At 41.2% G+C, this 58,382-nt stretch overlaps 2 protein-coding genes across 2 annotated transcripts; both read left to right on the top strand.

Annotated features, from left to right (window-relative positions):
• Nucleotides 1-35,781: 35,781 nt before the first annotated feature.
• Nucleotides 35,782-35,996, top strand: LOC120363261 (large ribosomal subunit protein eL39-like). Its single transcript, XM_039467834.2, has one exon. The coding sequence runs from the start codon at nucleotides 35,806-35,808 to the stop codon at nucleotides 35,959-35,961; it is 156 nt and encodes a 51-aa protein (XP_039323768.1). The 5' UTR covers nucleotides 35,782-35,805; the 3' UTR covers nucleotides 35,962-35,996.
• Nucleotides 35,997-39,782: 3,786 nt separating this feature from the next.
• On the top strand, nucleotides 39,783-45,526 carry LOC101039757 (HLA class II histocompatibility antigen, DO alpha chain). Its single transcript, XM_003923125.4, has 5 exons — nucleotides 39,783-39,920; nucleotides 41,105-41,353; nucleotides 41,777-42,058; nucleotides 42,148-42,283; nucleotides 42,522-45,526. Exons 1-5 carry the CDS (start codon nucleotides 39,839-39,841, stop codon nucleotides 42,523-42,525), a joined length of 753 nt encoding a protein of 250 aa, XP_003923174.1. The 5' UTR covers nucleotides 39,783-39,838; the 3' UTR covers nucleotides 42,526-45,526.
• The last annotated feature ends 12,856 nt before the right edge of the window (nucleotides 45,527-58,382 follow it).

The raw sequence follows: 58,382 nt of genomic DNA, 5'->3' as shown, positions 1-58,382 counted from the left end.
GAAAATGACTATACTGCCAAAAGCAATCTACAAATTCAATGTAATTCTCATCAAAATACCACCATCATTCTTCACAGAACTAGAAAAAACAATTCTAAAATCCCTCATATGGAACCAAGAAAGAGCACACATAGCCAAAGCAAGACTAACCAAAAACAAACAGAAAAAACACAAACAAATCTGGAGGCATCACATTACCTGATTTCAAAATATATTATAAGGCCATAGTCACCAAAACAGCATAGTACTTGTATAAAAATAGGCACATAAACCAATGGAACAGAATAAAGAACCCAGAAATAAACCCAAATACAGCCAACTGATCTTTGACAAAGCAAAGAGAAACATAAAGTGGGGAAAAGACACCCTATTCAACAAATGGTGCTGAGACAATTGGCAAACCACATGTAGGAGAATAAAACTGGATCCTCATCTCTCACTCTACAAAAATCAAGTCAAGATAGATCAAGGATGTAAATCTAAGACCTGAAACTATAAAAATTCTAGAAGATAACATCGTAAAAACTCTTCTAGGCAAGGGTTTTATGATCAAGAACTCAGAAGCCAACACAATAAAAACAAAGATAAATAGCTGGGACTTAATTAAACTGAAGAGCTTTTGCACAACAAAAGGAACAGTCAGCAGAATAAACAGACAACCCACAGAGTGGGAGAAAATCTTCACAATCTGTACATATGACAAAGGACTAATATCCAGAATCTACAACAAACTCAAATTAGCAAGTTAAAAAACAAAATGGGTTAAGGGCATGAATAGACAATTCTCAAAAGAAGACATACAAATGGCCAACAAACATATGAAAAATTGCTCAGCATCACTAATAATCAGGAAAATGCAAATCAAAACCACAATGTAATACCACCTCACTCATGTAAGAATGGCCGTAAGAAAAAAATCAAGAAATAGAGAGAGATCCAAGATGGCTGATTACTAGTCGACGTTTGGAGCTCTGGGAAGACAGAGTCACCTATTCAGCTGATTGAAAAAGGGACTCAAGAAGGAAGCCAGACTGGAGATTCCCAGGCAGAAAAGCACCACAAATCTTAATGCCGCTGTTTTGGCCAGCACAGTGGGTTGCTCAGATTCCGGCACTGGGAATCAACAAGTTGGACGTCCACTCAGGGACCTAATTTGAAAGTCAGTAATTACAAAGATGACAGGTGGATAAATTTACAATGATGGGAAGAAACCAGCATAAAAAGGCTGAGAATACTCAAAATCAGAATGCCTCTCCCTCTGCAGGGGATTACAGTTCCTCATCAACAACAGAACAAGGCCTGATGGAGAACGAGTGTGTTCCATTAACAGATTTAGGCTTCAGAAGGTAGACAATAAGAAACTTCTGTGAGTTAAAAGAGCATGTTCTAGCCCAATGTAAAGAAACTGAGAACCTTGAAAAAAGTTTGACAAAATCCTAACAAGAATAGACAATCTAGAGAGGAATATAAGTGAATTAATGGAACTGAAGAATACAATACGAGAACTCCACAAAGTATGCACAGGTTTTTAACAGTCGAATTGATCAAGAAGAAGAAAGGATATCAGAGGTCGAAGACCAACCTAATGAAATGAAATGAGAAGACAAGATTAGAGAAGAGTAAAAAGGAATGAGCAAAGTCTCCAAGAAATATGGGACTATGTGAAAAGACCTAATTTGGGTTTGATAGGTGTACCTGAATGTCATGAAGGAATGAATCCAAGCTGGAGAATATTCTTCAGGATATTGTGCAGGAAAACTTTCCTAACCTAGTAAGGCAGGAAAATACTCAACTTCAGGTAATACAGAGAACACCACAAAGATATTCCTCAAGTAGAGCAACTCCAAGACACATAATTATTAGATTCACCAGGGTTGAAATAAAGGAGAAAATTCTAAGGGCAGCTAGAGAGAAAGGTTTGGTTACCCATAAAGGGAAGCCTATCAGACTCACAGCAGATCTCTCAGCTGAAACCCTGCAAACTAGAAGAGTGGGGGTCAATATTCAATATCCTCAAAGGAAAGAATTTTCCACCCAGAATCTCATATCCAGCCAAATTAAGCTTCATAAATGAAGGAAACATACATTTTTTTGCAAACAAGCAAGCACTCAGAGATTTCATCACCACCAGGCTTGCTTTACAAGAGCTTCTAAAGGAAGCGCTATACACAGAAAGGAACAACCAGTATCAGTCATCCCAAAAACTTACCAAAAGATAAAGAGTATCTCCATGATGAAGAATCTTTATCAACTAATGGGCAAAATAGCCAGCTAGCATTAAACGACAATATTAAACTCACAAATATCAATATTAATCTTAAATTTAAATGGAATAAATGCCCCAATCAGAGACACAGACAGGCAAATTGAATGAAAAGTCAAAACCCATCGGTTCACTGTATCCAGATCCATCTCATAAGCAAGGATGCACAGAGACTCAAAACAAAGGGTTGGTGGAAGACTTGCCAATCAAATGGAGGGCAAAAAAACAAAAACAAAAACAATAACAACAAAAAAAACAGGAGTTGTAACTTTCATCTCTGACAAAATAGACTTTAATAGTGACAAACACTAAAAGAAACAAAGAAGGACATTACATAATGGTAAAAGAATCAATGCAACAACAGGAGTCAATGATCATAAATATATATGCACCCAATATAGGAACACTCAGATACATAAGACAAGTTCTTAATGACTTATAAAGAGACTTGGATTCCCTCACAATAATAGCAGGAGACTTTGACACCACGTTGTTAATATTCGGCAGATCAATGAGATAGAAAATTAACAGGGACATCTATGATTTGAACTCAGACCTGGAACAAGTAAACTCAGTGTATGTTTATGGAACTCTTCACCCCAGGTCCACAGAATATACATTTTTCTCAGTATCATATTACACCTATTTTGAATGTGACCACATAATTGGAAGTTAATCAGTCTTCAGCATTTGCATAGCATTTCACAGACTTAAATGAAATATTGGTTGGCTGTTTGTTTGTTATTTTCTTCCTTATTTCTTCCTGTCTCTGCTGTTAAGCACAATTACAGGCATAAAAGAGGTTTTTAATACCTATTTTTAGATTGCATTCCAGCCTGGGCAATAGAGCAAGACTCCTGTTCTCTCTCCCCCTTTCTCTTTCTCTTTCTTTCTTTCAAAAAAAGAAAGAAAGAAAGAAGAATCAAGAAATAATAGATGTTGGTATGGATGTGGTGAAGAGGGAACACTTTTCCACTGCTGGTGGAAATGCAAACTAGTACAACACTATTGAAAACAGTGTGGAGATTCCTTAAAGATTTCTAAAAGTAGAACTACCATTTGATTCAGCAATCCCACTACTGGGTGTCTACCCAGAGGAAAAGAAGTCATTGTATGAAAAAGATACTTGCATACACATGTTTACAGCAGCACAATTTGCAACTGCAAAAATGTGGAACCAACCCAAATGCCCATCAATCAACAAGTGTATAAAGAAACCGTGATGTATACATATATATATATATATACATATATATATATTTATTCTATCATATATGTATATGATGGAATACTACTCAGCCATAAAAAGGAATGAATTAATGACATTCACAGTGACCTGGTTGAGATTGGAGACTATTATTCCAAGTGAAGTAACTCAGGAATAGAAAACCAAGCATTGTATGTTCTCATTCGAAAGTGGGAGCTAAGCTATGAGAATGTGAAGGCATAAGAGTGGCATAATGGACGTTGGAGACTCAGCAGGAAAGGGTAGGAAGGGGATGAGGGATAAAAGACTACAAATTGGTTGCAGTGTATACTGCTTGGGTGATGAGTGCACCAAAATCTCAAATATTACCACTAAAGAATTCACTCATGTAACCAAACACCACCTGTTCCCCAATAACCTATAGAAATAATTTTTTTTTGAAAAAGAATAGAATAGAGAACCCAGAAATAAATGAAAATATTTATAGCTGACTTATATTCAACAAAGGAAGATATGACATCCTCATCTATAAATGGTGCTGGGAAGACAGAATAACCATACGCAGAAGCATGAAACTGGACCCTTACCTCTCACCATATAAAAAAAATCAACTTAAGATAGATTAATGACTTAAATGTAATACCTGAAACTATAAATCTGCTAGAAGAATATATAGAAAAAATTCTTCAGGACATTGGTCTAGGCAAAGATTTTATGACTAGGATCTCAAAAGCACTGGTAACAAAACCAAAAATGGAAAAATGGAACTATATTAAATTAAAAAGCTTCTGCACAGCAAAAGAAATCTACAGAGAAAAGAGAAAACCTCTTGAATGGGAGAAAATATATGCAAGCTACTCATCCAACAGGGGATGAATATCCAGAATATACAAGGAACTCAAACATCTCCAAATAAAAAAATAAGTATTTCCAGCCAGGTGTGGTAACTCATGCCTATAATCTCAGCGTTTTGGGTGGCTACAGCAGGAGAATTGCTTAAGTCCAGGAGTTCAGATCAGCCTAGGAAGCATAGCTAGACCTCAATCTCTACTAAAAAAAAAAAAAAAAAAAAAAAAAAAAAAAAAAAAAAAATCCTGGTATGGTGGCATGAGTCTGTAGTCCCAAGTGAAGGACTGAGGCAAGAGGATAGCGTGGGTCCAGGAATTCATTGCTGCAGTGAACTGTGGCACCACTGCACTCTAGCCTGGGCAACAGAGCAAGATCTAGTCTCAAAAATAAATAAATACATAATCCCATTTTTAAAATGAGAAAAGGACATGAACAGATACTTCCCCAAAGAAGACATACATTTATTCTCTTCATTGAGAAAAGAAAAATGAGAGAGAGCAAGAGAAAGAAAAGAAGACACACAAATGGTCAACAGGTACATGAAAGAATGTTCAACATATTAATCATCAGGGAAATGCAAATCAAAACCACAGCAAGGCCGGGCTACAGTGGCTTATGACTGTAATGCCAACATTTTCAGAGGCCAACGTAAAAGGATCACTTGAGCCAGGAGTTTGAGACTAGCCTGAGCAACATAGTGAGATCCCATCACTACAAAAACAAACAACCACAATGAGATATCATCTTACCCCAGTTAGGATGACTATTATGAAAAAGAAAAAAAAAACAACCCACAGGTGTTGGCAAGGATATGGAGAAAAGGGAACTGTTATTCACTGTTGATTGAAATGTAAATTAGTACAGCCACCATGAAAAATAATATGGAGATTTCTCAAAAAACTAAAAATAGAACTACTACACAATCAAGCAATCTCACTATTTAATATTTATCCAAATGGAAAAAAATTAATATATCAAAGGGATATATGCACTTCCATGTTTATTGCAGCACTATTCACAGTAGCCAAGATATGGAATCCACCTAAGTGTCTATGAATGGATAAAGAAAATGTAGTATATATAGACAAAGGAACTATTCAGCCATTTAAAAAGATGAAATCATATCATTTGCAGTAACATAGATGGAAGTGGGCGTCATAATGTTAAGTGAAATAAGCCAGGCACAGAAAAACAAATATCATATGTTCTCACTCTTATGTGAGAGTTTAAAAAGCTGATCACATCAGGGTAGAAGTAGAATGATAGATACCAGAAACTAGAAAGTGGACGAATATAAAGAGATGTTGGTTAATGGTTATGAACATACACTAGATATAAAGAATAAATTCTAATGTTTGTTGGTGGAGTAGAGTGACTATAGTTAACAATAGTGTATAGTATTTTTCAAAAAAACTAGAAGAGAGGACTTGAAATGTGCTCAGTGCATAAACATGATAAATCATGGTTGATAGATACCCTGAACACCCTGACTTGACCATTACATTGCATGCATGTAACAAAATATCACATGTACCCCACGAATATGTTCAAATATAATGTACCAAACAATTTTTAAATTAAAAACAAAATCCAACCCCTCAAACCCAAACATGTAGTTTAGTTTTTATTTTACAGAAACAAAGCACAATGAAAATTTCATTTATACATTCCAAACCTTCAGAACTTATATTATTAAGTAAATGAATACACCAAAATATTAAGATAAATATTTTCAATTTCTAAATTACAACCAGTTGGTAAATAGGAAAAAAACAATGAAAAAAATAGAATGACAAGAAAAAGAAGATAGGAGAGAGCCAAATCCAGAGACAAAGGAAAGAAAATATGAGCAAGTATAGAAATGAAATTGTCCTTATACAGAGGCTGACTTACCTTTCAGCTAGAGAAACTTAATATTCAGGACCCTTTCTTGCAGGAATATATATATATTTAAAGACAGAGCTCCACTCTTAATGCCTAGGCTGGAGTGCAATGGTGTGATCTTGGCTCACTGCAACCTTCACCTTCTGGGTTCAAGTGATTATCCTGCCTCAGCCTCCCGAGTAGCTGGGATTACAGGCATGCGCCACCACGTCCAGCTAATTTTTTGTATTTTTAGTAGAGACAGGGTTACTTCATATTGGTCAGGCTGGTCTCGAACTCCTGACTTCAGGTGATCTGCCCGCTTCGGCCTCCCAAAGTGCTGGGATTACAGGTGTGAGCTACCACACCCCGCCTGGAGCCTTTTAACATCATATATTTTTGTACAATTTGCAAAAAGCAAGATAATTTAACAGGAAATTGTTAAGACTGCTGTCTTTCTTCATTCTGACTTCTCACTCATCATACATTTGCCCCTTGTTAGGTGACAACAGTGTGTCTGTAGATATTTCAGAGAGTCAAACAAGGAAAAGTTAACTTGGGGATACACCTAAAACAGAGAAATATACTTATGGTGTTACATTCACTCCATGTATAGTTAAATTTATTTCATGGGACATAAATAGTTTTAAACTAAAGATGACTGATTCTAATTCTAATGATCTTAGAACTCTCAATATTGTGTTTTATGTGTTTACTAATTACCCATAGGACTTGATTTTTGAAGTAAAGTCATAATAATATATTGTTACTTGCCAATATTTGATATTGTTTAATTTCTCTCTACCCAGAGAGAGGCAGAGAAGTAGTAAATAAAAGACATCAACTCATTATTCTAGTCATTTACTCTCTGCCACACTATTGTATACTACATTCTAGCCATACTGGATGCCTTACTTTTACCAGACCATGTCCCTGACCATTCTCTTTTCCCAGCCTCAAATGAACCTGCTCAAACACATCTATAGAAGTTATTATTAATTTCTTGCTGATATTACTTCAAATACTGACACTAATAAAGATAATCCCTCATTTCTAATTTACTATGGCAACAATGACATCAGTGATAAGCTGGTCAATGAGTGTCATTAATTCTAAGAGTATCTAAGGTAAATGACTACTGTATAGTAACTGAAGAGAAATAAAATTATTTTTCATAATGTATGTTTGATCAATTGTAGTCTCCCACCAAGGAGTGACTACGGTTTGTTGGTCGAAGTGGTAGATTATTATAGTCACAAAATATCATTTGATTATCTCCCCAGATCCTTACTACATGAATGCAATATATACGCTTGGCTACTGAAAGATGTCCAGTATCAACTTCCACATCTGAAACAAGAGATTATGAAGGAAGAGACTAGTTGGAAGACTTGAGGTTCCAATTATATCCCCAGTTGTAAATCAAAAACAATACTGTAGATTGACCTCTACTTTTTGGCTATGATGGAATAGCTTGTACAATATTAATATTCCTTCCAATTACAATGAGTAAAGCCAGGTAAAACACAAAAAATAGGCCAGGCACAGTGGCTCAAACCTGTAATCCCAGCACTTCAGGAGGCAGGAGGATCACTTGAGTCTAGGAGTCTTAAGACCAGCTTAAGCAACATAGCAAGACCCAGTATCTACAAAAATAAAAAATTAAATGGGCATGGTGGCACGTGCCTATAGTCCTAGTTACTTGGGAGCCTGAGGCAAGAGGATTGCTTGAGCACTGGAGCTCAGGAAGCTGAGTCTGCAGTGAGCTATGATCACACCACTGCACTCCAGCCTGTGTGACAGAGCAAGACCCAAAAAAACTCTACAAAAAATACACGCTCAAGGGAACCATAAAACTCTCAAGGTGACCACAACTTGAGAAGATGAGATCATGAAAAGAAGATAACAAGAGAGGTGAGCCAACATTCTGCAATTGCTTTATGCCTAAAGAAATTATTTTATTTTTAGGGCAGAGCAAGAGACTGATAAATTCTAGCAGACAACTTATGGGCATGGAGAGACAAAGAATGTTATGTGGGGCTGCCAAATTTAAGGGGTCAGGTTGTCAGTGAAACAATAGACAATTACAGCCAGAAAAAAACTTAAACCCTGCTTCAAGTCAGATCCATTCCAGATGAAAATAAGGATCAGATTCTACTCTATATACCTAACAGAAGAAAAGGCAAATTCGTTCTGGAAGAAAAGTGCTTCACTGAAATAAAGAATGAATGACTTAATTATTAGATTAGAGATAAATTTTATAATAGGTATAATGAATATGTTCAAGATAATAGAAATCATAATGAAAAAATTCATTAAAGAAATAGAATGTATTGAAAGAATTAAATAGAAATTCTAGAAGTAAAAAATGACAATGATATAAATTTTTAAAAACTCCTATAGTTGGGTCAATATTGGCAAAAATAACAAAGAACCTCCAAAAACTCTCCTCTCCATAAAAGCAACAAGAAAAGTGACAAAAATTATGTAAAAAAACTTTTTCAGAACTCTGGGAATTAACCAAAGTCTGGCAGCAATCCTGGGAATATTTACTAAAGAAAAATGGTGCAATCTCAATAAGAACAGTGAGTTTTGTGACATTTTAACTTGTACGATTCCCATTTTGTCCTCTCAGCTTCTGCAGTAGAGTTGAAAACCAACAGCCTATATTCACAGTGAAAACCAGCAGCCTGGAAGGAGAAGAATAGAGGCTGGGGCTTCTCTAAACCCTGATGATCAGAGAATTGTCATTATTTTACCTGTCTGGTGGTTTCCTGGAATATCGAGTTGCAAAGTAGTTCTTATTTGACCTGACTGGGAACTTGTCCAGTGCAAAAATCCATTTCCATGAAAACAATTATTGGAAACAATTAAAGGCAACTGAGTCGCCAGCAGCAGTGGGTAATGGTTGAGGAAAATAAGAGACTAAATAAAAAACTTAAAGGGAAAATCTGGGAAATGAGATGTCCAAAGGTTTTGATTATTTCCATCATATTCCTGGAAATCTAGAAGGCCATGCACATACACAGGACTGAGTGCACACTTAGGAAAGACCTGAGAAGATCGCAAGCTTTCTTCTTGGACTGGCCTTGGGACTCTGCACAAGGAGAAAATAAAGGGTAAAGCAGAGTTGTCAACTATCTGGCTGAGTGTTGAAGGTATTCACCAGCATGCACACAGAACCTGCTGTGGTTTGAATGTGGCTTGTCCCCACCAAAACTTATTTTGAGGCTTGGTTCCTAATGTGGTGGTGTTGGAAGATGGTGCCTTTAAGAGGTGCTTAGGTCATTAAGTTGGATTGATGTATTTCTTGAAAGACTGGGTTAGTTATCAAGGGACTGACTGATTAGTTCCCATGAGAGTGAGTTGTTACAAAGTGAGTTTGCCTCTCTTGTTTTGTCCTCTTCACATATACCTGGTTCTCCTTTTGTTTCTCTGCCTTGTTTTGACAAAGCACAAGGACCTCAGCAGAAGCCACCAAATGGCAGTTGTCTAATATTGAACTTCTCAGCCTGCAGAAACATGAATAAAATAAACCTCTTTTCTTTATAAATTACCTCATTTCAGGCCGGGCGCGGTGGCTCAAGCCTGTAATCCCAGCACTTTGGGAGGCTGAGGCGGGTGGATCACGAGGTCAAGAGATCGAGACCATCCTGGTCAACATGATGAAACCCCATCTCTACTAAAAATACAAAAAATTAGCTGGGCATGGTGGCACGTGCCTGTAATCCCAGCTACTCGGGAGGCTGAGGCAGGAGGATTGCCTGAGCCCAGGAGGCGGAGGTTGCGGTGAGCCGAGATCGCGCCATTGCACTCCAGCCTGGGTAACAAGAGCGAAACTCTGTCTCAAAAAAAAAAAAAAAATTACCTCATTTCAGGTATTCTGTTATAGCAACACAAAACAAAGATGCCCCTCAGGAGATGTGTTTATCCCTGGCATTTTAGGAAACCTTTGTTCAAACATTAGGTGACCACTAAGCTAACTGAGAAAAAGTTTAATAGCTACACATAACAAAGAATCAGACTGTGCAAGATTTGTTTAGAAAAGTCACAAAACAAAACAATAACAAGCAGTGAAAACAAACCTTAGAAGGGAAAGGGAGAGAAGAATCTGATTATCTGGGTTGCCACATTAAATTACATAAAATATCTAGTTTTCAACAAAAAATTATAAGACATGCAAAGAAATAATAAAAGTATGGCCTGTACATAGGGGGAAAATTAACAAATAAAAAATGTCTCTAAGGAAGCCCAGAAATTAGACTTACTAGACAAAGACATTAAATAGGTATTTAAAATATATTCAAAGAACTGAAGGAAATCATATTTACTAAAGGAAAGTATAGGAATGATGTCTCACCACCTAATAGACATTCTAGTGACAGGAATGACAAAAAAGAACCAAATAGAAATTCTGGAGTTGAAAAATACAATAACAGAAATGAAAATTTCACCAAACTGTCTTCACAGCAGATTTGAGCAGACAGAAGAAACAAGAAACAAAGTTAAATGTATGTCAATTTAGATTACCCAGTTTGAGGAAGAAAAAGAAACATGACGGAATAAAAATGAACAGAACCTCAGAGACCTGAGAACACCATAAGCAGATCAAAATATGTATAATTCTAGTCCCCAAATGAAAGAATGCCAGAAAGAGTGTTTGAAGAAATGATGGCTGAAAACTTTGCGAATTTAATGAAAAATGTTAATATACATATCTAAGAATCTTAATGAACTGTAAGCAGAATAAACTCAAAGAGGTCCAGACCTACACACATTGTAATCAACCTGCTGAAAGGTGAAGACAAAGACATCATCTCAAAACCAGTAAGAGAGAAGTGACTCGTCACATTCAACCAAGAAGATTGACAGATGATCTTTCATTAGAAACCATGGAGGACCAGGTGCAGTGGCTCATGTCTTTAATCCCAGCACTTTGGGAGGCTGAGGTGGGGGGATTGCTTGAGTGAAAGAGTTTGCCACCCTATTTCTATTAAAAAAAAGTAAAAATCACAAAAAAGAGACAGAAAGAGAGAAAGAAAGAAAGAAAGAATTTCCAAAGAAAGACAGAAAGAAAAAGAAAGAAAAAGAAAGAAGGAAGAAACCATGTATGCTAGCATGCAATTGAAAGACATATTCAAAGTGCTGAGGGTAAAAGCTGTCAGCCAAAAACTCTAAATCTGGCAAAACTATCCCTCAAAAATGAAGGAGAAATTAAGACATTTCCAGGTAAAAAAAAAAAAAGAGATTTCATCATTAGCAAGACAGCACTACTAAAATACTTTCAGGCTGAAGTAAAAGGACATTAGAATATAGTGTAATAAAGTCAAATCCATGTAAGGAAATAAAGGCACCAATAAAAGTAACTGAAATAGGTAAGTATAAAAGGCAATATAAATGTATTTTTAATGACTTTTTTTCTCCTATTTAATTTAAAACTTCAGAAAATAATATTTATAAATCTGTGTTGATAGGCACACATGTAATAATGGTGTAATTTGTGTGACAATAACAGCATGGGGGTAGGAAACAGAGCTATATAGAAATAAAGTGTCTGTATATTATTGAATTAAGTTGGTATTAATACAAAGTAGATTATTAACATGTTAATTTTAATCTGTAAACTAATCACTAAGACAAAAAAGTAGAGAAAATAAAAAAGTACAGTAAAAGAAATGACAAGTGAATTAAAATGATACAAAACACCAAAAAAAAGCAGTAATAGAGGAACAAAAAAGACATAAGAAAAATAGAAAATAGCCAGGCACGGTGGCTCACGCCTGTAATCCCAGCATTTTGGGAGGTTGAGGCGGGTGGATCACAAGGTCAGGAGTTTGAAAGCAGCCTGGCCAACATAGTGAAACCCCATCTCTACTAAAAAATACATAAAATTAGCCGGATGTGGTGGTTAATCACAGCTACTTAGGAGGCTGAGGCTCAAGAATTGCTTGAATCCGGGAGGTGGAGGTTGCGGTGAGCCAAGATCATGCCATTGCACTCCAGCCCAGGTGACAGAGCATGACTCAGGCTCAGAAAAAAAAAGAAAGAAAGAAAAGAAAAACAGAAAATAAACAATGAAATGGCAGACATAACATGTTACAGTAATCACACTAAATATAAATGCATTATACATTTAAATTAAGACAGGTTAGGAGAATGGATAAACTGAAAATGATTCAATTATATATTCTCTGCTAGAGACAAACCTTAGATATAAAGTTACAAAGAGGTTGAGAGTACAGGGTAGGAAAAGATACACCATGCAAAGAGCAACCAAAAGAAAGCTGGAATGACTACACTAATGCCATACAAAATAGACTCTAATACAAAAATTGCCACTGGAGAAAAGTAAGGACATTTTAATGATAAAAGAGAAATTTATAGCTGTAAATACCTACATTAAAAAAGAAGAAAAATTGCAAATTAATAACAACCTTCCACTTTAAGAAATTAAAAAAGAGACCAAGCATGGTGGTTCATGTCTGTAATCCCAGGACTTTGGGAGGCTGAGGTGGGTGGATCGCTTGAAGTCAGGAGTTTGAGACTAGCCTGGCCAACATGACGAAAGCCCATCTCAACTAAAAACACAAAAATTAGCCTGGCAGCAGGCACCTATAATCCCAGCTACTCAGGAGGCTGGGGCGGAGTTTGCAGTGAGCGGAGATCACACCACTGCACTCCAGCCTGGGTGACAGAACAAGACTCCATCACAAAAAACAAAACAAAACAAAACAAAAAACAAAAAACTTCCTCTCAAAAAAGAAAAAAGAGATTAGAAAAGACTAAGATAAACCAGAACTAGTGGAAGGAATGTCAGAATGGGAATAAACGAACCAGGAGATTAAAAAAATGATAGAGAAAATCAACAAAACTAAAAGTTTTTGCTTTTTAAAAATCAAAACTGAGGAAACTTCAGCTAGACTAGGAAAAAAAAAGAAAAGAATTAAATTATACAAATCAGGAATAAAAGATGAGACCTTTCTACCCACCTTGCAGAAATAAAAAAACAGTTTTAAGGGAATACTATGGACAATTATATGCCAACAAATTTAGATAACCTAAATAAAATGAACACATTTTGTGCTGGGCAGGGTGGCACATATCTGTAGTACCAGCAGCTTGGGAAACTGAGGCAGGAGTATTCCTCAGACCTAGGAGTTTGGGGCTATAGTGTACTTTAGTCTGGGCAACATAGCAACCTGTAAAAAAAAAAAAAAAAAGACAAATTTCTTGAAAAACATAACTACCAAAACAGAATAAAAAAGAATCCAATACTTCAAAGTATTTTATCCTTTATGATGTTCTTTTGTGATAACCTACCCTTTATTAGCCTAACTGACTCTCTCTTTCTTAGCTGAGAGCTGTTCAGACTTCATGTTGGCTTCTTGAGCTGGACAGACTCCATGTTAGTTTCTTCACTTGCCCTTCTTTTTCTCCCCCTTTCCCTGAGCACGTAGCCAGGTTAAACTGACTCCAAGCAGACCCAGAAATGCATTTACTGATAAGATACCAAGTCAAGCAGTACCAGCAAACCCTGGGAATGCAGATGTTGTCAAGTACCCAGAGTCCCATATCTATAAGTTGTATGTCTTTTGTGACAGCTTAAACTCCTGCACCTGGTACTATTTACTTCTCATGTACTAGTTTATTGTTTAACTTTCTTTGCTTGCTCTGCTTCTGTGAGAAAAATTGCTTCAGCTAGCTCCCCGCTACCCTTTCAAACTAGGGTATAAGTAACGACCTAACTGTTCCTTCGGGGCCAAGAGAATTTTGAGCATTAGCTGTCTCTCAGTCGCCGGCAATAAAATGACTCTTGATTCAATTTCAGAGTGTGGTGCATTCCTTTACTTGCTTGGGTATAACACTTTGACAAACAAACAAACAAAAACAGAGCTAGAGATCAGTAACAAAAAGATAACCAGAAAAATTTGAAGGGTTTAGAAACTAAGAAATACGAATTAAAGTAATCCATAGATCAAAGAAGATAATCAGAGATTAAATCTAATTGTTATCAGATCCCTGACAATAAAAAATTGAAAGTATCAGTCGGGCATAATGGCTCATGCCTGTATTCCCAGTACTTTCGGAGGCTGAGGCAGGAGGATTGCTTGAGCCCAGGAAGTTCAAGATCAGCCTGGACAACATGATGAGACCCCATCTCTACAAAAAATAAAAAATAAGTTAGCTGGTGTGGTGCTGCATGCCTGTAGTCCTAGCTTCCTAGGAGGCTGAGGTGGGAGGATCACTTGAGTGCAGGAGTTCAAGGCTGCAGTGAGCTATGACAGTGCCACTGCACACCAGCCAGGGCAACAGAGTGAGACCGTGTCTTGAAAGGAAAGGAAAGAAAAAGAAAAGATGGAAGGAAGAAAGAAAATTGAAAATATTGCAAATTATACTTGCATTACAAAATATTATACCATAGGATGTAGCTGAAGTCAAGCCTAGACAAAAATTATATGCAGCCTTAAGTGCATATAATCGGAAACAAAGAAAGACTGAAAATCAATCATATATACTTAGAAAAAGAATGTCAAATTTAACCCAAGAAAAGTAAAAGTAAGGGAATGATATACATAATAGAAGAAAATAATTTGATAGGAAGTAATAATACAATAGAAAAAAAATCAACGACACTAAAGGTTTTTTCTTTGAAAAAAACTAATAAGATTGATAAAATTTTAGCAAGATTTTGGAAGATTAAAAAAAAGGACAGAAGGCATGGAATTCCAATATCAGGAATGAAAAGGGTGCTATTTATGTGTTCTATAGACATTAAAATTATAATAGAAAATATTATAAATAACTTAATGCCAGCAAATTTGAAAAGCTAGATGAAATAGACACATTCGAGAAAAATGCTACTTACTAAAATGAACTCAAGAAATAAGCCGGGCGCGGTGGCTCAAGCCTGTAATCCCAGCACTTTGGGAGGCTGAGGCGGGTGGATCACGAGGTCAAGAGATCGAGACCATCCTGGTCAACAAGGTGAAACCCCGTCTCTACTAAAAATACAAAAAGTTAGCTGGGCATGGTGGTGCGTGCCTGTAATCCCAGCTACTTAGGAGGCTGAGGCAGGAGAATTGCCTGAGCCCAGGAGGCGGAGGTTGCGGTGAGCCGAGATCGCGCCATTGCACTCCAGCCTGGGTAACAAGAGCGAAACTCCGTCTCAAAAAAAAAAAAAAAAAAAAAAAAAGAAATAATAGAGAAATTTTCATAATCCCATATCGATTAAATAAATTGAGTTGGTAATTACAAAACTTTCCACAAATAAATCTGTAGGCAAAGATGATCTTATTGGGTGAACTTTTCCAAATATTCAATGAAGGTATTTGCTAACCTTACACAAGCTGTTCCAAAAGACAGGGGAATAAAAGAACATTTCTTAACATGCAGCAATATGCCAAATCCTCATAAGCATGAAGCAAAAACAAAAACAAAAAAACAAAAGTACAGGCTCACCTCGTTTTTAAACATAGATATACAACTCCTAAACAATCTATTACTCAATTAAATATAACCTTATGTAAAGTTGGGTTTATTCTATGAACACAGAGTAAGTTTAATATATCAAAATCAAGCAATGAAAATAGTAACTTTATGGTTGAAAAATCTGTCAGTTATCACTAAAATCAAGTAGTCAAAATTAGCATCACTAGTAATAGCACAAATCAATATCATGCATCTCCTGATTCAGTGCACGGAGATACAATATCAACTATGAAGAACTCCTGCCTTTGTCATAGTGTCTATGAGCTATTTAGTTTCTTTCCAATAAATGCCTTTTCTGCTTAATTATTCAAGTTTGCTTTCTATTGTTTAAAATTAAGGAGTGGCATTATTAGTATAGTAGTAATAGGTTTTGAGCATTAATGCTCACAGCAATGTTTTGACAGAGATAATATCTATCCTTATTTTAAGATGAGGCAATAGGTAGTTAAGTGTATGACCCCAAATCACATAGACAATAATAGGTGATAGGAAGATTAAATTGCAAGTTCACCTGCCTCCAAATTTTATTATTTTAAACTCTCTAGCCCTTTTCCCTTGACCATGCTTGGCATTTTTTACTAAATGATTATAGTCAGGACCCTGTTTTACCCAAATACAGAGAATCAGCAATCTCGCCCTGGGATTTAAGGTTGTCAGAAGTTAAGGAGAAAAGATAAACATGTGCTTTTACTGTGAAGCTCTCTGGGGAAGAGAAAAGTTGTGCGGGGTCCAGATAAAAATCTTTGCTTCTCAGAGAAGAAAGCCATATGCGATTCCCAGGGGTCTGCTCATGAGATCTTTTTATAAGGCTCCAAACAGTAAGATTAGATGGATGTAGGGCTACCTCCCCGGTGATGGGAAATAATTGGATCAGTTATCTCCTGGGTCTCTCTCTCTCTCTCTCTCTCTCTCTCTCTCTCTCTCTCCCCTCCAAACTGATGTAAGCATCACAAGAGAACCTCGAATTTTGTATTATTTATTTCAGGAACCCAAAAGGGAAGGTGAAAGAAGTTTGGGGAGAAAAAGATTCTCCTGTGAAAGCATGAAAAAATAGGTGCTGGGGTGATGTTGATGTTGAGATAGCCAAGTGCAGGCCCCTGACTGCCACCTGGGGATGGGAGCAGGAGGGAGGGCTGGAGACTGTGGACTGGGAGGTTACTAGGCTAGACCTGCAGGGAACCACAGGCCTGGATGAGTCCCCAGAGCAGCAGGTGTAGAGTGGTAGGAGAAGGACTGACGACCTAACATCAGGTGTGTAGATTCAGGAGAGAAGAAGAGTAAACAACAGAGGAAACAGTTTTTCACTCCTGCTTTGGCATCTGAACAGTGGGAAGGGTTTGATTGTCTGTGATACTTAAACATTCTCCTTCCCCCACAGCTTCCACGGCCTCTTCATAGACTCTCCTTGCTCACCTTCACCTCAGATTGTCCCCTGGATTTGAGACCCCAGCCATCATGACATGGTCAGCCTTCTGAACAGGGCTGTGAGTTGGGAGAGGAAGAGAAAATATCCCAGGAAAGGATTTATTTGAATGCATGTAGAGACGTCAAACTCTGTTCCTGGGAAATTCTGGTAACATTTCTCTGTCCAATAAAAAGTGGGTGAAAGGCAGCGTCACTAGTTTCTGGCAGATTAAGCCCCTGAGAAGGTCCTGCAGCATGGATGTGTGTAACTGAAGCTGTGTAGAGGGTGCTTGGGATCTATACAGAAGTAGCGAGGACAAAAGGAACAAGAGAGGTTCAAAGGCACCAAGTGCAGAGGCAGTGAGTGGGGAGATCCAGAAACGGAAGCCTGTGTTTCTCTATGAATACTTGGAAAGTCACTGGCTGACTCCAAACAGTAGAATATGGCTGGATTCTAGAGTTTGTTGTCAGAATAATGAAATTAAAAAGATAGTTCCATTTTCAGAATTAGCATTAGTTATGAGATGATGGAGGATTAAGGAAGCCACAGTAAGAGGAAGAGATTGGAAAACTAATTTCTTAAGACCCCCACCCCATCCCTAAATTTCAGATGAGAGGAAATGTTATGCATCTCTGTATTCATTCTTTATTGGAGGAGGGAGAGAGACAAAGAAGAGGAGAGGGGAGGGGAGGGGAAGAGAGGAGAGGGAGAGATGGAGATAGAAAGATGGAGAGGAAAGATGGAGGGAGAGATGAGGAGGGAGAGAGGAAGAGAGGGAGAATAAGTATAAATCATCAGTTAATCTGTGGATGTCTGATTGGCCACTCTCTGGATTATTTCAGGCACAGAAATTCGTGAATAATGATGAGAAGGGCCTGGATCAGGAGTGCACTTCAAAAGATAAGGACATGTACTTAGGACATTAAAGTCTGCTAAATAGGTCCTTACAGGCCCACCTTTTACTGCCTCCTCTTGGAATAAGCCTCTCCTTCCCTTCCTTCCCTGTCATTACCACTGTCCCTACTACCACAAAGTGGAGAATTGTGAAAATTTCTTATGAAAAAAACAAAAAAAAAAAGAAAGGGAGCTCATTGTCTGCATCAGAAATTCTCCATAACTCCCATATTCCCACTTCCTTATGCTCCCTGACTCCCTCCTTACCACTCTACATCAGTGGGATTGTATCAACACTTGGCCATTTTTATACCTCCTCCTCTGTTGTCCAGAGGACAGATTTCTGTTCCAGAGCAAATATAAATGTTATGGGGGAAGTGTTTGGTGGAGAGAGGACTCCATGTTACTTTTCCAGTTGAAGCTAGCCTCTATATGAGAAATTGAAGGACTCTGAGAAGAAAGCAATGATGGAGACATTATTCTCCCTATTGCCATGGATCAGTGGCATCATCTGGGGATTACACCAGTGGCTGCTTTGAAGGAATAGTTTATAAAGTAGACATTATCAGTGATGAATTTAAGTGCGTGTGTAAGTTGAAATGGGCATACAGTAAAGTGATCAGACTCCCTGAGGAATCAAGGTTTGGTGTAAGGAAAGAGGAAGAGAGAGACAAGATAATATGAAAGTCTGATGGCTGGTAGAGGTGGAGAGCCAACATCACAGCTCAGGGATGAGTATGAGGTATTGCTGACTTCTCCCTCTGATCCCCGTGACAGCACACGTGGTTGGAGAGAAAAGTGAAAGGAAAAACTCACACCTAGCGGTATCAATTTGGTCAAAAATAATAGGAAAGAAAAAGCATGCCAGACAGTCTTAGAGAAGGTAAAAAGTTATCACATGATTTCAAGGCATTGGGAAGTTTCTGCTTTTTCAGCCACTCTCATTGGTTGTATCTTATATTTATCCATTAGAAAGTCACTACTTTGGGTGAATGGAATATGTTTACTGTTATAACTTCTTAAAATACAATATCCCTTGTCTAGATTCAAGACGTACATATCTGAGTCTCATGCAAATATGGTACACCATGGGTGCAGTAAATGAACGACCATATGGAAGAGTTACTGGAGCTAAGATGAAACATAAATCATTAAAAACTGAGGATAATTGAAGGATGTAAGTCCTACAGGAGGTCTTTACTCTGAATGCTGGCACTCTGAATAAAATCGAGTTAAATAAGTGAGTAAATAAATGAATGAATAAGAATGGATTTTGTTTTGCAAGATAGAAAGGATTCACAAAGGCAGAGATTATGAGGTATGAGAAAGACTTTTTTCTAAGAAAAGACCCTCAAACACTCTTATATTCTTGTTATTTTCTGAGCACCCCAATGTCAACTGTCCATTCCACCTATTTATACAATGACTGTTAATTGATAGTTATTATGTTCTATTCAGTCAAATAAGCAGCAGAGACACAGAGCTCAAATAAAAATGGGGGTTTGATAGTGTTTTTCCCTTCTACTTAATGCAACCTGTCTTATCCAGATATCTTTCACCTAAGCCTCTGCTTCATTGAGCCACCTTTACAGTTTCTCCTTTTCTTTTTCTTATTTTTAAAGCAAATACATTCTTTTTGTAAGACTTTTAAAGGATTTATGTCTAATGACTTCAGGTGAAGAGAGGAGAATTAGCAAAAGAAATTTACAAATTATAGAAATAGAAAAGCCATCTTAAAAAGTTGTATGAAATTCTTGAGATCTCAAAGAATCCTGAATAGAAAAAAAAAAAAAAAAGGAAAAAGATAAACAAAGTTGAAGATCTCATACTTCCTAATTTCAAACATATTACAAAGCTACAATAATCAAAACAATGTGGTACTGGCATAAAAACATACGAAAGGAACAGAATAGAGAACCCAGAAGTAAACCCTTAAGTGTATGGTCAAATAATCTTCCACCAGGGTGCCAAGAGTATATAATGGGGAAAGGACAATCTCTTCAACAAATTGTGTTGGGAAAACTGGATATTCACATGGAAATTAATGAAGTTGGATTCTTACCTCACACAATATGCAAATAATAACAAAAAGCAACTCACTATGGATAAAAGACCTAAATGTAAGAGCTAAAAGTATCAAAATCCTAGAAGAAGTTCTATTAAACATAGAAGAAAACTTTATGACATTAGATTTTGCAATAATTTATTGGATACGACCAAAAACAGACCAAAAAAAAAAATAGACAAATCCAACTTTATCAAACTTAAACATTTCTGCACATCAACAAAAACAATCAACAGAGTGAAAAACAATATAAAATAAAATATTTACAGGGCTGGTGCAGTGGCTCATGCCTGTAATCCCAGCACTTTGGGAGGCCAAAGAGGGTTGATCACCTGAGGTTGGGAGTTCCAGACCAGCCTGACCAACACAGAGAAACTCCGTCTCTACTAAAAATACAAAGATTAGCCAGGCATGGTGGTGCGTGCCTGTAATCCCAGCTGAAGCAGGGAGGCTGAAGCAGGAGAAGCACTTGAACCAGGAGGCAAAGGTTGCAGTGAGCTGAGATTGCACCATTGCACTCCAGCCTAGACAACAAGAGTGAAACTCTCAAAAAAAAAAAAAAAAAATATATATATATATATATATATATGTATGTATGTGTATGTGTATTTTCAAATTATATTTCCAACAAGAGATTAATATCTAAAATAGATAAGGAGCTTCCACAACTCAGCAGCAGCAACAATGACAAATAACCTAAAAAAACTTCAACAAAATACTAGCAAACTGAATGCAACAGCACATTAAAAGGATCATTTATCATGATCATGTGGGTTTTATTTCAGGGATGCAAGATGTTTCAACATACTCAAATCTAAAAATGTGACATACCACATTAACAGAATGAAGAATACTAACCATATGACCATCTCAAAAGGTTCCAAAAAGGCATTTGACAAAATTCAACATCCTTTCATGATTAAAAAAAAAAGAAAAGAAAAAAGAAAAAAAAACAGCTCTCAATAGATTAGGTACAGAAGGAATGTACCTCAACACAATGAAGGCCATATATGACAAACCTAAAGCTAACATCATACTCAATGGTGAAAAGTTGAAATTTTTTCCCCTAAGACCAGGAACAAGACAGGGAGGCCCACTCTAACCACTTCTATTCAACGTGGTACTGAAGTTCTAGCTAGCAATTAGGCAAGATAAAGAAATGTAAAATAATCCTAATTGGAAAGGAAAATGTAAATTGTCACTGTTTGTAGATTACATGATTATATATACAGAAAATGCTAAAGACTCCACTTAAAAACTATGAAATAATAAAGGAATCTAGTTGCAACAGAATACAGATTGTACTGAAAAAAAGGATAAAGCAATCTCATAAAGTTGCAAGATGCAAAAATCAACATACAAAAATCAGTGGCATCACGTTAACAAAGAACTATCTGAAAATGAAACCAATAAAACAATCCTATTTACAATAGCTAAAAATAAGTAAATAAATAAAATACTTAATACATTTAACAAAGGAGGTCAAAGACCTATACACTGAAAACTATAAAACACTGATGAAGGAAATTGAAGGAGTCATAAATGGAAAGATATCCTGTGTTTATAGATTAGAAGAATCAATATTGTTAAAATGTCTGTACAACCCAAAGTGATCTGCAGATTTGATGCAATCCCTATCAAAATTTCCCTGACATTTTTCACAGAAACAAGAAAAAAAATCCTAAAATTCATATGGAACCACAAAAGATCTTGAATACCCAAAGCAATCGTGAGCAAAAAGAATAAAACTGAAGGCATCATACTACCTGATTAAAAATATACTAATACACTACAGAGAGATAGTAGTCAAAACAGCATGGTACTGACATAAAAACATACACTGACAGACTAGAGAGCCCAGAAACAAATCTACACATTGATGGTGAATTGATTTTCAAAAAGGTGCCAAGAACCAACAATGAGTAAACCGCAGTTTCTTCAATAAATGGTATTGGGACAACTGGATACCCACATGTAGGAGAATGAAACTAGACGCTCATCTCACATCATATACAAAAATTAACTCAGAATAACGGCTTACACATAAGACCTGAAACGGTAAAACTGCTAGAAGAAAATATAGGAGAAAAGCTCCATCACATTGGTTTGGGCAATAATTTTTTGATATAATCAATCCCCAAAGCACAGGCAACAAAAGCAAAAATAGACAAATGGGATTATATCAAACTAAAAACTTTTTCTTACAACCAAGGAAACAATCAATAGAGTGAAGAGATAATCTATGGAGTGAAACAAAATATTTGCAAACCATATGCTTGATAAGGAGTATAGGAATCCAAACAACTCAATGGGAAGAAAACAGCCTGATTTTAAAATAAGCAAAGGATTTGAAAAGACATTTCTCAGAAGTTGACATATAAATGGCCAACAAGTATATGAAAAAAATGCTCAACATAGCTAATTAAAGAAATGAAAATTAAAACCACAATGAGATATCATCTCAGAACTGTTAGAATGACTACTATCAAAAGACAAGAGATAACAAGTGTAGACAAGGATATGGAGAAAAGAGAACCCTTGCACACTGTTGGTGGGAATATAAATTACGTAGTTATTATGGAAAATTGTATGGAGACTCCTTTAAAATGAAAAATAGAACTGCTGTATGATCCAGCAATTTCATTTCTGAGCATAGACCCAAAGGAAATGAGATCAGCACTTCATAGAGATACTTATGCTCCTATGTTCATTGCGGCATTGTTCACAATAGCTAAGATATGGAAACAATCTAAGTGTCTGCCAGCAGATAAGTGGATAATGAAAATGTATATACACACAACAGAATCCTGCTGAGTCTTAAAGAAGAGGAAGAGCTTGTCGCTCACAGCAAAATGGATGAACTTGAAGAACATTGTATTAAGTGAAATGCCACAGAAAGACCAATACCACATAATCTCATTTATATGTGAATCCAGAAAAGTTGAACTGATAAAAATAGTGACTAGAATGGTGGTTATTAGGAGCTCAAAGTGCTGCTGATTGGAAAGATGTTTGTCACAGGATACAAAATTTCAGTCAAGTAAGAGGAATACGTTCCAGAGGCCTGGGGTACAACATGGTGACTATAATTAATAACAATGCATTGTATTCCTGCAAATTGCTAAGAGAGTAGGTTTTAAGCATTCTCACCATAGAAGTATATAATGTATACATTAATTAGGTCAATTTAACCATTCCACAATGAATATATATTTTTAAAAACACATTGTACATGATGGGTATATATAATTTTTCTTTGTCAATTAAAAAAAAACAAATAACCTGGTTTAAAAATGGGCAAAGAACTTGAATAGATTATTCTTCAAATAATATATACAAATACCAACAAGTACACAAAAATATCCATAGCAGCACTTATCATTAGAGAAACATGAACCAAAACCACAATGAGATAGATGTTATCTCACAACCATTAAGGCGGCCATCGTAAAAACAAACCAGACAAAAACTAACAAGTGTTGGTGAGCACGTGGAGAACCGGAATCCTGACGTAGTGTTGGTAGAAATGTAAATGGAGCAGCCACCGTGGAAAACAGTGTGAGATTTCCTAAAAAATTTGCAAATAAAATTTTCACGTGATTCAGCAATTCCACTTCTAGATACATACCCAAAGGAAACAAAATCAGCACTTCACAGAGACAGCTCTATTCCCATGTGTATCGCAGCGTTATTTACAATAGCCAAGGGTGGAAACAACCCAAAAGTCCATAGACAGATGAATGGAAGAAGATGTTTTATATATATATATATAGTGGAATTCAACCTTAAAAAGAAATCCTGGAGAGAGATCCAAGATGGCTGTTCACTAGCAGCTCGGGATTGTAGCTCCCAGTGAAAGCACAAAGAACGAGAGGACGCCACAACTTCACATGAATTCTTGTTGCTCACGCACCAGGAGATTCCCTGCGGAGGAGCCCCACGGGTCGCCAGCGCGACTCTTGTGACCAGCGAGGCGGTTTTGCCGGCGCCAGAGCGTCGGTTCTTGGTGCAGAGTCAGAAAAGCACCATCAATCTTAACGACGCTGATTGAGTCGGCGCAGTGGGTTGCTCAGATTTCGGCGCTGAGAATCAATAAGTCCGACGTCCACTCAGAAACCCAATTACAAGGACGGTAATTATAAAGACCACAGATGGATAAATTTATAACAAAGGGAAGAAAACAGCCAAAAAAGGCTGAGAATACCCAAGATCAGAACGCCTCTCCCTCAGCAGGGGATAATAGTTCCTCATCAGCAACGGAACAAGGCTTGATGGAGAACGAGTGTGTTCCAATTACAGAAGCAGGCTTCAAAATGTGGATAATGAGAAACTTCTGTGAATTAAAAGAACTTGTTTTAACCCAATCCAGAGAAACTAAGAACTTTGAAAAAAGATTTGACGAAATGTTAACAAGAATACACAATTTAGAGAGGAATATAAGTGAATTGATGGAGCTGAAAAACACAATACGAGAACTTCATGAAGTATGCACAAGTTTTAACAGCTGAATTGATCAAGCAGAAGAAAGGATATCAGAGGTCAAAGACCAACTCAATGAAATAAAACAAGAAGACAAGATTAGATAAAAAATGATAAAAAGGAACGAGCAAAGTCTCCAAGAAATATGGGACTATGTGAAAAGACCTAATCTATGCTTGATAGGTGTACCTGAATGTGACGAAGAGAATGAATCCAAGCTGGAAAATATGCTTCAGGATATTATTCAGGAAAATTTTCCCAACCTAGTAAGGCAGGATAATATTCAACTCCAGGTAATACAGAGAACAGCACAGAGATATTCCTCAAGAAGAGCAACTCCAAGGCACATAATCATCAGATTCACCAGGGTTAAAATGAAGAAGAAAATACTAAGGGCAGCCAGAGAGAAAGGTCAGGTTACCCACAAAGGGAAGCCTATCAGACTTACAGCAGATCTCTCAGCAGAAACCCTACAAGCCAGAAGAGAGTGGGGACCAATATTCAACATCCTTAAAGAAAAGAACTTTCAACCCAGAATTTCATATCCAGCCAAACTAAGCTTCATAAGTGAAGGAAAAATAAAGTTTTTTTGTGAATAAGCAAGCACTCAGAGATTTCATCACCACCAGGCCTGCTTTACAAGAGCTTCTGAAAGAACCACTACACATAGAAAGGAACAAACAGTATCAGCCTTTCTAAAAAAATACCAAAAAGAGCATCAATATAATGAAGAATTTACATCAACTAATGGGCAAAATAGCCAGCTAATATTAAATGGCAGTATTAAACTCACATATATTATTATTAATTCTAAATTTAAATTGACTAAATCTCCCAATCCAAAGACAGACAGGCAATTTGAATAAAAAACTAAAACCCGTCAGTATGCTGCATCCAGACCCATCTCACATTCAAGGATACAGAAAGACTCCAAACAAGGGATGGGGAAAGATTTACCAACCAAACAGAGAGCTAAAATAAATAAATAAAAAGCAGAAGTTACAATTAAGCAACAAAGATCAAAAGAAGCAAAGAAGGACATTATATAATGATAAAAGGATCAATGCAACAACAAGAAGAGCTAAAGATCCTAAATATATATGCACCCAATACAGGAATATGCAGACATACAAGACTTATAAAGAGACTTAGACTCCCACATAATAATAGTGGGAGACTTCAACATTAATATAAGACAGATCAATGAGACAGAAAATTAATAGTGATATCCAGGACTTGAACTCAGATCTGGAACAAATAAATGTAATTAACATTTATAGAACTCTCCACTTTAAATATACAAAATATACACTCTTATCAGTACCACATCATATTAACTTAGAAGTTTAAACGAAATGTTGGTTGGCTCCTTGTTTGTTATTCTCTTCCCTCATTTTCTTTCATGTCTCCATTATTAAGACAATTATAGGCATACCCATATTTAGACTGCATTCTAGCCCGGGCAATAAAGCAATACCCCCATCCTCTCTCCCTCTTCCTCTTCCTCTTTCTTCCTCTTCTTTATTCTTTTTCTTATTAAAAAAAAAAAAGGAAAAAGAAATCCTGTTACACATTACAATATGGACGAACGTTATGGTAAGTGAAACAAGCCAGTCACAAAAACAAACGCTGTATGAAACAGAAAATAGAGCGGTGGTTTCAGGAGAAGGGAAGAGTGGGAAACAGGGAGTTGTCCCCTGAATATAAGTTTCATTTTGCATATAAAAACATTCTAGAGTTGTTACACAACAACGTGAATATTGTTTACACAACTCAACTGTACACACGACAAGGGCTAAGAGAATAAATTAGATATGGGTGAGACTCAGGGAATGATTCATTGTGAGGCAAACTGCTCTTCAGCTGTGAAGTTGAATATACTATTTGCTTCCAAAATATAACGGCGGGACAGGCATAGGATAGAAATTCTTATTCCGAAAAGGAGAAATGGAAGAGAAGAAAGGTGTACCAGGTCCTGAGCAAGTCATGTTTCCAGAATAATCTTTTTGAATCAGGGTTCTGCCCTCCAGGCACATTGGGGAGGTGGCCTCTGCCTCACGGCTTTGGGCAGCCCTGCCCTGCTGGTTGCTCCCTCAGTGGCCCTACCTCTGAGGCAGCGCTGTGCCTGAGGCTCTCCAGGGTGAAACTGTATATCAGTGGTTCTACTGGTCTAGGGCCTCAGGGGTGCCCCTACCCTGCTGCTTCACTGGGCATTGCCCAGTGCAATCCCTCCATGGTGGCCCTGCACATGGTGGCTTTCTGCCGACACTCTGTGGCTTTCCGGAGCATCCTCTGAAATCTAGGTGGAGGTTACCATGCCCCCACAGCTTTGCTGGCACAGCACACACTAAACTAGGATCTGTTGGAGCCACACCTGGGGTAGCCTAGGAGCCCTGTGATGGAGCATGGAGAGCAGAGCCTCAAGGTGATCCATGGCAGTGAGTGCCGAAGCCCCACAAGTACCTGCAGCCCCTCCTTTGAAATCATTCTGTCCCCCATGCTCTTGCATTCTGTGCCCAGGATAGGAGTGGCAGACCCGATCTGAAATGCCTTTGGGATATTCTTTCATTGTCTTGATGAAGGGCACTCGGATTCCACCGAGATGGTTGATCCACACTCATTTCTTCATCGAATGGTCACGTAGACACACCATTGGTGTTCTTGCCTGAAAATGCTTTCTTAGTTTTCACAATAGACTGAGAATTTTCTAAATCTTTACATTCTCCTTCCTCTTGAATTAAAAATTCTATCTGGTGCCATCCCCTGATCTCTGTGGCAGGGGCTGACGAACTTGAATTGAGAGGGTGAACTAGAGGATGTGGGGGGCATCTTCCCTCCTGTTGGGGTGAGGAGCTGCAGCAAGCTCCCTGCACCTCCCATCCCTGATCCACCAGCCCCCATAGCCCGTGTGATCCAGGGAAGTTGGGGTGGGGTGGGCGGGTCCTCCCTTGCCCTGCACCTGGCTGGCCTGGAGGTGGGGTCCCCTCGGCTCTCAGGGTTTGAGTGCCACATGGTGGGTGGCATATGTGCATTGGGCAGGCAGGGGCCGCACCAACATCGTTTTCAGTGGACACTTACTGTGTGAGGAAGAGCTCAAGGCAAATGAGAAAGTAGAATCAGCCAGGGCCACCATAACAAGATTCCACAGGCTGGGCGGCTTAAACTTAAACCTATTTTCTCAGAGTCTGGAAGTCTAAGATCAAGTTGCCAGCAAGGTAGGTTCCATTCTGAGGCCTCTCTCGCTGGCCTGGAGATGACTGCCTTCTCACTGCGTCCTCACACGGCCTCTGCATTCGCTCTCCTGGTGTCTCTTCCTCTTCTTATAGGACACCAGTCTCATTGGCTTAGGGCCCCACCTGATTTCATTTCACCTTAATTACCTATGTAAAGTCCCTGTCTCCCACACAGTCACATTAAATGTTAAGGCTTCGCCATAGGAATTTTCAGTTGTGGGGAGAGATACAATTCGGTCCTTAACAGAGGAATAGCTCCTGCCCTAAGTCAGGATTTCTCAACCTGGTACCATTGGCATTTTGGGCCGAGTCATTCCTTGTGCTGGGGGCTGTCCTATGCATTGCAGGATGTTTAGCAACATCCCTGGTTTACACCCACCAGATAGCAGATAGTGCTCCCCGCTCCTAGTGTGAGAACAAAAATGTCTGCAGACATTGGCAAATATCCCGTGAGGCAAAATCACTCCGGGTGGATGCTGCTGTAAGCACTGGCTTCTCTCTTCAAGCAGGAACAAAGGGCAGAAGGGCCGATTTTCTCTACAAAAGCTTCATAAGTTTAAATAGACCCTAAGTATCCTTGAGCTCTCTCAGCAATCCTTCAAGTTTCTGTCGTGTGTGTGTGTGTGTGTGTGTGTGTGTGTGTGTGTATCTATATATATACACATACACATGCTTTGAGAATTTACACATTGCACTTTTGGGACCAATGAGTTCCTGTAGGTTTATTAACCTTCGTATGAGAGAGTCCGCCTTTTTACTTACGTTAAACTTACCGTCTTCAAAGTTTAAAAGACTCTCTCTGTTGCGTATTTCAGGATTTGGTGAACGGGATTAATGTAGCCCGACTTTTTCCAGGATTATAGACTTGCACCAGATATGCTGTCTATAGCGGACGCTTTTATTCCTCTCATAGTGACCCCCGTTCCCCAGCTTGTTTCCGTGGTTTCTAGAGCTTTGTCGTCTCCCCGTGTCTTCTCTGAAACTCAGGACCAGCGGTGGAAGGCACTGTGGGAGCGGTGGGCACACTCAGGGGCTGGGCCTGGGTGGACACGGTCGGGAGGGAGGGCGGACTCGGAAGGTCACACCAGAGGCACCAAATGGGGTGATGGAAGAAAAAGCACATTGACAAGTCTACGTACGTTACAAAAGCAAACGCCTTTTGTGATAATTATTGTTGTCAAATTGGGCGTTTCTGAGCTTACCCTGTCGTTCTCCAAAGCAGTTGGCTAAGGCTCTTCTTATCGTTTCTTTAACCTTCCTGCCACTCTCAGATCCAATTTATTTGCTATACTAGTGCCAGGTTAATCATCCTAGAACACAACCATGATCACTTCGCCTCCTTCTCAAAATCCTTCACGGTCTCTCTGCTGCCTGGAAAGTCCACGTCCCGAGCCTGGCACGGAAGGTTGCATAGTCTGCGTACTCTTCCCTCTGTGCCGTTACACACACGCCGTGCTCCAGACAAGCGACTTCGACATCACATTTAAAATTCTTTTTATATTTCCCTCCTACGTCTTTCCAATCATTTATTGGGTGCTAGTATGATTCCCTCCTCAACCCCAGAGCTCTCTGTTTTGAGGCAGAAAACAAAAGTTCCAGAACCAATTAGCCTCAGCTTCCTGCCTTCCCTTTCTGGTGGTACTAGTCAAGTCAGATTGGCAAAGCCTTTCCAGCTGGTCCCGGCCTGACTCTGCCAAAACCTACTTCCTAAATCCTCTGGCAACGAGGCCCTCCCACTCGGGGTTGGCGTCCTGAGGACATCTCAGACCCATCAAACCTCCCCTTGGCTTTGAGGCTAACCCACGCTGGCCATGTACACACTTTTTCTCTAGAATCTGTGTGGGTTTGTCCCCTGAAGTTCTACCATGTCCTTGGATTATCACCACACCCTAGATGCTGCTTCTGTCTCAGAGGACGCTTTGGACGCTGCCTGTCTAGGCAGCAGTCTGCTCCGCTCTAAACCCTGAAGTCCTTCCTTCCCTCCTGGCCTAAGTTTCTCAGATTTGCTCAGTTTGGTGGCAACAATGCTTCCTGCTCAGTTGCTAAGACAGGAGTGACTCTTTGGTGAGGACTTTGAGATTCTCTAGGGATCTCACAGCCTGGATGGCCTCCTGGGAGCTTGCCTGGCCTTACGCTGAGCTGCAGACCATGAGAGGCAAGATACTACGCTCCGCCCAATTAAAGAGATTGCCTCTAAGTCCCCTACAGAGTTCCTACTTCCTTGTGTCTGAGGGTCACCTCTGGGTCACAGTCTTTTGCAGAAGACTAGCAGTGAATTGCCAGGGGCGGGACTGATGAGTCCCAGAGCCCTCTGGGCTGTCCTTTTCCTTGGTCTGTCTCTGACTATTTATAAACGTATGACTTTCTTGCCCTGTCGGAGAGGTTGTCTTTCGGCATGAGAGCTATAGAGACAAATAACACTTAAGAACTTAGTAAAAGAGTTAAGTTCTTTTTACCAAGAAAGGAGGCAATCCATTTCCTCACAAAACTTTCCAGGGAGTTGGAGACCCTGCTCTCTGAGAAAGGAAGAAAATAGCTCCAGGGAGGGGCTGCTGTTTTCTGGGTCACTTGGCATGTGAAGGGAAAGTGAAAGCAGAACTGAAGCAACCTCACGGAAGGAGGTTTCTGTGGTAAACACCTACTTCTGCACAGAGAACGTTCTCCATTCCTTCCTGGGCCAATGCGCGGCGCGAACTCAGAGTGTCATTTGTTTCTGGCAGAGAAGGGCCTGGGAGCCCGGCAAGCTGCCGAGCTGGACACACTGAGTGGGAGTGGACCGGTTTTTTCTAGTTGCTTGTTTTCATCAAGCAAGCACCACATGTAGGTGTAAAGCAATTTTAAAAATTGATTTTTGGTTTTGAGAAAAGTCAAATGTGTACAACATTTGTGATTGCATAATAAAACTGCACATCTAAGAATATCAATGTTTTGTAGTCGATTAGCTATTAGACAGAAACATTGAAATATCTTTTAACTTTTCATTTTGATCAGATGAAGAGAGCCAAAGCAGGAAAGTGAGTGTATGGAAATGGAAAAGAAGAGGATTCATGTTAGAGAAGAGATATGATGGTTAGATTTTGTTCTCCATTAATAGAAAACCCGGTTGCTGTATTCAAAAGGTCTGGGGAGAGGAAAGGATGTGACAGCTGCTAAGCACCTAGTAGACACCAAGGATGGTTCTTTACTATGTGGGGCATAATTAGATGACTAAGAATTGAAGCTACTTAAATGAGTGTTTGATCAAGGAGACATTGTTAGCTGGGGACAGATCCCTAGAGAGACCCTGCATTTATGGATTCCCAGAGGAGCAAAAGCCCCAGAATGAATGATTTCAGTGGTGTCAAGAAAACCAGAGGAGTGTGATGTCTTGAAATCTGAATAAGGACAGTTTTCAAGAACGTGGAGTGATCCCCTGTGATGAAAGCAGCAGAGAAATCCACCAGGATAAAGATTTGGTGACCTTGGCAATCAATTTCTGTCCCAGTGAGGTAAAGGACAAGGACGTCAGACTGCAGTGGCACTGAGAATGTGTGGGAGGGAAGAAAGGAAACACAGAGGAACGTGGGAAGAGCAGAGAAGAGAGATGGGGTGGAAGCTAGGGAGATGAGAAAAGTGCTGGGGACAAGGAAGGTTTGAGCCTGAATTCCAAACTGAGGGGAAGGATCCGGCTGCAAGGGACTGATTCGAGTGAACAGAGATAGGAGGGAGGACGGCTGAGACAAGCGCCCAGTGGAGGCGGGAGTGAAGGTCTCGAGGGCGTAGGTGGAGGTCAGACTTAGCCTGGAGCAGGAAGAGCCCCGGCCTCTGAGACTTGAAGAAAAAGGAGAAAGAGAAGCCAGGGTCTCAGAATGGTCAGAACGTCGCTGATGAAGGGTGTTTTCTTGATGAAGTAGAGGGCAAGGAATTCCTGCTGCTAGGTATAACTGAATGTGGGGTGAGAGGCGAGTGATAAGGTTTGGAACTTTCACAAGGAGACTGGGATAATTAATTAATTGATCAATCAATCGATTAAATGGCTTGCTGCCTCTTTTCTTTTCCTATCAATTCAAGTCCATCCTGCTTTCACCTGGCTCCAAAACAAACACTGTTCTTGCTGCCGTCAATCATAGATAAGGCACAGCTCTATTACATTAGCAGGACATCTGCGGCTGTCACAGTTTGACACCAGCCTGTTTCCTAAGCCTCGCCTCCTCCGGCTCCTCATTTACGTGACCACACAGCGGTGCCCTGCCTGCCACATGCTTTGAAGCCTCTGTGCCTTTGCCCAGGCTGTCCTCTCTCCTTGCAAGCCTCTCATACTCTTCTCCACCTCGGTAAACTCGTATTTATCCTCCAAGGCACAGTTCAAATGTCATCTTCTCTCTAGCCTCTCCCACCTAGGGCAGAATTAATAATTCTGGACTGAGATCACCTCTTTTGGGAGGTGGGCATGTACTGGCCATTTCTGTGTTCCCGAAATCTTAGAAACACCAGAACCCTCCCCTCTCAACCCTCCACATGGCACCAGAGTCCACAGAATCCCGTGTGGTTGCTTGGATCTACCCACACCCATTCTAGAGTCTTGAGAGGTCCCCTAGGAATGTCCCTGTTCTGACAATAAATGTTTTTTCACAACATATTTATTTCTGTGTACGGACTTCCAAGATAGCTATTTTTGATGGCAGGAAGCACAATTGTGATCCCAGAACCTAGCACGATGCTTAAAAAAATAGATTAAAAATAGAGCGATGCACCAACAAAATAGATCTGAGGCCCGGAATGGAAAAATTCAATGGTAAGGCCGCCCTCTGGTGGAATATCTAGGTAGTACCGGGAAAGGACCTGAAGACCCTGGCAAGCAACAGGCTGCTTAAATGGAAAAATCTCAGACAAGGAGCCAGTGGCCAACTGGTAGCCAACCAAGAGCAATCAGAGCAGCGCTGTCCAGTAGAAAGGAGCCTGTTAATTCAATTTCAAAATTTCTATTAGCTACATTTAAAAAATAATAAGAAACAAGTGAGATTAATGTAATATATATTGTAAACTGCAAATTTACAAAACATTGTCAATTCAACATCAATTAATATAAAAAATCACTGATATTATGTGTATATGTTTAATCAAGTCTTCAAATTCCAGGGAATTCTATACTTAGAATACGTTTTTTGCTGAATAGCTACAGGTGGCGGCGGCTACCGCAGTGGACAGCATAGTCCTTGGGGAAGGGAATCGTGTCCTGCTCCTCTGTGCTCCCAGTGCAGACACAGTGCCCAGGTCACAGTAGGTGTCCTATAAACATCTATTTAAGGAAGAATATCCCCAACACCCACCTGAACTTGTCATGCTCCAAAGAACATGATATGTAACTTTACCTCAAAGTTAGCATTTTAGACAATTTAGAACTGGATTTGTGGCCGGACGCGGTGGCTCAAGCCTGTAATCCCAGCACTTTGGGAGGCTGAGGCGGGTGGATCACAAGGTCGAGAGATCGAGACCATCCTGGTCAACATGGTGAAACCCCGTCTCTACTAAAAATACAAAAAATTAGCTGGGCATGGTGGCGCGTGCCTGTAATCCCAGCTACTCAGGAGGCTGAGGCAGGAGAATTGCCTGAACCCAGGAGGCGGAGGTTGCGGTGAGCCGAGATCACGCCATTGCACTCCAGCCTGGGTAACAAGAGCGAAACTCTGTCTCAAAAAAAAAAAAAAAAAAAAAAAAAAGAACTGGATTTGTGTCATTTTGAAAGGACTCTTCAGTAAGTTTTTCTTGAACCTATATTTGCTCCAGTACTAGACTCCAGTCCCAATAACAGTACCTCTCCTAGAGGCAGTATTATCCACTTTCTTTACTTTTATTTGTTATCAACTTATTTAGTTAATATTCTGCTAGCATTTATGGGGAAAGGGATGATTGTGTAACAGAGATTCAGTGAACCATGATCCCTTCTTACACGTCCTTTCTATTTAGGGGGGAATGTGGGCCTTACACATATATTCTGAGAAGACAAATAATGAGGAAGTCCTGGTGAGACTGAAAGGTGTTTTGAACTGGGTTGCTCGCTGGCTGTGGCTAGGAGACGGTTCCTGGAAGTTTCTGCTCTTGCCTCCCCCATGCTGGCCTTGAGCAATCACTGCCTGCTCCCTCCTGGGAAAAACAACGGCAAGATCCTGATTGCCTGTCGAGCTGTTGACGGATGGGTGAGAAAATCCAAACTGAAATCCTGCTGGAGTGGGGAGGAGCTGGGACTGCCCTAGTCATTGCCTCCTCCATCACCCCAGCTACCAGTGCTCCCTACGCCTCCCAGTGCTCCCACCCTGAAGCCCTGACCTGAAGTGACACCCAAGGGGTAGTGACTGTGGTTTTGTGCTGGCCGAGGACTCCAGCTGGCCCTTCTTTCTCTTTACACACATGACACTAACACAGACAGTCACTAATGGGCCAAAATAACGAGACCTGTAGGGAGTGCCACTACCTCAAAAAAAAAGCAGCAAACAGGACCCTCTATGTCCTTGAAGGAAGTAGTAGAAAACAGAGACCAGCCATTTAAAATGAGCATTAAAAGTGCACTTTAAAAGTGAGAAGCTATTGTAGTATGAAAACAATAGAAAATATAGGAAAAGCCGGGCGCGGTGGCTCAAGCCTGTAATCCCAGCACTTTGGGAGGCTGAGGCGGGTGGATCACGAGGTCAAGAGATCGAGACCATCCTGGTCAACATGGTGAAACCCCGTCTCTACTAAAAAAATACAAAAATTAGCTGGGCATGGTGGCACATGCCTGTAATCCCAGCTACTCAGGAGGCTGAGGCAGGAGAATTGCCTGAACCCAGGAGGCGGAGGTTGCGGTGAGCCGAGATTGCGCCATTGCACTCCAGCCTGGGTAACAAGAGCGAAACTCCGTCTCAAAAAAAAAAAAAAGAAATACCTAGAAGTTCTCGGTGTAAATGAAATAGAGTCAAAGTAAAACCCTCATCAATGGGATAACTGGTGGGAGAGATGCAACTGAAAACAAAGCGGAAAGCTGAGGGGCTCCACTGAGGGGCTGGCTCAGGACGAAAGAGGGAGGGGAGGATGGAGAAGTCATAAATAGCAAAATTCAGGGAAGAGGAGGAGAGAATTGTTCAAATATAGATTATATGAGCTTCATAAAGACAAAAAATAGAGGAGAAAATAGTTAAAGAAATAAAAAAGTGTGGTGGCTCGCGCCTGTAATCACAGCACTTTCGGAGACTGAGGCAGGTCAGGGGTTTGAGACCAGCCTGGTCAGCATGATGAAACCCCGTCTCAACTAAAAATACAAAAAGTTAGCCGGGCGTGGTGGCAAGCACCTGTAATCCCAGCTATTCGGGAGGCTGAGGCAGGAGAATCACTTGAACCGGGGAGGCAGAGGTTGCGGTGAGCCAGGATCACATCACTGCACTCCAGCCTGGGCAACAAGAGTGAAATGCTGCCTCAAAAATAAAATAAAATAAAATAAAATAAAATAAAATAAATAAAATGAATTACCAGAATTAAAAGATAGAGAAAATCCATAATGTCTTAAAGAGAGGAGGAAAAACCCACTCTAGATACACTACTAAAATTTTAAAGTATCAAAGACAATGAGAAAATTCTAAAAGATTCCAGCATGAAATATTGACATGGGATTTTCTAACTGACATTGGATGCAAAAAAAAAAAAAATTGGAATGATGTTATTTAAAATATTAAAGGAAAAAACTTCAAATAGAATTTAATACACAGCTACACTTTATTCAAAAGTGCTGGTGTAATAAAAAATTATCAAGCATACCAAGGCTTCAGAAGGTTTGCTATGCAGATTCCCACATTTGACACGTTTTGAAAGAATTCTAATCAGAGAAAGCATTCTAGAAGGGGCCAAAAGATGTGAGAACTAATGCTGACCAAATACTTCGGTGAAGGAGAAAATATGAGAATAAATTTGAAAGCATGCTAAAGTTCTTATCCAGTCAAAGGGAAGATGGGGAAGGTATCAGTAATACTTAAAAAAAAAAAAAAAAAAAAAAGCCTCCTCTCTTCCTTTCTCCGTCATCGTGGTGAGCGCTTTACTCCGTTTCTCGCCATGTCTTCTCACAAGACTTTCAGGATTAAGCGATTCCTGGCCAAGAAACAAAAGCAAAATCGTCCCATTCCCCAGTGGATTCGGATGAAAACTGGTAATAAAATCAGGTACAGCTCCGAAAGGAGACACTGGAGAAGAACCAAGCTTGGTCTGTAAGAAATCACACATGCGATGGCACACATGTTTATGCTGTCTGAAGGTCACAGTCGTTACCAAATCCAGCTGAAAAATGTCACTGCTATCTGGAGAAGTTTGAACCGTTTCCTTTCTGTATCTGTTATGAAGGCGTTAGTTAATACAACCCACAGGGCTTCCATTATTCATGTTTAAAAAAAGAAAAAAAGGTTTTGGTTGCCTGGGTTCAGTAATAAATATGTGAGACCTTTCATTTAAAAAAAAAAAAAAAGGCCGGGCGCGGTGGCTCAAGCCTGTAATCCCAGCACTTTGGGAGGCCGAGGCGGGTGGATCACGAGGTCAAGAGATCGAGACCATCCTGGTCAACATAGTGAAACCCCGTCTCTACTAAAAATACAAAAAATTAGCTGGGCATGGTGGCACGTGCCTGTAATCCCAGCTACTCAGGAGGCTGAGGCAGGAGAATTGCCTGAACCCAGGAGGCGGAGGTTGCGGTGAGCCGAGATCGTGCCATTGCACTCCAGCCTGGGTAACAAGAGCGAAACTCTGTCTCAAAAAAAAAAAAAAGCCAATGAAGATCAAAAGAGAAAACTTGGCCGGGTGTAGTCACTCATGCCTTTAATTTCTAGCACTTTGGGAAGTCGAGGTAGGCGGATTGCCTGAGCTCAGGAGTTCGAGACCAGCCTGGGCAAGACAGTGAAACCCCATCTCTACTAAAATAAATAAATAAATAAAAAACATTAGCCAGGTGTGACAGCATGTGCCTGTAGTCCCAGCTACTCAGGAGGCTGAGACAGGAGAATTGTTTGAACCTGGGAGGTGGCAGTTGCACTGAGCCAAGATTGCACCCTGCATCCAGCCTGGGCGACAGAGAGAGACTCTGACTCCAAAAAAAGAAAACATAAAAAATAGAAATGTTGAAATAAATAAGGTATTAGAAACAAGTCCAAGTGCATTAATATTCACAATAAACACAGTCAGAATGTGGCAAAGACAGTGCCACGTGCTCACCAAACCATTACATCTTCCTGCACACACAGCTAAAGCGCGTTTTTCCATCCCCGTACGCCTGTGTGGGGTCATTGTTTACTTCTTGCCAATGGAATGTGAGAGGAGACGGCAAATAGTTTCTGGTCCAAAACCATGGGACGAATGTGCCTTCCCCTGCAAAGCTGGAGGTGAAGTGCTTTTCAATAATGGAGATGCAAGGTGCTGAGCTACCTTGAGGCACTTTTTGGAGGAGAGCTGCAGGGTGCCTGACCTGCCTTGAACTACACATGGCTAAAAAATAAACCTGTGTTTTGTTAAACCACTGAGGCTTCAGTATTTGTCTCTTGCAGAAACAAGTTTGCTCCCTTTGACTGCCACAAGAATTGAACCACCAGTTAGAAGACAGAGACTGTCAGATTGAATCAAAAGCAAAAATCTATATATTTTTTATTTTTGTAGCCCACACCAAGGGCTACATCTAAAGCATACACACACAGGGAAGTAAAAACAAAAGAGTAGAAAAAGACACAGCAAACAAATTCCCAAAGACAGCTGTGGGGCTTATTACTATCAGACAAGACAGACTAGGACAGAAAGATTGTCAGGACAAATTGGGAAAAGGCTCACCAAGACTAATAATTCCCAAGAGTAAGCACCTAATAACCTAAATGCGCAGAGGGCAAAAGCTGATTTAAAAATTAGAAACAAGTTGAAAAAAACTACAGTCATAGTTAGAGGTTTAAATACACCCTTCATAGGCCAGAAGTCGTGGTGCATGCCTGTAGTCCCAGCTACTCGGGGATACTGAGGCAGCAGGATCAATTGAGCCCAGGTGTTTGAGGCTGCAGTGAGCCATGATTACTCCATTGCCCTCCAGTCTAAGCAACAGAGCAAGACCCCGTCTCTAAAAAATAAACAAATAAATGCACCACTCTTAGTAATGCATAGGTCAGTCCAAAAATAAAGAAAGCCATAACAAATAAGAATGACAAAATCCACATGCTTGAGCCAATAAACATGTACATGTATAAAATTCTGCATCAGATTTATTAGAGTCCATGTGAAATATTCACAGAAGTCGACCACACTCCATGCCATAAAGGATTATCATGTAATTAAGTTTTAAGTTAATAACAAAAGTCACACTTTAAAAAAATCTGTGTATGTTCTGAAATAAAAAAATACCCAATACTCAACTGTTATTAAACAAAGAAGCAACATTTTTATCTTGAGTTTTTCATGTCTTACCCATCTATCATCTCATGGCTCCAGCTCCCACCTCACCTGGGGAGAGATGAAGGTGGTGAGGGTCCCGACCAGCAGTGAAGACACTGTTCATTCATGCAGAGATATCTCCTAGGCACCTATTATGTGCCGGGCATCATGCTAGACACTGCAGAATGAAAACAAGAAAACTAAGATTAGGGCTTCCCATAAACTGTGCCACACAAATCAATTACTAGCTGTAATTTCATTAATTTGAAGCTGTGTCTGCCCCACTCAATATAGGCATCTCTATTCATTGAGGAAAGAGCATTGGACCAGGTTTTTACCAGTCCACAGGCTACCCAAGAACCACCTAGCAGCATGCTGAATACGCAGGTTCCCCGGCCCTGCCTGGGAAAGGCGAATCTAACCCACTAGGTCCAGAGGAAACCCGGGAACGTGTATTATAACAAACTCACCAGATGATTCTCATTTGGAACCAGAGACCCAGATGATTCCCTTGGTCCCTTCCTAGTTGAAAATCATCTATTTCATGGGTCTTTCACACATGGTTTAATTTGTTTTAAAATTAATCACACACATCTGTTTACTTAGATGTTAGGTTTCCTTTTTCTTTTTCTTTAATACTGGACTAAATTCTCACAGTGCCTTGTATTAGCCAAGCCTAACCCGAAGCCAAAGGCAAGGGTGATGCCGTCCTCCAGCCTGTGGCAGCCTGGAGGAGGTGCCCGGGTCCTGGAGGGACCAACAGAGAGGACCCGCACCTCTGCCCTCCTCGGGGAGTCCAGGGAAGCTCCTTACACTCTGCTTTAGACCAAACATCTCCAACAATTACCTATTTTTTCTTACACAATGAAATAATAATAAGAGAAAAATAAAATAACATTTTTGAAAGTGATTGAAGGTTTTAAGAGGTTTTCATTCCACTGTGTATCCAATGTTTTCCTTTTAAAGATTATTGGTAAAGTTTATTTTACTTTTAACTCAAAATTTGTCCACAGAAACTTCTAGGGAAAGTGGGATTCCCTGCACTGCAGATCAAGATAGACGCGGCTCAGGCCGGGCGCGGTGGCTCAAGCCTGTAATCCCAGCACTTTGGGAGGCCGAGGAGGGTGGATCACAAGGTCGAGAGATCAAGACCATCCTGGTCAACATGGTGAAACCCCGTCTCTACTAAAAATACAAAAAAAATTAGCTGGGCATGGTGGCGCGTGCCTGTAATCCCAGCTACTCAGGAGGCTGAGGCAGGAGAATTGCCTGAACCCAGGAGGCGGAGGTTGCGGTGAGCCGAGATCGCGCCATTGCACTCCAGCCTGGGTAACAAGAGCAAAACTCCGTCTCAAAAAAAAAAAAAGATAGACGCGGCTCTCTGACGGCCTTTTCTCTCCCTTCCGGGGGTCCCTTCTTGGAGGATGTGGTATCAGTTGTTCCAAGCCCCTCCCGTCCTCCAAAAGTTCCTTTGGCCTCTCCTCGGGGCCCAGTGAACCCTTCCACCTTTTCACCCAGGCCTTTTCCCTCTTTACCCAGCAACAGACACATTCACTCAGAGAATTTCTGTGATTGGCTGAAGATAGCAGGGGTCTCCCCCATCCTCGAATCTGTTTTCTTCCTCTTTACCTCTGCCTTGTTCCTGTACACCCCACACGGACCGAGACGGATTTGATTAAAGCACCGGAGTGCAATGGCCCCCAGAGCAGGGCTGGTCCTGGGGCTGTGCACCCTGACCACCCTCCTGAGCCTGCAGGAGGCAGGGGCCGCCCAGGGTGAGTCCAAGGGTGAGGGGGGTGGGGCGGGAAGCAGAGATCTACGGAATTGGGTTACGTGGGGAGGTGGCATGGAGGATGCTTGTTCCCCGCCCTCTCTGGTTTATGGGCAGCTTCCTTGGCCCGGAGACACCCAATCCCCCTCACCTCTGTCACATCCACTCTGGACCCAGGTGAAGGTGCAGCTCGGTCAGCTGAGCAGGTGTCCCATTCAGCATTCGCTCGTGTTCAGATTTCTCCTCATTCCTGCCTCCTTCCTGAGACCCAAACCTTTACCCAGCAGATGCCAGCAAGCACCCTGATGTCTCTACCGCCGCTGGCCCGGAATGTGCCCGATCAAGTCTAGTTCTGTTGCAGTGTCTATGCACATGCCGGTAGTTACCTGTTTACCTTTGTTCTTCAGGAGACATGGGCTGGTGTGCCCGTCCACAGCTGGTTCATCTTGCTTGCTTGCTTTTATTTCCCTGGCCCACCATTGTGCTGGGTGCATGCTAGTTCCTCAATAATTGTTGTTCGAACAACTTCACAGAAGTCTACAAGAATTAAAACTGAATCCCCAACTTCCAGAAAATGAGACAACAGTTATGGAAGAGACAGTGACAATGCTCTGAGAGGGAGGAGTTGGAACGTGAGCCTTGACTTCTGGCTTCTTGTCCAGTGCTCTTTGCAATGCCTTGAGTTGCTTCTTTCTAGCCCGTTGGTCTCTGGGTCCCTAACCGTAATTCCTGCTCCTGCCAGCCGTGGCCTGTTTCCCTCACACCCACCCGCACTGCGTCTCTGTGCAAAGCTCCACCACTCTCCTGTCCTTAATCACTCCTCCTCATCCCGCCCTACAGTCCCGCCAGCTCACACCACAGGGCCCGACCACACAGGCAGGGCAGATGACCACAGCTGAGATTTAAATTCTGGAGCCCCAGGCATGATTTCAGGCAGCCTCTCCTCTTCCCATCCTGATATACATACTGCACTGTCTCTGTGCCGGCTGCCGTGTGCTGGGATGAGCCTCTTTCTTCCCACGTCCTCTCCCCTCCTCTCTCCCAGGGCCAGCCCAGTGTCAGAACAGGACTGTGTCCCCACACAGAACCCAGGACAGGGCCCAGGCCCAGGGACTCAACAGTCACATATTGTGGCTGAGACAGACACGTTTTCTTCTCTCTCCTTGACCCTGAACTCACCAAATACAGCTGACCACATGGGCTCCTACGGACCCGCCTTCTACCAGTCTTACGGGGCCTCGGGCCAGTTCACCCATGAGTTTGATGGCGAACAGCTGTTCTCTGTGGACCTGAAGGAAAGAGAGGCCGTGTGGCGTCTGCCTGAGTTTGGCGACTTTGCCCGCTTTGACCCGCAGGGTGGGCTGGCCAGCATCGCCTCGATCAAAGCCCATCTGGGAGTCCTGGTGGAGCGCTCCAACCGCACTAGGGCCATCAACGGTACCGGCCCTCCCTCTGCCCACCCAGTCAGGCAGGAAGGTCCCGGGAAACTTCCTCCCATCCCAGTTCCTAGGCCCCCATCACTCTGGGACACGCGCTCAGCACCCGCACCTGTCAGGCTCTGTCCCTTTCTTTCCCAGGAGGCTCCAGGCCTTCCCAGACCCCTTTGGCACCCCTCTCCTTGAGGAATGACACCTCTCACCCGGACTCCTGCCCAGGGACAGATGTAGGAGCTCCTGGTGTCCGCACTCCCTCCCCAGTCTCCTCTCCCTCTGTTTTTCTCCTCTCCTGCCCCAGTGGATACCATCCCAAAGCATCCCCTGCCCACAGATGGCTACGAAGGGGAAACATCCCTTAATCCCAGTTCTAGTAAACCCCTGGGGTGAGGGTTGAACCTGTGGACTCAGGTCCCATTCCTCCTAGTGCCTCCACGGGTGACTGTGCTCCCCAAGTCCCGGGTGGAGCTGGGCCAGCCCAACGTCCTCATCTGCATCGTGGACAACATCTTCCCCCCTGTGATCAATATCACCTGGCTGCGCAATGGCCGAACTGTCACTGAGGGAGTGGCCCAGACCAGCTTCTATTCCCAGCCCGACCATTTGTTCCGCAAGTTCCACTACTTGCCCTTCGTGCCCTCGGCTGAGGACGTCTATGACTGCCAGGTGGAGCACTGGGGCCTGGACACACCGCTCCTCAGGCACTGGGGTATGGAGCCCCTCCCCACACACCCTCCTGGCATTTCCTTTGCTCTAGAGTCCTTCTCTTTATGACTGACTCCTTCCTTTCTCTCCCAGAGCCCCAGGTGCCTACTCCACCACCAGATGCCATGGAGACCCTGGTCTTTGCCCTTGGCCTGGCCATTGGCCTGGTGGGCTTCCTGGTGGGCACCATCCTCATCATCATGGGCATATACGTGTCCAGTGCCCGCAGGTGCAGAGGCTCCGGGAGTCTGGGGGGAGAGGGAGGAAAGTGGATGACTCTGGACAGGACATGGGTGGAGAATCAGAGATTCTGTTGGTGGGAAAGAGATCAGGAACGAAATGGGCAAGGAGGAAAGAAGCAGATGTGGGGTGAGGGGGTGAGATTTGAAAGAGGTGGGCACTCAGAGATAGGATCACAGAAATCTGCAGACTGAGTAACCCCGATCGTGTGGTTTCTGCTACTTTAGGTAATGATCCTTCTGAGAGCAGCGGCTTGTGGGAGACACGCTGCGGATCCTCGTGGGTTTGTGACAGCCCCTGCGTGCTCAGCCTCCTTGAAGAGCATCCCGCTGTGCTGACTTTGAGTGGGATCAAACTTCGTCCTGTAGGTCCCCTCCTTTTTGGCCCCGGTATTCATGGCAGGCTTGTGGGATACCCACGAGCTTCCCTTTCCCCTTCAGCACACACACACATTCTTGGTCTACCTGAAGCTCTGGCTGGCAGCACTAAATGCTTTGGTAGTGTTCACGCCGGGTCCTTTTTAGGTCTCAGCCAGCTTTCCCGGAGGTGAGGCGTGTGGTGCGGGGACTGGCAGCCGTCCTGGGGCCCACACGGCTCTGTCTTGCTCCATTTGGCCCGTTGTGTGTTGCTTTGTGAATGAGCCATTTCACACGGACTTCATGAAATATGCCTCCTGAGTTCAGGTTTGCCCTGAAAGGGATAGAGCCTCCTGTTCCTCACAACTTCTCAGCTAATGACAGGTCTGGAGGGCACTGGGACAGAAGAGGCTCATGGGGACTCCACTCCTGCCCGGGTTTACTCTGTGTGAAGAGGCCATTGGTATCCTGCCATGATGTTATTTCCTTTTTCTACATTCCCTACAGTCCCATGCATGGCAAAGAGAGGTCCGAGGCTTGGATGTGGTGGCCTCTTCCCTCAATGGGGCAGTCATGTTAGGTGGGGGGTGGTAGAGTCGGTCTGCAGAGTGGAGGTCCACCTGGGCCCTCTTTAAATATGTGGCCTAGAAGATTTTAGTCTACTTTTCTGTGAATAAAATCGAAAACATTCAAAGAGATAAGTCACCATACCAGGTAGCTTATGTCAAGACCAAAATGAGCAGTACAGATTACGGTTTTCGAACCAGAATGTACATAAGAACTGCGTGGGATCCCTCTAAAGGTACTCTGCCTGGTGCATGGCGCACTCCTGTAATCCCAGCACTTTGGAAGCCAAGGGGGCAGGATCACTTGAGGCCAGGAGATGGAAACTACCCTGGGCTATGTAGAGAGACCCCATCTCTAAAAAGAAAGATTTAAAAATTAACCAGGCATGGTGGCTTGCACCTGTATTCACAGCCACTTGGGAGGCTGAGGCTGGAGGAGTGCTTGAGCCCAGGAGTTCAAGGCTGCAGTGAGCCAAGATCGTGCCACTGCACTCCAGGCCTGGGTGACAGAGTGAGACCCTGTCTCTAAATAAATCCATAAATAAAACATAAAAATAACAGGCATCAGCCAGACCTACTGAATTAGAATCTTGGGGGTGCAAGGGACGGCAACAAGGAGGTTGTCCTTTTTTTTTTTGAGACAGACTCTCACTCTGTCACCAGGCTGGAGTACCATGGTGTGATCTTGGCTCACTGCTACCTCCACCTCCCAGCCTCCCAGTAGCTGGAACTACAGGCACGCACCATCACGCCCAGCTAATTTTTGTATTTTTAGTAGAGACGGGGTTTCACCACATTGGCCAGGATGGTCTCAATCTCCTGACCTTGTGATCTGCCTGCCTTGGCCTCCCAAGGATTACAGGCGTGAGCCACCACACCCTGTCGAGGCTGTCATTTTTAACCAGCTCTGGATGACGGATGCAGCCATCCTGGACCTGGGCTGTGGTCTGGTAACTGGGGACCCAGTAACATAGTCAAGTGCCATGGGGAGTCATGGGAAAGGGGGATCCCTGAGGTCTGAGGTGGACTAAGAAGGCTTTCTGAAGAACCTGGGTCTGTAAGGGCATCAAAGCCAATCAAGGTACAAGTCAGTAGGAGCAAAATGAGGTTTTGATTGTGAGCCATTGGTCCTGGAAAAGAAAGAAACCAAAGATTATGGGGACTCAATGGGCTTCTTAAGAGAGAATAAGTTGAAATCAATGACTGGAAGACCCCAATGGAAGTTGGAAGAGAAACGTCTCAGGCAAACTTTTTATGTGCCAGTAACAGAAACCCTCTTCATGTGATCACATGCCAAGTATAGGATATTTGCAATGTAGACGTGGGGAGGAGCGCAGGGCCCAAGGGTAGGATTTAGCCAGGCCTCCCAGGAGCAGAACTCGGAACCGAAAAGCCCGGAGAAGCTCAAGCTGCCCCTCTGACACTCTGACATCCACACCGTCTGTGTTCTCTAGCCCCGCTGCATGGTAGCCGTATTCTCTCTGTGGACTAACTGTCCTTTTCAGTGAACATGTCCACACAACAGCTCCTCGGTTCGTTTCATTTCAACCCTCACAACCCACAGAGCCTGTGTCCCCCAGCCAGAATTTTAAATTCTTGGAAAAATAAATAACCGGCCAAACTTGGAGCAGGTGTCCATCCCAGCCCTGTGTAGTTAGAGCAGGGGATGAGATCCCACTGCACAAACATGGCTGCCAAGCACTCATCCCATGGCAAGGGTCAAGGTGTTCTCAGAGAAAGAGGAATAAGTTGGTTCTCTGAAGACACCACAAGATACGTGTGTTTTCAACAGTCTCTGATCTCTGCTGATCTTTCGCTTAGAAATTAACTTGATGCATCATTGGAAAGGTGTTTCTCTCATCTCCGTCCTAAGGCTTAATAAAGTCATAAAATTGTGTTCTTTTGACCAAAGAAATGTGCCTTTTTTCACTGTTGCATTACTACCCTGAAGTCACTGGAACTTCTAGGAATGATTCCAGATCTTTTAGATTTGTGCACCTGCGTGGATACCCACATTTGTCTCTAGTCTCAAGGTACATAGTCTTTTATTTCAAAAAAACAGATTGTCCTCCTACATTCTTGATCTGACTTTTACTCCCTTTTAGAGCAGACATCCAATAGTCTCCTGTGCTTTGTATCCAAACTCTCCCTGCTTGCAGGGCCCCTACAGATCATAAGCACGTCATCTCTCCTATATAGAGAACATCAAATCCTCTGTCCTATGACCCAGTCTCCCTTCTACCCCAGCTCCTTCCAGTCACACTCTCTGAGAGTGTCCTGCATGGACTGCCTGCAGATCTCTTCACATCCACTCTCTTCGGTTTTTAATTTTTTTTTTTTTTTTTTTTTTTTTTTTTGAGACGGAGTGTTTCACTCTTGTTGCCCAGGCTGGAGTGCAATGGCGCGATCTCGGCTCACCGCAACCTCCGCCTCCTGGGTTCAGGCAGTTCTCCTGCCTCAGCCTCCTGAGTAGCTGGGATTACAGGCACACGCCACCATGCCCAGCTAATTTTTTGTATTTTTAGTAGAGACGGGGTTTCACCATGTTGACCAGGATAGTCTCGATCTCTTGACCTCGTGATCCACCCGCCTCGGTCTCCCAAAGTGCTGGTATTACAGGCTTGAGCCACCGCACCCGGCCGGTTTTTAATTTTTAACCAAATTATGTTATATGCACAATTTAGTCTTTTTTTTTTTTTTTTTTTTTTTTTTTTGAGACAGAGTCTTGCTCTGGTCACCCAGGCTCTAGTGCAATGGCACAATCTCAGCTCACTGCAACCTCCACCTCCTGGATTCAAGCGATTCTCTTGCCTCAGCTTTCCGAGTAGCTGGAACTACCGGCACGTGCCACCACACCCGGCTAATTTTTGTATTTTTAGTAGAGACGGGGTTTCGCTGTGTTGGCTAGGCTGGTCTCGAATTGTTGACATCGTGATCTGCCCACCTTGTTCTCCCAAAGTGCTGGGATTATAGGCGTGAGCCACCACACCCAGCCCAGAGTCAAATATTTCTACAAGATTTGCCATAGAAATCCCAGTCTCCAATGCCCTCTCCCACCATATCCTTATCCTCACAGAAAATAACTTTCAACTGTTTTAATGTGTTCTGTTGGTATTAAGCTCCCATTCCAAATAAAGTTTATGTTGCTGCATCAAAAGTTTTCAGCTTTAAGCTTTATCTCTTTACCTTCTGCTATGGAAGAGGGGGATTTATATTTTTTTTCATCCTCAAAGAACATGTCCCCTTCCCATGCCCCTTCTTTTAACATGACTATATGGTAATTTTTTTACTATATTGTATGTTTACTATATTACTCTTTAATTTTTACTATATTGTATTTTTAGTATGTTACTATGTTTACTATGTTTATATCAGTGTGATCATGTAATGGCAAACCATAAAGGAAACCATGCTTGCCCTTCCTTTCCTAGATGACTTCGTTTTCTCTGGAGTGCTTAATTGTCCTGCTTTCCTTTGCTTGGCTGTATTTGTACTTATTATTAATGAATCACAAAATTCCTCACAGTACACTCAGACAAGTCAGGTATTCTGTCAATTTTATCATCAGCTGTAACTCTCCCAGAACTTTCTGTCTGCTCCAGTCTTTTTTTTTTTTTTTTTTTTTTTTGATACGGAGTTTCGCTCTTGTTACCCGGGCTGGAGTGCAATGGCGCGATCTCTGCTCACCGCAACCTCCGCCTCCTGGGTTCAGGCAATTCTCCTGCCTCAACCTCCTGAGTAGCTGGGATTACAGGCACGCGCCACCATGCCCAGCTAATTTTTTGTATTTTTACTAGAGACGGGGTTTCACCATGTTGACCAGGATGGTCTCGATCTCTTGACCTCGTGATCCACCCGCCTCGGCCTCCCAAAGTGCTGGGATTACAGGCTTGAGCCACCGTGCCCGGCCCTGTCTGCTCCAGTCTTAACGCTTTGCCCTCGATGACACAGCGGAGATCACCCTTCACCATCCTCGTCAGGATTTACCTGTCCCCTGAGTTTCTTGTATCCAGTCTTGTAACCCTTTTGTGGTCTGCCTTATTTTAATGAGCCACATCCTATTTCCACTTCCTGAGAAAGAGTGAGTATGAGGAAAACTCCCTGTGCTTCGTATGTCAGAAACTGGGTTTATTCTACTCTCACAGTTGGATAATGGCCTGCACGGGTATGAATTCAAGATTGGAACTCATGTCCATCAAAAGTTTTAAGGCATTTCTCTATAATCCCTTCGCTTCCTGTGTTATTGTTGATAAGCCAAAAGATATTGTGTCATGAAACTTTGTATATAATTGTTGTTGTTTTCTCTCTGGAAGCTTGCAGGTTATCTCCTTTTCCCCTTCTTCCTTCCTTTAAATTCTTACAGGTGCTGCATTACCTGCAGGGTGAAAAGACCCTTCTCAGACTGTCCTCAGTCTACTACTTTAACCATATTTCTTTCTTTTTCTTTTTCTTTTTTTTTTTTTTTTTTTTTTTTTTTTGAGATGGAGTCTCGCTCTGTCACCCAGGCTGGAGTGCAGTGGTGCAATCTCGGCTCACTGTAACTTCTGTCTCCCAGGTTCAAGTGATTCTCCTGCCTCCGCCTCCCAAGTAGCTGGAACTACAGGTGCCCACCATCACACCTGGCTAATTTTTGTATTTTTAGTAGAGACAGTGTTTCACCATGTTGGCCAGGCTAGTCTTGAACTTCTGACCTCAAGTCATCCACCCACCTTGGCCTTTTAGAGTGCTGGGATTACAGGCATGAGCTACCACACCTGGCCTATTTTAACCATATTTCTAATAGCTCCTCCTGAAAATGGCCAATACTTAAGTTACAGAAAACTGTCATTGCATGTCTACCCCTCCCTGCCTTTGCACAAACTATCCTCTGTGCTGGACCTGCCTTCTTCCACCAGTAAAAATTCTACCTGTCCTTCCAGGGTCCAGATTAAACGTCACCTCTTCTGTGAAGCCTTTCCAATCCCAGCCCCTAATATGCTGGCCTCCCTCTCTCTGCACTGCATACCACATTCCGCCCTATGTCAGAGTTGACTGTGTAAGAATATGCCTTTGTCACTAACTGCTCCTCTAAAGCAAAAGAAGTCTGTGCCTTATATTTCCAACACCCAGAACATAATGGGCATCCAAACACTTGTGGAATTCTATTTAATTCCATTTTGTTTGCTCCAAGTTCAGCCTGCTGTGACTGTCTGCAGCTGGTTTTAATGACATTGGCTACCCTTTACCCAACACATGCAATGTGCCTGTCCTTAATGCTTTTCATGTGTATTGGATTTATCTGACTCAAAACCTGCTCTTTAAAAAATCTTAAATCTGATTCAAAACCCCTGCCATGAGACTGGTTTTAAATTCAATCTGTCATTATTGGGGCTTCTGTCTCTTATAGTTGTTCCAAGGGTCTGCGCCTGACACAGTGCTGAAGCCTTGGAGAAGCCCCTGCTGTCTTCCAGCATCTGTCCAGACTGTTTACTCCAAGCATCTCAGGGCTTAACCTGTATGGTCTTTTCCAAGTGGCAGCTCTACTGCTTCTGCACCAGGCTTGGGGCAGGGGAATCTTTCGTGAGGATTGATCTCCAGTGCCTGGGAGCAGGACTGCAAAGATGCACCACATGGCCAACTTCCCCTCCCTGAGAGGCCTCCCCGACCCCCACATTGGCTGCTGTGAGGGAGGAGGGCTCTTTCAGATCCACAGGCCACTGTGCCTTCCTCAGTTTGGGAGAACCTTCCCCCTTTGCCTCTCAAAGGCATTCCCCGCTCTCTCTCAGGTACAATGTCTGAGACACCTAGCATAATGTCAAGTGAGCTTCAGGTTTTGGGAAATCCAAAGCTAAAAGAACAAAGGCCTTGGAGGTGACATATGCTATTGTCTTGTGTGATAAACTTAAATACAAGAAAAAAGAAAAGCATCATTCTGCTGTACATGAATTATTTTATTTCTTCCTTACAATCTGCAAGTTAAGTATTTCATTTTACAGAGAAGGAAGCTAGGATTCGAATTATCTAACTTGCCCGAGGTCACACGGCTAGGAGGTGGCTGGACGGTCTGTGTGATGCTAGAGCCCGTCGTCTTTCCCCTGCACTGTCCTACTCAGCAGCAGATGGAGACCAGCTGTGAGACATGCGGCAGGATGAGCAGGGTCAGACATCAGCATTACTAGGAAATGTGCAGGAGGAGGTTTTACCCACTTTGGGAATTAACTTCTTCTGAGGCTTCAGCAGCAACAGGCTGCAGGAATGAGGTGAGTTTAAAGAATGACTGGGGTTAGAATTACTGAAGAGATTTTACTTCTTGATCCTGGATCGTTCAAAGCACTCTCCCAGTTCAGACTTTCTTTCTTGCTTAAAACAATCTGAATTCCTTTCTGGCCAAAAAGACTGTATATGATCTGGCACTGCATGTGTCTCCATCTTTACTTCCCTCCACTCTTCCTTCTTTCATTAAGCAACAGCCACACTATCTTTCCCTGGAATCCGCCGGTCCAAGATCTTAACATTAATGCCTCCAATTCATCATCGATTGACCACTCATGTGGTACCGAGTCAGAGAGGCTTCCTTGACCAACTTTGCTAAATAAACCACCTATCTCCAATCTCTCCAATCTCCAGTCTCTCCCTATCACATTACCCTAATTATCCCTACAAAGAGATGCCTTTCAATGAATGAGGCTCCACTTCTCAGACTTTCCTTTCTTCTCTGACCTCAGAAAACCTTCCGGACGAGTGATCACGCACGCAGAGGAGCAGATTCACGTCCTCTCCTCTCCTCCTTATGGTTTAGGAGGTTGCTACCAATGACTTGTGATTTGGCTCCATCTTGTGGCTTGCATTCACCCCACATGGAGCCTCCAAATCTGAGTAAGCCTCGAGTCTCCCAAGGCAGACTCCCCGGGGCTTCGGTCCACTGGAAACCTGCTGCCTCCTCCCTAGAGTCCCAACACCACTCTTGAAACCTGGTCAGATTCCCAGTGCCCTTTATTCCTTTCCTCAGGCCTTCAGCATAGGGAGCTGCTTTACGTACAAGTTCTTACTCTAATGCCTGGAACATGGTGGTTACTTAATAAATGTTTAATCTCCAGCTGGCTAAAGAACAAAATGTAGCCATCCGGCTCTCAGATACCCTGGTGACATGTCCACATAAAGAAAAATAAATTAAAATTCGCTCTTCTGTTATTAGCATTATTGTTTTGTTAATACTATTATCTTTCGTCTATTGAGCTCTTCCAACGTGCCAAACGCTAGTCTAACCAGCTGATATTTGTCAAATCCAGTAATCTCCACGTTCACTAAGAAACACACCCATATTTCCTAAATCGCTGCATAAAACCCAAGTGTTTAGGAGAGTGTTAATAACCTAACCAAAAACAAATCAATAGAAGTAATATTTTTCTGTTAAAACATACTTTAATACACATAAGGAAATGCTAAAATTAAGTATGTATCTTTATTACATAGTAATCTGCCTTTTAAAAATGGTACGTCATTATTTGTAATAAGTGGAAATTATTGGAAACACCTAGTAAGAGTAGAATAGTTGAAAAAATTATGGTACATCTGCACAATGGAGTAACGTAAAGCTGTTAAAAAGAATGAGGAGATAGAAAAAAATAAGTTCCAATGTTTAGTAACAGACTGGGTGACTGTAGTCAGCAATAATATATATGGTATATTTCAAAACAGCTGGAAGAGAGGACTTGAAATGTTGCCAAATACCTGACTTGATCATTACTCTCATTGTATGCATGTAACAGATGCTCACTTGTACCTCATAAATAAAATATGTAAAATATCATGTATCAATTAAAGGAAAAAGTCTAACAAAAAATGAAAAAGACCTCTTTGAACTAATATGGAGGAATCTCTAGGATATAGTGGAAAATTCACAATGCGAAAGAATGATTAAACTATGTGCTACCTTTGGGGTAAGAAAGAGAGAAGATATATATTTTTTCAAAAAGCTGCATTGGGCCAGATATGGTGGCTTATGCCTATAATCCCCACACTTTGGGAGGATGAAGTAGGAGGATCACTTGAGGTCAGGAATTTAAGACCAGCCTGGCCAACATAGCAAGACCCTGTCTCTACATAAAAATAAAAACATCAGCCGTGCCTGATGGTACACCCCTGTAGTTCTAGCTACTCAGGACGCTGAAGCAAGAGGATCACTTGAGCCTAGGAGTACAAGGCTACAGTGAGTTATGACTGTGCCACTGCACTCCAGCTTGGGCAATAGAGGGAGGGCCTATTTCCAAAGTGGGGGGAAAAAGCTGCCTTGGAAGGATAAACCAGAAATTAATAAAACTGGCTGTTTTAGGGAGGAATGGAGAATAGAAGTGAGAAGAGAATATTGACCTTTGAAACAATAAATGCTTTACAATGTTAATAAGAATTTAACAAAAAACCTCTAAAATTTAAAACAAATAGAACTGAACCACATGGAAAAAAGAAGTATTCCAAGTGATATTAAAAGATACTATTGTATATTCTTGGTGGAATATATTCTCTCTCTCTCTCTTTTATTTTTTTTTTATTATTTTTTTGGAGTTGGGAGACAGGGTCTTGCTTTGCTGCCAGCCAAGGCTGGAGTGCTGGAGTGCACAGGTGTGATCATAGCTCAGTGCATCCTCAAACTCCTGAGCTCATGTGATTTTCCCACCTCGGTCTCCCAAGTAGAGTAGCTGGGACTGCGGACACATGCCACCATATCCAGTTAATTAAAATAAATTTAAAAAATAGAAATGAGGTCTCATTATGTTGCCCAGGCTGACTTAATAGAGTAAATATTCTAAGGACAAAAAGAACTCTCAAAACTTAGAACATCATTCAGTTGTTTTATGGTTGTGATATTTGTATCCTTATTTGAAAGTATGTTATATATAAAATAAAGCAAGTCAGTGTTTATGTTAATGTAATTAAGAACTAAGATTTTTAGGCTGGGCAAGGTGGCTCACGCCTGTAATTCTAACACTTTGAGAGGCCAAGGTGTGTGGATCATGAGGTCAAGAGTTCAAGACAGCCTGGCCAACATGGCAAAACTCCATCTTTACTAAAAATACAAAAATTAGCTGGGCGTGGTGGAGGGCACCTGTAATCCCAGCTACTTGGGAGGCTGAGGCAGGAGAAACATTTGAACTTGGGAGGCGGAGGTTGCAGTGAGCCGAGATTGCACCACTGCACTCCAGCCTGGGCAACAGGGCGAGACTCCATCTCAAAAAAAAAAAAAAAAAAAAAAAAGAATTAAGATTTTTAATGGATAAAAAGCAAGTAAAACTAGCTGAACTAAAACAATAATATTAAATTTGAACTAAAAAAAAACCCTAGAATTGTCCATTTTAGCTAATGATTTACTAATATATATGTCGTACCTCTAGCAAGTGAAAGATCCGGCCGGGCGCGGTGGCTCAAGCCTGTAATCCCACCACTTTGGGAGGCCGAGGTGAGTGGATCATGAGGTCAAGAGATCGAGACCATCCCGGTCAACATAGCGAAACCCCGTCTCTACTAAAAATACAAAAAATTAGCTGGGCATGGTGGCACGTGCCTGTAATCCCAGCTACTCAGGAGGCTGAGGCAGGAGAATTGCCTGAACCCAGGAGGCGGAGGTTGTGGTGAGCCGAGATTGTGCCATTGCACTCCAGCCTGGGTAACAAGAGCGAAACTCTGTCTCAAAAAAAAAAAAAAAAAAAAAAAAAAAAAAAAAAAAAGATGATGTTTAAAAAATGGTTGGGGGCAGGGTGTGGTGGCTCACACCTGTAATCCCAGCACTTTGGGAGTCCAAGGTGGGTGGATCAAGAGATCGAGACCATCCTAGCCAATGTGGTGAAACCCTGTCTCTACTAAAAGTACAAAAATTAGCTGGGCGTGGTGGTGTGAGCCTGTAATCCCAGCTACTAGGGAGGCTGAGGCGGGAGAATGGCTTGAACCGGGGAGGTGGAGATTGAAGTGAGCTGAGATCATGTCACTGCACTCCAGCCTGGAAACAAAGCATGACTCCATCTCAAAGAAAAAAAAATGGTTGGGATAGTGGGAATTAAGAGACATTACAATCAAATTTAGTGGATGATTCTCGCCAATATCTCTGTGGAAAACAGATATAAAAGCACTTTTCAGACAAATGGGGAAATTTGAACATGGACTGGTAATTGATGACATTAGAGAGCTGTTTTCAATTTTGTTCAGTATGATTACAGTACTATGGTTATATAGCAAGGCATCTTTATGCTAAAGTAGGGATGAAATGTAATGAGATCTCTAATTTACTTTGAAATGAATTTAGAATACACACAGTTCAAACAAATATGACAAAATCTTGACAGTTGTTGAATCTATATAATGAGTATTTGTCTTAGTCCATTTTGTGTTGCCACATAACAAAATACCACAGACTAGGTAATTTACAAAAAAAAAAAAATTTTTTCACAGTTCTGGGGGCTGGGAAGCCCAATATCAAGTTGCCAATATCTGGCAAGGGCTTTCTTGCTGTGTCATACTGCGGCAGAAGACAAAGGGCTGAGAAGAGAGGGTGGAGGAGAGGAAAGGAGTCAAACCTATCGTTTCATCGAGAATTGTTCCTGAGATGAGATAACCAAGCCACTCTAGAGATGACGGCATTAATCCCTTTATGAGGGTTCTGCCCATCTCTGTAAGAGATAGCCTAGTCATCTTTTAAAGATCCCATGCTCAATGCTGTTGCATTGGGTATTAAGTTTCCTACATGTTTTATATATAACAACTTCATGTTATATGTAACATAAAGCAAATCAGTGATTATGTTAATGTAATTAAGAACTAAGATTTTTTTTTTTTAAACAGAGTTTGGCTCTGTCGCCCAGGCTGGAGTGCAGTGGCGCCTGATCTTGGCTCACTGCAACCTCCACCACCCAGGTTTGAGTGATTCTCTTGCCTCAGCCTCATGAGTAGCTGGGATAAGAGGCATGCACCATCATGCCTGGCTAATTTTTTGTATTTTTCTTAGAGAGAGGTTTTCACCATGTCAGTCAGGCTAGTCTCAAACTCCTGACCTCAAATGATCTGCCTGCCTTGGCCTCTCAAAGTGCTGGGATTAGGCATGGGCCACCGTGCCTGGTCAAGAACTAAGATTTTTAATGTATAGAAACCAAGTAAAAGTAGCTGAATTAAACAATAATATTAAATTTGAACTGGAAAAAATTTTTGAACTAGAAATGCCAATTTTAATTAATGATTTACTAATATATATGTCCTAGCTCTAGCAAATGAAAGAGCCAAATAACTTTGGGAGACACATTCAAACCATAGCAGCATTCAAATATTATTTTACTTTTTTTCAAGTTTTCTGTAGGTTTGGAAATTTTCATAAAGAGGTGTGTGTGTGTGTGTGTGTGTGTGTTTGTAATGCTTTACCATACTTGAAAATAGCAGGAATTTAAAGGAGAAATCACTATATTCCTGAGCTCATAAGTTGTTGTATGTCACCAACTGAATAATTATTGTTCTGTAATATTTTATAATTTAAATAAATAATGTAAATGCTTTGTTCTTTTAATTAAAATATAATAAACATCACATAATGCCTTTAAATTTTTTCCCACTACATGGCTATTAATACATACATAAAATTTGACCATTTCTCTGGCAGGTTTTTCATCCATAGGTTCAAAACACAAACTTATTTTATTTTGGGAGCCCTACAATGGCTTTGTCAATATTATATCATTTGAAAAAAAAATTCTGTAGTCAAAAGTTACTGTAACATTCTCTATAGACATCCTAGAAACACCAACAATAAGTTCACCTGGAAAAAATATTAAGTTGTTTCATAATTCACCTCAAAAAAATGTTGTTTTATAATTTTGTATTTTCCCCATGTTTGAGATTTTATGGCCAATCAGAAAACAGAAATGAGGAAGAAAAAGTAGTAAAAATGAAGAAGGCCCAAAGTCTCCAAAATGTTAAAAGTCCTTATAATTTTTGACTCTCCCTCTTACATGGTCAATGCAAGCCCAGACGCACACCTACTCCACCCAGAGCTTTCCTCTCACCATTCATCTCCTACAGTCCATTCCCTCAGGCCTCTTCATTCACAAAGGTCCCAGTCTCTAAGCCAAGTCTGAAGGTATGGTTACCATTTAGAATTTATGAATGGTAGGTATGAATAGTTACCATTTAGAAATTACACAATCTAAAGTGACTATTAATAGTTTTAACTTATCCTGGTTTCTCTTCATGCAGCAAATGCCAGCATTGGAATTTTCCCTACTTATATTTGTGGAATAAAGTCATTCATTTCTTTTTTGTGTCTTCACACTTCTTAATAGTTCTCCAGCTAAGCTAAATTAATTGGGCTTAGTGAAAAAAATAAATTTTCTACAGCATGCAGGAATCTTGTGCAGTAGCTGCATTTAAAAACATATAAGAGGCCAGGTATGGTGGCTCACGCCTGTAATCCCAGCACTTTGGGAGGCCGAGGCAGGTGGATCACGAGGTCAGGAGTTCAAGACCAGCCTGACCAACATGGTGAAGCCCGTCTCTACTAAAAATATAAAAATTAGCTGGATGTGGTGGCACCCACCTGTAATCCCAGCTACTCAGGAGGCTGAGGCAGGAGAATTGCTTGAACCCAGGAGGCAGAGGCTACAATGCTTCAGCCAGCATGACTCTATCTAAAAAAAAAAAAAAAAAAGTAGAAATGAAAATGGAGACATTACAACCGACACTACAGAAATACAAAAGATCATCTAAGAATACTATAAACACCTCTATCCATACAAACTAGAAAATCTAGAGGAAATAAATGAATTCCTGGAAGCATATGATCCTCTAAGCTTGAATCAGGAAGAAACAGAAATCCCGAACAGACCAGTTACAAGCAATAATATTGAATCAGTAATAAAAAATCTTAAAACAAAACAAAACAAAACAAAAAACAAAAAAGCCTAGGATCAGACAGATTCACAGCTGAATTCTACCAGATGTTCAAAGAAGACTAGTACCAGTCCTATTGAAACTATTGCAAACGATTGAGAAAGAGGAAATCCTTCCCAACTGATTCTTTGAAGCCAGTATTACCTTGATATCAAAGCCAGGAAAGAACACAATAAAAAAAGAAAACCACAGACCAATGTTCCTGATGAACATAGATGCAAAAATCTTCAACAGAATACTAAGAAAACAAATCCAACAGCACATCAAAATGATAATTCACCATGATCAAGTGGGTTTCATCCTAGGGATGCAAGGATGGTTCCAAATATGCAAGTCAATAAATGTGATTCACCACATAAACAGAATTGAAAAGAAAAGCCATATGGTCATTTCAATAGATGCAGAAAAACATTTGGTAAAATCCAGCATCCCTTTATAATAAATCTATCAACAAACTAGGCATAGAAGGAACAAACCTCAAAATTATAAAAGTTAGATATGATAAACCCACAGCCAATATCATACTGAATGGATACAAGTTGAAAGCTGGCCAGGCGCAGTGGCTCACGCCCATAATCCTACCACTTTGGGAGGCCCAGACAGGCAGATCACCTGAGGTCAGGAGTTCAAGACCAGTCTGGTCAACATGGTGAAATCCTGCCTCTATTAAAAAAAAAAAAAAAAATTAGCTAGGTGTGGTGATATATGCCTGTAGTCCCAGGCTACTTGAGAGGCTGAGGCATGAGAATTCGCTTAATCCCCTGAGGTGGAGGTGGCAGTGAACTGAGATCACACCACTGCAATCTGCCCTGGGCAACAGAGTGAAACTCTATCTCAGAAAAAGAGAAAAAAAGTTGAAGGCATTCCTCTAAGAACTGGACAAGACAAAGATGCCTACTTTTACCACTCCTATTCATCACAGTACTGGAAGTCCTAGCCAGAGCAATCAGACAAGAGAAAGCATACCGAAAAAGAGGAAGCCAAATTACCCCTTTTGCCAGTAATATAATCTTCTTCCTAGAAAACCCTAAAGATTCCTCCAAAAGACTCTTAGATTTGATAAATGAATTCAGTAAAGTCTCAGGTTACAAAATCAACATATACAAATCAATAGCACAGCTCTATTCCAATAATGACCAAGCTGAGAATAAAATCAAGAACTCAATCTCACTTGCAATAGCTACAAAAAAATAATAAAATGTCTAGAAATATAACCAAGGAGGTGAAAGATCTCCCTAAGGAGAACTACAAAATGCTGATGAAAGAAATCATAGATGACACAAACAAATGAAAAGCCACACCATGCTCATAGCTTGGAAGAATCAGTACGAAAAATGACCATACTGCCCAAAGCAATCTACAGGTTCAATGCAATTCCTATCAAAATATCAGCATCATTTTTCACAGAATTAGAAAAAGCAATCCTAAAATTCATATGGAATGAAAAAAGGGCCTGGATGGCCAAAGCAATCTTAAACAAAAAGAATAAATCTAGAGGCATCACATTACCCAACGTCAAATTACACTCCAAGACCAGAGTATCTGAAACAGCATGGTACTGGTTTAAAAACGACACACAGAGACCAATAGAAGAGAATAGACAACCCAGAAATAAAGCCAAATACCTAGAACCAACTAATCTTTGACAAAGCAGACAAAACAATACACTGAAGAAAGGATACCTTATTCAATAAAGGGTGCTGGGAAAATTGGATTGCCACATGTAGAAGAATGAAACTGGATCCCTGACTCTCAACATATGTGAAAATTAACTCAAGATAGATTAAAGACTTAAATCTAAGACCTAGGATTATAAAAATTCTGGCTGGAAGAAACCTTGGAAAAACTCTTCTGAATATTGGCATAGGCAAATAATTTATGAATAGGACCTCAAAAACAAATGCAACAGAAACAAAAATAAATAAATGGATCTACCTATTTAATTAAACTAAAAAGCTTCTGCACAGCAGAAGAAATAATCAACAGAGTTAAACAGACAACCACAGAAGGGTTGCAAAAAAAAATTTGCAAAATCTGACAAAGGACTAATATCCAGAATCTAGAAGGAGCTCAAACAAGTGAGCAAGAAAAAAAAAAAATTCCATTAAAAAGTGAGCAAATGACATTAACAGACATTTCTCAAAAGAAGATGTATAAATGGCTAACAAACATATGTAAAAATGCTCAGCCTCACCAATCATCAGGGAAATGCAAATTAAAACCACGATGAGATACTACCTTATCCCAGCCAGGATTGTTGTTATTA

The sequence above is a fragment of the Saimiri boliviensis genome, chromosome 4, assembly GCF_048565385.1.
Source record: "Saimiri boliviensis isolate mSaiBol1 chromosome 4, mSaiBol1.pri, whole genome shotgun sequence".
NCBI lineage: Eukaryota > Metazoa > Chordata > Mammalia > Primates > Cebidae > Saimiri > Saimiri boliviensis.
The sequence above is the reverse complement of the archived record's forward strand: the minus strand, read 5'-3'. Positions and strand labels throughout refer to the sequence as shown.

Excerpts from the sequence above, each read along its gene's own strand:
- LOC101039757 (XM_003923125.4), top strand. The coding sequence starts at position 39,839 with ATGGCCCCCAGAGCAGGGCTGGTCCTGGGGCTGTGCACCCTGACCACC. Across the intron at positions 39,921-41,104 it reads GGAGGCAGGGGCCGCCCAGG|CTGACCACATGGGCTCCTAC; the intron begins GTGAGTCCAAGG and ends CACCAAATACAG. Across the intron at positions 42,059-42,147 it reads ACCGCTCCTCAGGCACTGGG|AGCCCCAGGTGCCTACTCCA; the intron begins GTATGGAGCCCC and ends TTTCTCTCCCAG.
- LOC120363261 (XM_039467834.2), top strand. The coding sequence starts at position 35,806 with ATGTCTTCTCACAAGACTTTCAGGATTAAGCGATTCCTGGCCAAGAAA.